Source organism: Salmo trutta, chromosome 32 (genome assembly GCF_901001165.1).
Source record: "Salmo trutta chromosome 32, fSalTru1.1, whole genome shotgun sequence".
NCBI lineage: Eukaryota > Metazoa > Chordata > Actinopteri > Salmoniformes > Salmonidae > Salmo > Salmo trutta.
In genome coordinates, this window is record NC_042988.1 from 10,727,201 (window position 1) to 10,790,054 (window position 62,854).

General features: G+C 42.8%; 2 protein-coding genes across 3 annotated transcripts in view; one reads left to right on the forward strand and one right to left on the reverse strand.

Annotated features, from left to right (window-relative positions):
• LOC115171050 (zinc finger protein 281) overlaps nt 1-504 on the reverse strand; it is a 12,495-nt gene extending 11,991 nt beyond the window's left edge. Inside the window, exon 1 of the mRNA XM_029727515.1 lies at nt 346-504. The gene's annotated coding sequence lies outside the window, so the exon portion shown is untranslated. The remainder of the gene's footprint in view (nt 1-345) is intronic.
• A 15,600-nt stretch (nt 505-16,104) lies between these two features.
• On the forward strand, nt 16,105-54,540 carry LOC115171051 (G protein-activated inward rectifier potassium channel 1-like). Of its 2 annotated transcripts, XM_029727516.1 has the most exons (3): nt 16,106-17,113; nt 40,919-41,135; nt 53,646-54,540. In XM_029727516.1, the coding sequence occupies exons 1-3, from the start codon at nt 16,445-16,447 to the stop codon at nt 54,290-54,292; spliced, it is 1,533 nt and encodes a 510-aa protein (XP_029583376.1). In that variant the 5' UTR covers nt 16,106-16,444; the 3' UTR covers nt 54,293-54,540. The 2 variants fall into 2 exon arrangements, with proteins under 2 accessions (XP_029583377.1, XP_029583376.1); XM_029727517.1 differs by lacking the exon at nt 40,919-41,135 and having other exon boundaries at nt 16,105-17,113; nt 53,646-53,718.
• Nucleotides 54,541-62,854: the final 8,314 nt, after the last annotated feature.

Genomic DNA, 62,854 nt, shown 5'->3' on the forward strand with positions numbered 1-62,854 from the left:
TTTCACACAACACGATGTGTTGTCATTCGTTAACATATTTCGAGCGCCTCATTTTCGGTTATGAAATACATAATACCTGGCTAACTAATGAAAACAGTTGATACGGTTGATATAAACAAGTTGAACCTCTAATAGGCATTGGGTGAGGACTGAAAGACACCATAACTGAGCATAATGTGCGACGTACCCATAACAAATGGCCCATGCAACTCAAGCGAACAATTGATGCTCGGCTCCAGCAACGGTATGCTATGTCTAGCGTTGCGCTTTGTTGTCTGTCCCACACTCTTGCCGGAGTTTCACATATTTAAACTCGCCCAAAATATATATTTCCTTTTATCTTACCAGTGCATGACCACCAATAGCTCTTTCGGCGGGTATATTTCACCTTTGGTCGTCCGTTTCAATCTTTAGAGCCCAAACATTGTTCTCCCGCAGAGGCTGTATTCCTTCATTTTGTCTCAGCGCGGGGAATTATGGGTATGGCGGACGGGTCCTGCGAAGAGTCACAGACGGACGCTTTGATCTGGGACAGGGGAGCACTGGGCCGGGAACAAACACGCAGTGCGGGGACATATGCATTTTCATTTTGAACAACACTGTTGCCTACGTACGCCAAATTCGACAGAAATATAAGTGTAATTTGTATTCCATTCATTTTATGTGTGTTAGCATAGGCCTAATGCCTTTTAACTACCTAAACCAGATTAATGATCAGATTAAAATTAGAATAAAACATTCTACATTTAGGGTAGACTATGCATCCACAATATCCAATGAGTTATTTACTGAAACCTAGGTAAACAAATAAAATAAACAATTGACAGTGTGAATAATGGTTCCAGCCTTGAGGATATTCTCCTCCCTCATTGCATACACGTTTCAAAACTGTGACTGCCCCCCTGGGCCCCAATTACTGAAGAAATAGGACACATCACCATCTCTTAAAAGTGTACATTGATAGAGCTCTGCTATTCAATGATACTGTGCTGCATGGATATTGTGGCATATTTAGCACAAAATAAATACATTCCTGAAATAGCTTTGACTAATTAGTCACAGTGGTCTGGTCTCCTGTGAACAGAGTGACCCTTAATAAAAACAAGTAGTGGCCCTGAAAATAAGAAAATAGAATAAAAGAGAGAGGGAACAAGAATAGCCTACTAACAACAAACTTCAAACTAGCCAAGGGAGGAACAATCATTAGAGACATTCTCTGAAGTGATGCGGCATCTCTGAATGTGTTTATGAATAAGAGCCCCATAGATCTACTGGCTGTGTGAATGAATGTGTATATATCTAATCACCACTCATCAGACTCTATCCCCCTTTTCCTCTGGTCTCAGCTGCACTCCTAATTGCCTGTGTTAACAACCCAATTAATTCAGTGGAGAGCGTCATTGAAACGGAGACGTATGAGTTAATGCAGAGGGTCAGTGGGTTGCCTTTTGATGTGTGCCACACTGCCCTCCCCCCGTCTTCTTAATATATTCCTGATAACAACCCATATTGCTGACAGCAGCTGTATATTTCAAATCACGTGTCATCTCAAAGCGTTTAAATATGCATTAAGACTTCTCTAATCGTCAAATTCAGCCGTGTGGCACAATGCTAGGCTGGGGTGCATATGGCTGTTGTGCAGCGATCTATGGGATGATCAGAGATTAGATGGTGAGAATGTACATTCATGGGCATACATGAAACATTCCCCTCCATTAAACAGAAAGTTCATCAGGGCCACTGCTTGAAGATATACAGGAGACTGAGGTGATCAATGTGGGCGGTTGGTTGATTTTTATCATCCGTATGTAGAGCAAGATATCTCTTTAACAGTACTACCATACGCTTCTACCACATACTGTGAGACACATTCTGGGACCAACGCCCTCACACACACTCTTAGAAAAAAGGGTTCCAAAAGGGTCCTTCGGATGTCCCAATATGGGAACCCTTTTTGGCTCCAGGTAGAACCCTCTGTGGAAATGGTTCTATGGAACCCAAAAGGGTTATCAGTGGTGTAAAGTACTTAAGTAAAAATACTTTAAACTTCTACTTATGTCGTTTTTTTAGGTAAATGTACTTTACTTTTTTATATATTTATATTTTATATTGTACTTTTTACTCCATACATTTTCCTTGACACCCAAAAGTACTCGTTACAATTTGAATGCTTAGCAGGACAGGAATATGGTCCAATTCACACACTCAACAGAACATCCCTGGTCATTCCTACTGCCTCTGATCTGGCGGACTCACTAAACACACATATTTCGTTTGTAAATTATGTCTGAATGTTGGAGTGTGCCTCTGGCTATCTGTACATTTAAAAAACAAGAAAATGTTGCCATCTGTTTTGCTTAGTTTTTTTCAATTGCTAACAAGCATCAGTCAATACTGAAGCCACTTTTTCAAAACTCTTCACAGTCTGCATTACCAACATGCATCTTGGCCAAACAGTTAATCTCACCTCCAAAACTCACTCAAACCACCATAACACTTCATACATGTCTCAAAATAAGCTCGTTTGACCATAACACTGGCAACAATTCACACTTAGAAAGCACACATTGTCACTCATAACACACTAACCTAAAAAGCACTAACAGGGAGCATTACATAAATTAACTTTTCTCTTTATAGTTTGAATGATTTCTCACATAAATCAGTATTTCATTAAAGAATAAGAATGTAATGAACACGAGGGAGACAGAGAGCTGGTTTCAAGCGCAGGGCGCAGCAGGTGTTTAATGTAAAGGACCACAGGAGGAGGCAGGTAGCTGGGTCCAGGAGCAGGCAGTAGGTCATACACAGGGGTCCAAAAGGAAACAGTACAGGCAGGGAAAAGGCTAGTACTGTCATCCGGGAGATCAGGCAATAGGTGAATAACAGGAAATCTGATAGGCTATGGTACAGGCAGGGAAAAGGCGTCATTCGTGAGGCAGGCAAAAACTATCTGACACGGGATGAGTACATGCCAGGAAAACCAGCGCTCCAAAGAGAAGTGTGTCAAAAACAAACAATATCTCATAAAGATGGTGTGCAAAGAACTTAACTAAATAGTGTGTGATAATGACATACAGGTGTGTGAACAGGTGATCAGAATTCGGGTGATTGGGATCTGGAGAGTGAGCTGTGTTCAGGAGATCTATGTGTGAGAGTGTGAGTTGGAAAGTGGACTGGAAAGTGAGCTGCGTTCAGGGGATCTACATGTATGAGAGTGTGAGTTGGAAGCAGACGTGACAAAGAATAACACCTTTTCACTTTATTGACTGTACTAAAGTATATGTAACAATAATGAATCAGTAATGCAGCACATGTAGCCTTTATTTTTTCTATATCTTTGCGTATAGTAATTTACTTGTGAAAATAAAAAGTTGAAACAAAAAAAGAATCCTGAAATTCAGGGCTGCAATAATAATAACAAAAAAACCCTTCAACAACATGTATAGTATAATCATTCATACTGTACAGTACTGTGAGGGTTCTAGTTCTCCCTCTCTCCTGCATTTGGCCACAAGTTCTCATCAACATCACATCTTATGTCTTCTCTGGCGATGCATCTTGGAAAGTATCTTGTGGAATGTCTAATCCAACCCTGGCAGTCTTCAGGAGAAGTGTCTCCACACCCTGGCAGTCTTCAGGAGAAGTGTCTCCACACCCTGGCAGTCTTCAGGAGAAGTGTCTCTACACCCTGGCAGTCTTCAGGAGAAGTGTCTCCACACCCTGGCAGTCTTCAGGAGAAGTGTCTCTACACCCTGGCAGTCTTCAGGAGAAGTGTCTCCACACCCTGGCAGTCTTCAGGAGAAGTGGCTCCACACCCTGGCAGTCTTCAGGAGAAGTGTCTCCACACCCCACATTCATGGCAACCAGTAAGGACATCTGGTCATGTGAATGGTGGTCATAAACTTTCCACCTCCACGCAGAGAAAAACTCCTCTATGGGGTTTAGGAAGGGAGAGTACGGAGGCAGGAATAGTACTGGCATCCTGGGATGTGCAGCAAACCAGTCTGTGACTGCAGCAGTGTGGTGGAATTCCACATTATCCCACACAACAACGAAGGTAGGGGAGTTTCTTGCCCTTCTCTCCTCCGCTGGCACAAGTCGATTTTGCAGGTCATCCAGAAAATAAATGAGCATCTCTGTATTGTAAGAGCCAATGAGTAGTTTGTGTAACAGAAAACCATCATTGGACAGTGCTGCACACATTGTGATGTTAGCTCCTCTCTGGCCTGGGACATCCACGGTTGCTCTCTGTCCAATTACATTTCTTCCCCCGCAGTGTGTTTTTGCAGGTTCCAGCTTCATCCACAAAGATGAATGTATGTGCAGTTTGCTTGGCTTCCATCTTCATTACTCTCTAAAATAGAGTAAATCCACAGTTTTACAGTACTTTACATAATGCATAGCTGTGTATGTACCCTGTTTGGTTATTGAACAGACATCTTACCTGGACATATTGATACCGGAGTTCTTTCACACGTTCACCGTTTCTCTCAGAGGGTCCAGTGTACAACTGCTTCATCCTTATTTTATGTTTCTCTAGGACTCTGGCAATTGTCGTTGTGCTGACCGCATTCACATTCCTAAAGTGATATTGTCTGCCAGCACTCTGTCCCGAAATTCCAGCGGTTTTATTGCATTGTTGCCAATTACCATGTCAACAATGGCAATTTCCTGCGCATCTGATAATATTCTGCCTCTCCCTCCTGTGGGAGGCAACATTTTGGATCCTACTGAAAAACACAAAACAATCGATATATTTCATAATGGCAGTACAGTTCAATTATCATTGAAGGATGCACATCTCACCTGTTGTTTTGCTGGAAAATTCGTACTATTGATGCAACTGTTGAAGGCTGCAGATTCGGTTGCACCCTTAAACCGGCCTCTCTCAAAGAGAGACCATGGTTTACAACATGGTCAATAATTGTGGCCCTTATCTCATCAGAGACCACCGCTCTTGGTCTTCCTCTCCTTTGTCCTCCACGCATTCTCCCTCTCCCTGCCACTCTTCTTTCCCCACCAACCTGTCTTCCTTCATCCATGTTTCCAAACTAAATTATTCACAAGCCGTGCTCTTTTGTCTGTTTGGTAACGAGACTGAAAGATGGATACTTGGGGAGGCTTTAAACTGAAATTGCAATCAGCTGTGTTTGGAATTATTAAATATTCTGCTGAGATTTTCTATATGTTTCAATCTGGAAAATTCAGAAATGCACGACATTTGCTGTCATTCTGTTTTGAATGTGTTTTTAACAGTTTTGGAAACAGTGTGTAGCATTTGAAAATGTTCTGCAAATATATGGTTTTGCAGGTGGTGGAGATTCTGGCAATTGAGAAAAGAGTTCATGGATTTCGGAGAATGTGGTCATATAATGCATTTTGTGTGAAAGCAATGAACACTGATTTACAGTTTGGTCCACATACACTTCTGTTTCGCTGACTGTGTGAAGAGTTTTGACAATGTGACTTCAGTTTTGACCAATGCATGTTAGCAATTGAAAAAAACTGTAATGTAAGGAATTTCTAGTTATTTATACTTTTACTTTTGATACTTAAGTATATTTTAGTAATTACATTTACTTTTGATACTTAAGTATATTTTAAACCAAATACTTTTAGAATTTTACTCAAGTAGAATTTTGCTGGGTACCTTTTACTTGAGTCATTTTCTATTGAGGTATCTTTACTTTTACTCAAGTATGACAATTGGGTACTTTTTCCACTACTGAGGGTTATACCTGGGACCAAAAAGGGTTCTTCATAGGGTTCTCCTGTGGGGACAGGCGAAGAACCCTTTCAGGTTCTAGATAGCACCATCTTTTCTAATAGTGCAGTTGCAGGTATTTTTTCATTGTATTGTCAGTTTGAGTGTAGATAAAGATCAGCTTTCCTTCACTGTCTCCTTCCAGCCCAGCGGTTAAGTTAAGGTTGCGGATGGGACAGAACGGCGTCAGAGGCTTCACCACCACTGCACCCCCAGGTAAACCAATCCTCTCTCTGTGCAGAGGAGACTGAGGAGAGAGCTAGTCTGTACCTGCAAGCTGTCCTTGACTATCAAGGATGAACAGGTCTGTAGAGTGGCCTAGCTCCCCCAAGTGACTATTTACACTGTATGCAAGGATTTCCTTTGTGTTGTCTTAGGAATTCAGCCCTCTTTGTGTTGCTCTTGACATCCCCCATTCTGTCACACGTCTATGAAGCAGAGGTTCAGTTGTCTTTACATTCTCTGGGTCTAATAGCTGATTGGAGGTTAACTTTACAGTAATACTATTGGTCAACAACTCAGATTGTGAATTCAAACAACTCAGATGTTATAAAGGGGTCTTGGATTCGTTGTCTCTTTTTCTTTGTTCCTGACCTGTCGCTGGTGAGATACACTTCTCTCTTTCCTCCCCAAGGACTCTTGGGAGCATGGCCTTTCAAGCTATGACTTCTCTCTCTCCCCCTCTCTGATCTTGCCTAGAATAATGCCTTGTAATGGTTGTTAATGATTTGTAACTTAAGCTTTATGCATTGTATAATGTATCGTTCATTTTACAATGATATTAAATCTATTTGCCCTTAGAATTCCATTCTCAGACCTTTCTTGACCTTTCTATTACCGTAACTCATCAATAGTCTCTTGCACATTGCTAAATCATCTTTATGGAGTCAGATATTCAGTTTAATAGACTTTGTTAACATACAAATGGCATAGTTTTATCACAGGTTGCTTGTGAGGTATATATATATATATATATATATATATAATATAATATATATATAATATCATATGATATGATAAGTATTATCCCACTACAGGTCCGACTGAGACAGCAGGAAAACCAATCTCACATCATCTAAGTCCCAAATGACACCCTATTCGCTTGATAGTACATTACTTCTGACCAGAGCACTAGTGCACTAAATATGGAATAGGGTGCCACTTTGGGACTCAGACATCATTACCTCATCTGGTATTTAAGGCAACTTGCTGGGTCACGTGACAAACTGCTCATAGATGGCTATCAATTCTCTTTACTCATCTATAATTCAGTGCATTACATTACTATGTCTTTCCTCTGTCTCCCTTCCTCTGTTCCTTTGTCTCTCCTCCCCCCAGATCCACCCAACACGAGAGACGATCTGCACAAAATAGAATTGCTGAATATCACATTACATTCTTTGTCTATTATTGGAAGCCAAGGAGAGAGGGATGATTGACAGGCCAGACTGAGTGGCTGGCCTTGATTTGCAAAACTAAGCTCCTCATTGAGGAAAACCCCTGCCAGTCAAACAACAGGATAGGAAATCTCAACATGGCTGTTAAGGCATTTTGAAAGGCTTTGATATTTTTGTCTTGACATTTCAGAAAGTATGATTGCCATGACGATAAATAAAAAATCTGTTCAAGTATTTCATCATTAACCATCTTAGTTGTGTGTCTACAGTGCTGTGGTTCTGCGTTAGTTCTGTTTCTACAATATAATATTCTATTGGGATTAAGAGCAGTGATCTAGTTAAGGATAACTACATGTAAATGCAGTTTACCCACTTTTTTTTTGCTCAACAGTTTACCCAACCTTCGCAGAAAAATGCATTGAAAGTATCACCCACCTAACATTTTACCACTAAATCCCTGATGAGACTATGTTACTGGGACGCATATACACCATTTCAAATATCCCAAATGCTTCTACTAATTCCATCTCTGTGTTTGTGCATTTTGTTCTACTTGATTGGGTCTAATTAGATTGTATTGATTCTAGCCTCTCTCCCTCCAGACAGAAGATCTTGGCTGGCAGCCCGGTGGACTGTCTCCTGCTCTCTGGCTGACTACTTCTGGCTAATGTTTTTACAACTCTCTCGCAATTCAATTTCAATTTATGCCATCAAAAGGAACATAAAATTCGACATACCAGTTAAGATCTGGCAAAAAATACTTGAATCAGTTATAGAACCCATTCATTGTTTGGTGTTTTACTCTGTACACAGAGGATATTTTTGCAGAATTCTGCATGCAGAGTCTCAATTTGGTGTTTGTCCCATTTTGTGAATTCTTCGTTGGTGAGCGGACCCCAGACCTCACAACCATAAATGGCAATGGGTTCTATAACTGATTCAAGTATTTTTAGCCAGATCCTAATTGGTATGTCGAATTTATGTTATTTTTGATGGCATTGAAGCCCCTTCTTGCATTCTCTCACATCTTTCACAGCTCTCTCTCTCTCTCTCTCTCCCCCCCCCCCCCTCTCTCTCTCTCTCTCTCTCTCTCTCTCTCTCTCTCTCTCTCTCTCTCTCCCCCCCCCTCTCTCTCTCTCTCTCTCTCTCTCTCTCTCTCTCTCTCTCTCTCTCTCTCTCTCTCTCTCTTCCACTCAATTCAATTCAATTTAAGGAACTTTATTGGCCTGAGAAACATATGTTTACATTGCCAAAGCAAGTGAAATAGATAATAAACAAAGTGAAATAAATAATAAAAAATGAACAGTAAATATTACACTTACAAAAGTTCCAAAATAATAAAAATATTTCAAATGTCATATTATGTCTATATACAGTGTTGTAATGATGTGCAAATAGTTAAAGTACAAAAAGGAAAATACATAAACATAAATATAGGTTGTATTTACAATGGTGTTTGTTCTTCACTGGTTGCCTTTTAATATTGCTGCTGTGATGGCACACTGTGGTATTTCACCCAGTAGATATGGGAGTTTATCAAAATTGGATTTGTTTTTGAATATTTCACCCAGTAGATATGGGAGTTTATCAAAATTGGATTTGTTTTTGAATTCTTTGTGGGTCTGTGTAATCTGAGCGATATATGTGTCTCTAATATGGTCATACATTTGGCAGGAGGTTAGGAAGTCCACCTAATTTCCACCTAATTTTGTGGGCAGTGTGCACATAGCCTGTCTTCTCTTGAGGGCCAGGTCTGCCTTCGGCGGCCTTTCTCAATAGCAAGGCTATGCTCACTGAGTCTGTACATAGTCAAAGATTTCCTTAATTTTGGGTCAGTCACAGTGGTCAGGTTTTCTGCCACTGTGTACTCTCTGTTTAGGGCCAAATAGCATTCTAGTCTGATCAATTTTTTTGTAAATTCTTTCCAATGTGTCAAGTAATTATCTTTTTGTTTTCTCATGATTTGGTTGGATCTAATTGTGTTGCTGTCCTGGGGCTCTGTGGGGTCTGTTTGTGTTTGTGAACAGAGCCCCAGGACTAGCTTGCTTAGGGGACTCTTCTCCTGGTTCATCTCTCTGTAGATGATGCCTTTGTTATGGAAGGTTTGGGAATTGCTTCTTTTTAGGTGGTCGTTGAATTTGTAGAATCAAACGTCTTTTTTCTGAATTTCTTTCGATAATTAGCGGGTATCGGCCTAATTCATGTCTTGTTTGGTGTTTTACATTGTACATGGAGGACCCCCCCCCCCTGGCTCGCTATGTCTGCACATTGACCCTGGCTTCTCTGGCTCATGGTGGGCTTGTGTTTGGGCTTTATGTTGGGCTTTATGCCAGGACCTTGGCTCAAGGGAGATACTAAAGTGTTTTAGTACTATATCTCTTGACACAATGATGAAAATAATCATGGCCTCCAAACCCTCAAGCTGCATACTGGACCCTATTCCAACTAAACTACTGAAAGAGCTGCTTCCTGTGCTTGGCCCTCCTATGTTGAACATAATAAACGACTCTCTATCCACCGGATGTGTACCAAGCTCACTAAAAGTGGCAGTAATAAAGCCTCTCTTGAAAAAGCCGAATCTTGACCCAGAAATTATAAAAAACTATCGGCCTATATCGAATCTTCCATTCCTCTCAAAAAAAAGCTGTTGCACAGCAACTCACTGCCTTCATGAAGACAAACAATGTATACGAAACGCTTCAGTCTGGTTTTAGACCCCATCATAGCACTGAGACTGCACTTGTGAAGGTGGTAAATGACCTTTTAATGACGTCAGACCGAGGCTCTGCATCTGTCCTCGTGCTCCTAGATCTTAGTGCCGCTTTTGATACCATCGATCACCACATTCTTTTGGAGAGATTGGAAACCCAAATTGGTCTACATGGACAAGTTCTGGCCTGGTTTAGATCTTATCTGTCGGAAAGATATCAGTTTGTCTCTGTGAATGGTTTGTCCTCTGACAAATCAATTGTACATTTCGGTGTTCCTCAAGGTTCCATTTTAGGACCACTATTGTTTTCACTATATATTTTACCTCTTGGGGATGTCATTCGAAAACATAATGTTAAATTTCACTGCTATGCGGATGACACACAGCTGTACATTTCAATGAAACATGGTGAAGCTCCAAAATTGCCCTCGCTAGAAGCCTGTGTTTCAGACATAAGGAAGTGGATGGCTGCAAACTTTCTACTTTTAAACTCGGACAAAACAGAGATGCTTGTTCTAGGTCCCAAGAAACAAAGAGATCTTCTGTTGAATCTGACAATTAATCTGGATGGTTGTACAGTCGTCTCAAATAAAACTGTGAAGGACCTCGGTGTTACTCTGGACCCTGATCTCTCTTTTGAAGAACATATCAAGACTGTTTCAAGGACAGCTTTTTTCCATCTACGTAACATTGCAAAAATCAGAAACTTTCTGTCCAAAAATGACGCAGAAAAATTAATCCATGCTTTTGTTACTTCTAGGCTGGACTACTGCAATGCTCTACTTTCCGGCTACCCAGATAAAGCACTAAACAAACTTCAGTTAGTGCTAAATACGGCTGCTAGAATCCTGACTAGAACCAAAAAATTTGATCATATTACTCCAGTGCTAGCCTCCCTACACTGGCTTCCTGTTAAGGCAAGGGCTGATTTCAAGGTTTTACTGCTAACCTACAAAGCATTACATGGGCTTGCTCCTACCTATCTTTCCGATTTGGTCCTGCCGTACATACCTATACGTACGCTACGGTCACAAGACGCAGGCCTCCTAATTGTCCCTAGAATTTCTAAGCAAACGGCTGGAGGTAGGGCTTTCTCCTATAGAGCTCCATTTTTATGGAATAGTCTGCCTACCCATGTGAGAGACGCAGACTCAGTCTCAACCTTTAAGTCTTACTGAAGACTTATCTCTTCAGTAGGTCCTATGATTAAGTGTAGTCTGGCCCAGGAGTGTGAAGGTGAACGGAAAGGCTGGAGCAACGAACCGCCCTTGCTGTCTCTGCCTTGCCGGTTCCCCTCTTTCCACTGGGATTCTCTGCCTCTAACCCTATTACAGGGGCTGAGTCACTGACTTACTGGTGTTCTTCCATGCCGTCCATGGGAGGGGTGCGTCACTTGAGTGGGTTGAGTCACTGACGTGGTCTTCCTGTCTGGGTTGGCGCCCCCCCCCCCCCCCCCCCCCCTTGGGTTGTGCCATGGCGGAGATTTTTGTGTGCTATACTCGGCCTTGTCTTCGGACGGTAAGTTGGTGGTTGTAGACATCCCTCTAGTGGTGTGGGGGCTGTGCTTTGGCAAAGTGGGTGGGGTTATATCCTGCCTGTTTGGCCCTGTCCGGGGGTATCATCGGATGGGGCCACAGTGTCTTCTGATCCCTCCTGTCTCAGCCTCCAGTATTTATGCTGCAGTAGTTTATGTGCCGGGGGGTTAGGGTCAGTCTGTTTCATCTGGAGTATTCTCTTGTCTTATCCGGTGTCCTGTGTGAATTTAAATATACTCTCTCTAATTCTCTCTTTCTCTCTTTCTTTCTTTCTCTCGGAGGACCTGAGCCCTAGGACCATGCCTCGAGACTACCTGGCATGATGACTCCTTGCTGTCCCCAGTCCACCTGGCCATGCTGCTGCTCCAGTTTCAACTGTTCTGCCTGCGGCTACGGAACCCTGACCTGTTCACCGGACGTGCTTGTTGCACCCTCGACAACTACAATGATTATTATTATTTGACCATGCTGGTCATTTATGAACATTTTAACATCTTGACCATGTTCTGTTATAATATCCACCCGGCACAGCCAGAAGAGGACTGGCCACCCCTCATAGCCTGGTTCCTCTCTAGGTTTCTTCCTAGGTTTTTGGCCTTTCTAGGGAGTTTTTCCTAGGTAGTTTTTCCTAGCCACCGTGCCTCTTTCACATGCATTGCTTGCTGTTTGGGGTTTTAGGCTGGGTTTCTGTACAGCACTTTGAGATTTCAGCTGATATACGAAGGGCTATATAAATGAATTTGATTTGATTTGATTTGATGTCCTAGTAGTTCTCAGTAAAAAGGAGCAGTGGTTAAGATTAGCTATAGTAAAAAACTCAGTTGGCAAAGTGCCCCTGTAGGTCTACTCTAAGCACTTAAATCGCATTATCTACTAAGCTAACATATAGAATTGTTTTAAGATGGTCATAAAATGTATCATTCAGACATTTGATTTGGAATTTTAGGACCCCTGTAGGTATAAACAAATATATATTTTAAAAAATGATTTGATGAAACATTGAATTTGGCCTTAACTGCTATAGCCCATATAAACACATTGAATAACACATTCATAAAAGGCAAAACAGAAAGTTAAAAAAAGAAATAATAAGCAACAAGGTTTTGAAGTGTCTGTCCTATATCTGAAAGATAAGAAAAAACTTTATGTTTTGTCACATTATTTTTGGCACATTTGACCCCCTATGCACTTTTTGTAATTTCTACAGCCCAGTACTGGGTTAAATTCAGATGACTCCCCTGAAGCTTATGTGTGTAGTTGAGCAAAACAACTGACAACTTCGTGTTTGTGAGAGTCTCCTTTCGATTTTGGTGACATATTAGTTTGTAGCTCCAACAGTTTGGTCTGGACAGTCAGTTTTGTGAGAAGACCTCTTTGAAATATTACTTTGTAGCTCACACGGTTTGGGTTCTACAGCCAATTTCGTGATGACTTTCTTATCCGGATCCTTTCATGTGTAAAAAAAAAAAAAAAAAAAAAAGGCTACTTTCACAAGCCCCATGTTATGGAATGGGCGCAAACTTTATATCTCAGCTGACAGCGGAAAGAGGGGATTGCGCTGTATCCACTACAAGACGGTCTCTAGCATAAACACACAGGTAGCTATACAATATTCAATATGACGTCACTCTAGGGGGTTATAAAGACTGGTTCAGATCAGATCGATATTCATGACACACACACACACACACACACACACACACACACACACACACACACACACACACACACACACACACACACACACACACACACACACACACACACACACACACACACACACACACACATACATACTTTGGGAGCCGGTGGAAGCAGTACTTCCCATTATATTCATCTGCAGTATAATTTCTGATGGATGCTTTTAATACAGTTTTCAACAGGCCTATCAACGAAAACCTGCAAAGAATCCATATAATTTCTTTATTTGATATCTCCCTCACTATAATTTAGAGCCAGAGGGAAAATTACACCAGTCAGTCTTGGGATATTCTTTTCCAGAGGAAAGCAATAAACATTGAATATAATAAGGTCCAACTTGTTCATTTTAAACTGGCAATTGTTGATACAGCCAGTTGCTGAAACAGTATATTTGGCAATGACTCAATACTCTTATTTCAACATACAGTACCAGCCAAACGTTTGGACACACCGACTCATTCAAGGGTTTTTCTTTATTTGTACTATTTTCTTAGTGAAGACATCGAAACTATGAAATAGCACATATGGAATCATGTAGTAACCAAGCAAGTGTTTTATATTTGAAAATCTTCAAAGTAGCCACCCTTTGCCTTGATGACAGCTTTGCACACTCTTGGCATTCTCTCAACCAGCTTCATGAGGTAGTCACCTGGAATGCATTTCAATTAACAGGTATGCCTTGTTAAAAGTTAATTTGTGGAATTTCTTTCATTCTTAATGCGTTTGAACTGGGTCCTAGGTGTAATGGGTCCTAGGTGTAGCTGGTGTAGAGAGTCAGGCGCAGGACTGCAGATATGAGTAATCAACGTATTTTTACTCAAAATGTAAAATATACAAAGTAACAAATACACGCACACCATGACAGACAGAAAATACAGCAAACAATCACTCACAAAAAAAACATGGGGGAACAGAGGGTTAAATAATGAACAAGTAATTGTGGGATTGAAATCAGGTGTGTAAAACAAAGACAAAACAAATGGAAAATGAAAAGTGGATCGGCGGTGGCTAGAAGGCCGGTGACGTCGACCGTCAAACGCCGCCCGAACAAGGAGAGGGATCGACTTCGGTGTAAGTCGTGACAGATGGCGACTTTGAAGAATCCAAAATATATTTTGTTTTTTTAATACTTTTTTGGTTACTACATGACTACATGACCATGTGTTATTTCATAGTTTTGATGTCTTCACTATTATTCTACAACGCAGAAAATAGTTAAACAAAAAAAAGAATAACCCTTGAATGAGTAGGTGTGTCCAAACTTTGACTGGTACTATAGGTGGTAGAAAATCTGTTCTGAAAAGATCTGTTGAGTGTCTAACCTCTGGGAACCCATTTTCATTTCATTTGAACACAACAGCACACCCATCCATTGTCTATCTGTCTGTTAGATTACTGGGAATCTATCCATAAGTGACTAATCACAGTGAAACAGCTGGTTATCTCCTTGTGGGCTTGTTAATGGCAGTAACAGACGATTGTATTACTGCAACAGAAAATGTATTTGATCCAACTGCTCTGCTGAACGGACCTATGTCATCAGCCACACTACTCTCTCTCTCTCTATAAACACGAGGTAAAGCCAGAATAAGTTGGGCCTATAATTAGCCTAAACTAAACTATGACACTGCCCCATGTGTGATACAGTATATAATTGTTTTGATATAAACTGATTGTACAAAACGTTAAGAACACCCCCCTTTGCCCCTCAGAACAGCCTTAATTTGTCGAGGCATGGACTCTACAGGGTGTCGAAAGCGTTCCACATGGATGCCGTCTCATGTTGACTCCAAATATTCCCACAGTTGTGTAAAATTGGCTGGATGTCCTTTGGGTGATGGACCATTTTTGATTCACAATGGAAATTGTTGAGTGTGAAAAACCCAGTAGCGTTGCAGTTCACACAAACTGGTGTGCCTGGCACCTATTATCATACCCAATTCAAAGGCACTTACTGTCGATCTTTTGTCTTTCCCATTCACCCTCTGAATGGCACACATACGCAATACATGTCTCAATTGTCTCAAGGCTTAAAAATCCTCCTTGAACCTGTCTCCTCCCCTTCAATCTACAGTAATTGAAGTGGATTGAAGTGGTCATAGCTTTCACCTGGATTCACTTGGTCAGTCTATGTTCTGGATGTTTTGTATACTCAGTGTAGATAAAATGACCTGGACATCAGTGACCATGTGGAATGGACAGACAGACAGGTCTAGGAGACATATAGATGGTTATGAAGTTCAATCAATGCAGAATCGGACTAACAGGAATTAGCATTATAGCATAACTATTCACAGGATTCAGCCATCTTCTACAGTTACAATACATTCCTTTTCGCTGGGCTGATTAGCAGCAAGTGCCAAGGTCGAATCTACCCACTGTTTTGAAGATGTCCTCTGGGACATGTCTGAAAAGGGCCTGGAGTATGTTTGAATCAATAACAGCCTCTCCACATGAAACTAAAGAAGAGCTACTACATTAGCAAGGGGGTTACATTTGGAGCTGTGTAGAAATAGAGTGCACATGAAAGTTGCTGCAAAGCAAATTGGAGTAAATTAATAAACACGGTTTCTTTTTTACTGTTTTCATAGACGGCCTCAAAGAAAAGTATAGGCCCACCAAATCACTGACCCCTGCGCTACGCTCATCCGACTGTACGTGCGTTTTCTGTCCGCAAGGTGGCATTACCTGACTTGAGAGCAGGTAGCGGGGAGGGCTGCATGGGGTCCAACCATCCCGAGTTTCAATAGGCTACCGTAGCCTAATCAAGTGGTTGTTTTTGGTAATGATCCTCTCCGCAGGCCTACCTCTCCTCAAGGAATACTGTTTTTGAATGACATATATATATATTTAATTTTAATGTAAAAAAATCTGCTGATAAATTATATTGAATACCCCCCTCTCTCTCTTGCACACACACACACACACACACACACACACACACACACACACACACACACACACACACACACACACACACTGTCTCTCGCTAGCTCTCAGTGTGGGCATGTCTGTTCAGGAGACAGTCTACTCCGAGCGCAGTCTCACTTTAATCGAAAGTGGAGGGACAGCGAGTGAATAACCATCACCTCCTTATGGCACACCAATCCATCATATATTTTTCTGTGGAAAATGTTCAACTAAAGCCGGTGAGAGTAGATTAAAAGCTTTTGTAAAGAGTGCACTGTTTTGGGGAGTATACCCAGATCCTTGCGCAGCGCGTTATTGCCATGGAGACCTTTACGCACTACAGATAACAAGTCTTTGTGAAACAAAGACAACAAAGTAATGGATCAAAACTGCAAGTGATTTTTTTTCACACTCTGATAAAGTTATGGCCGCGCTACGGAGGAAATTTGGGGAGGACTATCAGGTGGTGAATACAAACCGAGACACCACCGCTTTTACTGCACCTGTCAAAAAGAAACGCCAACGGTTCGTGGAGAAGAACGGTCGTTGCAACGTGCAGCACGGGAACCTCGGCGGGGAGACCAGCCGATACATCTCCGACCTCTTCACCACCTTGGTGGACCTCAAGTGGCGATGGAACTTACTTATCTTTGTTCTGACCTATACAGTAGCATGGCTGGTCATGGCTTCTATGTGGTGGATCATCGCCTACATCAGAGGGGACATAAACCATGGCCACGACTCGTCCTACACCCCCTGCGTTGCCAACGTTTACAACTTCCCCTCCGCTTTCCTATTCTTCATAGAGACCGAGGCCACCATCGGCTACGGCTACCGCTACATAACGGAGAAATGTCCAGAGGGCATCATTCTCTTCTTGTTCCAGTCGCTGCTGGGGTCCATCGTGGACGCCTTTCTGATCGGCTGCATGTTCATTAAAATGTCCCAGCCCAAGAAGCGCGCAGAGACGCTTATGTTTAGCCAGGACTCAGTGATCTCGCAGCGCGACGGGAAACTGTGCCTCATGTTCCGCGTGGGCAACCTGCGAAACAGCCATATGGTGTCCGCGCAGATCAGGTGCAAACTCATAAAGGTAAGGTAAGCAAGCACCACCGGGGTATTTAGGCAACTGATCATAAAATGACCCACGGTGATAATTCTCTACTAAAAGCCTTTTAAGGGGTAGGGGAAAATTAAACTCCCAGGCATAACATGCCAAGATGTTGCGTGCTAATGTCATATCTAATGTGCGTAACTAATGATCATGTATTATATTCGCATTTCTTATTTCCCACAGCCTATACAGTATGTGCTTCTCCATCCCCCCGTCTGCATTTGGGGTCCTAAAATGCTGTGACAAACAATGAATTCAACGTGAAAGTGGCAAACAGCACAAGAAAATGCATTACATGTAATCACATTGAATAGAGTAAACCTACAGGAGTCTATCTGCGCTATGATAGCAGTTGCATTCATTCATCTTCTTTTTCTATGCTTAATTATAAGCAGGTCTTAGTCCACAGTGTGTGCCTTGTTAAACAAAAAAGGCTTAAGATAGTATACCATGATCCTCAGTAGTGAGATTGTATTTCGGCTGAGTGACAGACGTGTCCAAGACAGGGTCTGATACGAGAGAGAGACAGAGAGGGGTTGAGAGAGAGAGAGAGGAAGAGAGGGGGCAGCTGAGAAAGAGAGAGAGAGCGAGAGGTCTTCAGTGGCGCAGCTACAGCGTGTCCGACATCAGTCACCCTTCAGCCAGTGACATTTAGAAGAGCAGGTGGTTTAACTGCGGGACACGGTAGTGTATCAGTGAGCTGCTCTGGCAGAGATCTGGGCTCTCAGGCTGGCGTTTGACAGTTAAAACTACAGCCATGAAAACACACAGAAACAAATCATCATCAGCCATACATGCTGCTCACCCCGATCAAGCATGGTATCAGGTCAGAAGTGGCCCTGGACTTAAGACCCTGGAGTAAAGGAATAAATCATATTTATAGTGCATGTTGTACGGTCTGGCTTACAATGTGATGTTTGAATAGGACTTTGTAGAGACACTCCGATATGAAACCAAAGAGAAGCAAAAACATTGGTTTCTGGGAACACACACACACGCACACACACACTTTGAGCTTGTTTAGGTATGTGTTCCCCCACTGCGAACACATCAGCACATTGAACATGCCGCGGGTCAACTTAATAATACATACATCCAGTGTGGCTGGAAGAGAGAGAGAGGCAGGGAGAACCCCACCACTCTACAGACACAGCCAGGCAGTCCCCAAAGAGAACAGCCTCCTAGGCACACAGTCAGAACAGACACAACAGATAGCCCCAAGCAGGGTGTTTTTCTGGGATGAACCCCGCCCTCTCGCTCAGCCTCCCAGGCAGACCATTTACAGCAGCTGGAGGGGTCCATCACACCTGTGACAGGGTGCACGGTTCTCCAAATGACTGGTCATTTACTGGAGGGCTAGTTTGTTGATTGATTTAGCGTGTGTAATAATTGAATAGGGCTCAAGCACAGACCCAGGCGCCTTCACGATATAAAGCTCCCGTAGGGTGGGTGTATTTTGACAGGAAAAAGGAGGACGGGAGAGAAAGAAAGTACCCACTGGGCACAGACGTCCATTCAACGTCCATTCAACGTCTGTGTCCAGTGGAATGACGTGGAAACAACTTTGATTCAACCAGCGTGTGCCCAGTGTTTGCCCAGCGGTTAGGCTATGAGAGGCACACACAGAGATTGCGCCATGGAATATGTGAACAGGCACTTTGAGCACGAGTAAGAAACCCACACTCACCTTTTCTTTCTGACTACAAAGGGGAAAAAATGAAAGAATAAACATCATCCCCCTCCTCCTCTCCTGCTCTCTCGTTCTCTCTTTGAGGTATCATCCGTAACAACCCACAATGTGGGCTCTTTACTATTGTTGCTCTGCTGTCAGGCTTCACAGCACAGCCCTGTGCTACTTTCACTTCAAAGACCCTTTAGCCGGCACAAAAATGTAGAAATAAGCCTCCTAGTTTTGGGAAAACATATCTGAAAACAAATTACTCAGAAATTAATCATATTAAAACAGTTGTAAAAGTTAACATGAATTATAGTCATGAAAAATTAAACATTTCTTCACAGGAATCATGCTATTTTGTAAATAAGTAAATGTTTATATTTTGTCAGTGCAGTATTAGTAGAGGGACGATGGTGGTGCTGTTGAATCGTGCCCCTCTTCCACCTGTTCCCCCACTCACAAATCTGTACAGGTTTTTAAATAGTCCTCTCCACCTTCCATTTAGGTATTGACTTGCCGTTTGTTCGTAAATATACACCGTAACATGACCTGGCATATTGCATAAGGTCCTAGAACCACTTGACACCAATCAGACAAATAGAGAACATATCGGTTGGCGAAAAGCAAAATCTTGATGAACTCCTGTATTCCTTCTTCAGTTAAGTCCCATCATTCATACATACATGCATGCATACATACATACATACATACGTAACAGTGTAGGTTCCGTCCCTCTCTTCGCCCCAACCCGGGCTCGAACCAGGGACCCTTGCACACATCAACAACTGACACCCCACGAAGCACCGTTACCCATCGCGCCACAAAAGCCGCGGCCCTTGCAACGCAAGGGGAAACCCTACTTCAAGTCTCAGAGCGAGTGACGTCACTGATTGAAATGCTATTAGCGCGCACCACCGCTAACTAACTAGCCATTTCACATCGGTTACACATACATACATACATACATACATACATACATACATACATGATACCTCTTCCCTGTGGCTCAGTTGGTAGAGCATGGTGTTTGCAACACCAGCATGGTGTGTGCAACGCCAGGGTTATGCGCTCGATTCCCATGGGGGGCTAGTACAAAAAAATATATACAAAAATACAAAAAAATGCACAAAATGAAAATGTATGAAATGTATGCATTCACTACTGTAAGTTGCTCTGGATAAGAGCGTCTGCTAAAAATGGTAAAAAATACATACATACATACATACATACATATTGTAGGACTGTGCAGAATGTGTGTACATAGGTGTGTGTGTCTGGCAGTGACAGCTGCTCATTTAGAAGCTCATAAAAGACAGAGGAGAAGATGGGCAGGCAGTATTGGCAGGACTACTGTTTGAGTTTACAACATGGTGTAGTTAAGGCATCTGGTCCTTGTGCCCACGTCTGTCAGTCACAGTCCACATCTCATTCCAGCCAGGACCGCTCACTTCAATCAAACCCACCAATCGCACAGCCAACCACAGAACCCACATTGAAAAAGCAGCGGGGCCAATTCTGCAGGCAGTAACCGTGAATATAGGCCTATGCAAAGATTTATTTTATAAGACTTTTGCTGGATGATTTGACTGGCACTGTGAGCTGGCTGAGTCAAGCGACAGTCCAGTCCTTGTCGAATGCCGGCCTGATCACTGGTAGCTAGGCTACTTGTTTGTTGTTTGGGGGAAAGTGTTGTTTTGACTAGCGTGTTGTAGCCTCGCGTAATGCAGCGCTGCTGAAGTGGCGTGTCTGATTACTAGAGGAGAGCAGAGAGCAGAAGGGCGATGCTCCATCTCACAGGGCACAGAAACAGACCAATCAGAGCTGTCACAGCTGACAGCCATCCAAACCCAGAGCTGGTGCTGGCAGAGTCAGGCAGACTCAGTAAGCCTCCGAGTGCATCCTGTTGGAACGCTCCTCGCTCTCACACCAAAATATGGGAGAGGCACAGCTGAATGGAGAAAGAGAAGAGAAAAGGCTGTAATATAAAATACAGAGAGAGAGAGAGAGAAATAGAGAGAGAGAGACAGAGAGAGAGAGACAGAGAGAGAGAGACAGAGAGAGGAGAGAGAGAGAGAGAGAGAGAGAGAGAGAAATAGAGAGAGAGACAGAGAGAGAGAGACAGAGAGAGAGAGACAGAGAGAGAGAGACAGAGAGAGAGAGATGAGAGAGAGAGAGAGAGAGATTGGGTGACAGGTATACAGATGTAGGATCTTAATTTGTAGTGTATTTGAGGTTTAAAAAGGCATTTGTAATTTCCACTTTGATATTTCAGAATGTATTTTTCCTTACAAAGAAATGATCAACCCCTAGAATGTCCATGAATTATAATCCACATAGTCATCCACCTTTCTTGTTGCTGCAGGATAATGTTTCTGTTGTAGCAAACTGTGTCAAGGTGGGAGATGTGGTATAGACTAGACAGGCAGGCAGCTACTAGCACTGGGAGATGCAATTCTAAGTGTGGGCTGTGAAAAGTTGTGAAAGCTACAGAGGGCTTAAGGTTGGACTTGCAGACATTGATCCTCAGAGCCTGTCATGTCTGATGTGTTAATGCTCTGAAGAGTATATATTTATGTGGGTGCGTACACACACACACACACACACACACACACACACACACACACACACACACACACACACCACTACATCATCCAAGGAAGTGGAAGGGTTAACACTATCACCTGGCCTCTCATCCCACATTGTTATCCGAGGCAATAAAGGAAGCCACGCGTGAAGTGTGTGTTTGAGGTGTGTGGCGGAGTGTGTTTTATTTCTTATATCACTGCCAGAGACCATGTGACCCGTGAGTGATATAGAAGTGGAACGTGGAACGCGGAACGCAGATGGACACGGTGTGTCGGTGGAGATCCCCTGAAGACAAAAATAAAGCAAGAGCGTTTGACTGTAAACCATTATGTTACTCAACAGCTGGAGGTTATGGTACAGTGTACTCACAGAGCCACATTAGACTAGACTTGTTACCGGTGCTCCAATGTGAATCCCTCTCAGGTTTGTAGTGAACTAGTGGGTGGGCTCTGGCAGCACTGTTACATTAAGCCCTATTTTGGCCATGGCAGTTGCGACCGGAGTCCTTTTCAACCGTTCCTGTCACAGTCTATGAGCATTACACTGCACATTAAAACACGGTTCAAGACAAGAGACAAAGAGAGCTAACACGCCTCCAGTTTAGCATTACAGAACAGCCTATTTGAATTTCAGAGTGGATTATATTATTTCCAAGAAAACAGTGATTTCCGTTTTCCCCCGCGTCTCCTCCTCGTGTGAAGCGTTTCCAAACAACCTCTTTCATTTCCTCAGCAGCCAGTGAACCAGGGACCACTCCAGTACCTAATCAACACATGCACCGTCGCCTGCCTGCCGCTCGGCCTGCCCGATTAATGAGGGCTTTGGAGAGGCCCAGGCATGGAGTGTGGCGATGACTCGGATGACCAGGCCTATTTAGGCCCAATCAATTTCATTTAGTGCCTGTCCTCAGCCGTGAGTCACTCACTGTGGAGATAAGACTCAGAAGATATGGCACCAAAGAAGAAAATTCACTGGGTGGACAAAAAAGGACTGAAAGGCGTTTTGAAATGTGTATAAATGGGTGGTTGTTTAGAGTAGTTACTGGAAACACACACACACACACACACACACACACACACACACACACACACACACACACACACACACACACACACACACACACACACACACACACACACACACACACACACACACACACACACACACACACATGTTTGTTTCGCCATCCTTTTGGGGACCAAACAATTGATTCCCATTCAAAATCCTATTTTCCCTAACCTGTATGCTTACTCTTAACCTAACATTAACTTCTAACCCTAATGCTAAACCTAATCTCTAACACTAATTGTAACCTTAATTGTAACCCAAACCAGACAGCAAGTAAAAAGCAGAAGTGCCCAGGAACCAATTTGGGCTAAACCACACACACAAGAACAATGGCCAACACATGTACAGTATTCACTGGGCTGTAAACACCTGACAGTAGACATGAACAATATCCCCTCTAAACACAGAGAGAGATGAGTTTATCATAGCACAAACCCCACCGTGCCACTCATTGAGATTCTGTGTATAGTAAGACAGTGGTGATATTTCCTGGCATCCCAGAGGATGTTTACTGATGCATCATTCCCTGTTTGGAATCTCAGAGGACTAGACCACAGGCCAATGTCATGGGAAGGTCAGTATCAGACCAGGCTTGACATTTTTGTCATTTAGCAGATAGTCTTATCCAGAGCAACTTACAGGTGCAATTAGGGTTAAGTGCCTTGCTAAAGGACACATCAGATTTTTAAAATCTAATCGGCTCTGGGATTCAAACCCGCAACCTCTTGGTTACTGGTCCAACGCCCTTAATTGCTAGGCTACCTTTACACACAGGATTGATATGCCTCCTCCAACCCTAAACCTAACCACTACGCCTAAAATAGCCTTTTTCCTCGTGGGGACCGGCGAAATGTTCCCACCTTTCTGAATTTTCCTTGTTTTACTATCCTTGGGAGGACTTCTGGTCCCCACAAGGATAATAAAACAAAAAACAGACACAAATAAGTAACATTCTTAGAATGTTCTCTGAATGTTACTAAAGTTTTCTTGTGGTTTTTATGGAAAGTTTTCTTAACGTTCTCGGAACAATTTGAGAACATGACTTTAAATAGAACCGCGAGGAAACCTGTAGGAAACATTATACTGAAGTACTGAAATTCCCACAGAAGAACGTTGTTTCTTAACGTTATCTGAACTATTTGAGAACATTTCCAATGTCAAACCAGTTGAAGAACGTTGCTAAAACATTCCAAAATTGAAATGCAATGTAACCATGTTTGAACTTCTGGGAAACGTTCTATTAAAGTAATGAAATACTAAGAAAATTATGTTTTTTTGGTCAAGTTCTTTAAATGTGCTGAGAATGTTCCAAGCCAAACAACTATCGTGCACCATTCCCAGAAAGTTATGGGAAAGTTGTATGCAAAATAACCATACACTGTAGGACAAGCCCGCCCTCACCAAGCTCTAAGAAACATGTGGTTCTCAGAACGTTATGTATCATACCAGCAGTTTGGTGCTGCCTTCTTCTCAAAAGCATCTAAAATTGACAAGTTAAAGTGTCCTGTCTGTCTGGTTGTGTCAGTGGGAAGGTTAGCGTGTTTGTTTGAACAGAGACTGATGTAGAGAGAAAGACTGTGCACCAACAGCTATCTCTGATTCTTCCGCTTCACAAAGAGAGTGGAGGAGAGTGCCACAGGCACAGGAAGATTTGCTTGTCAGCGTTTGCAATACAGTCATCTGTCTTTTTAATCTTAACCGACACAGACAGCAAGTAAAAAGCAGAAGTGCCCAGAACCAATTTGGGTTAAACCACACACACAAGAACAATGGCCAACACATGTACAGTATTCACTGGGCTGTAAACACCTGACAGTAGACATGAACAATATCCCCTCTAAACACAGAGAGAGATGAGTTTATCATAGCACAAACCCCACCTTGCCACTCATTGAGATTCTGTGTATAGTAAGACAGTGGTGATATTTCCTGGCATCCCAGAGGATGTTTACTGATGCATCATTCCCTGTTTGGCATCTCAGAGGACTAGACCACAGGCCAATGTCATAGGAAGGTCAGCATCAGACCAGGCTTGACATTTTTGTCATTTAGCAGACAGTCTTATCCAGAGCAACTTACAGGAGCAATTAGGGTTAAGTGCCTTGCTCAAGGGCACATCAACAGATTTTTGTATCTAATCTGCTCTGGGTTTCGAACCAGCGACCTCTTGGTTACTGATTCAACGCCCTTAATCGCTAGGCTACCTTTATTCACAGGATTGAGAAGCCTCCTGATTGGGCCAAAGACTGGAAATCATTGGAACACATTTAACCTTGAGGGCAATGAGTTTTTCCTGGCGTTTTGAACTGACTAGGAAAAACTCTGGGCCCTAGAGATTAGCCCTTTGAGAAGGAGATCTGTTTGTGTGAAGGATGTGAATTTGTTGGCTCGACCCTCATTTATGTGTTCTCTGTCACCCGGTACTGCATGGAAAATGGTCCAGGAACAAAAGGACAATGCCCAAGGACTAGTCAGCCCATCCCCCTCTGAGGGGCCAAAATGTATCTCTCTGTTACAGTATCCAGAGGATTGACTATTGAATGTGATAGAATAATATTGTCTGGTATCTATCTAAAACGTGTTCACTGAGGATAACTCTGATGCTATCTATATGGATGTATGATCTATGTGGATTCTTGAATCTGTACAGGGTGAACTCTGAATTACTCTTATGCAAAATGTTTTGTCTTCTCATGAATTCTGTCTTATTTACATTGGTCTCATCGCCCACACAAGCTCTTAGATGCTGTGACACCCTGTGGAGTTTGGGCCTTGGTGGTCAGATTACATGGTTAACTTGGTATCGTTTCATTGGCCAATGGGGGTTGGTTTTGGGTTGAGAGGGTTACATCAGATGTTAAAAATGGAATTAGATGCCTTTGTTCTCTCTCTTATCCTGTATCCCGTCCATGGAGGAAGGATTGTATGATCAATTCTCATTTCCTAGGTTTCTAGGCCTTTGGCCTAATGGACATCTCTTTGTTCATGCTTTGTATTCTAAGTTAACCTTATGATCTACAGTACCAGTCAAAAGTTTGGACACACCTACTCATTCAAGGGTTTTTCTTTATTTGTACTATTTTCTTAATTGTAGAATAATAGTGAAGACATCAAAACTATGAAATAACACATATGGCATCATGTAGTAACCAAAAAAGTGTAAAACAAATCAAAATATATTTTAGATTCTTCAAAGTAGCCACCCTTTGCCTTGATGACAGCTTTGATCACTCTTGGCATTCTCTCAACCAACTTCACCTGGAATGCTTTTCCAACAGTCTTGAAGGAGTTCCCACATATGCTGTGCACTTGCTGGCTGATTTTCCTTCACTCTGCGGTCCAACTCATCCCAAACCATCTCAATTGGGTTCAGGTCGGGTGATTGTGGATGCCAGGTCATCTGATGCAGCACTCCATCACTCTCCTTCTTGTCAAATAGCCCTTACACAGCCTGAAGGTGTGTTGGGTCATTGTCCTGTTGAAAAACAAATGATAGTCCCACTAAGTGCAAACCAGATGGGATGGCATATCGCTGCAGAATGCAGTGGTAGCCATGCTGGTTAAGTGTGCCTTGAATTCTAAATAAATCACAGACAGTGTCACCTGCACAGCACCCCCACACCATCACACCTCCTCCTCCATGCTTCACGGTGGGAACCACACATGCGGAGATCATCCGTTTACCTACTTTGCGTCTCACAAAGACATGGCGTTTATTTGGACATCGTATATTTGGACTCATCAGACCAAAGGACAGATTTCCACCAGTCTAATGTCCATTGCTCATGTTTCTTGGCCAAAGCAAGTCTCTTCTTCTTATTGGTGTCCTTTAGTAGTGGTTTCTTTGCAGCAATTTGACCATGAAGGCCTGATTCAAGCAGTCTCCTCTGAACATTAGATGTTGAGATGTGTCTGTTACTTGAAATATTTATTTGTGCTGTTGTTTCTGAGGTTGGTAACTCTTATGAACTTATTCTCTGCAGCAGATGTAACTCCGGGTCTTCCTTTCCTGTGGCGGTCCTCATGAGAGCCAGTTTCATCATAGCACTTGATGGTTTTTGCAACTGCACTTGGAGAAACTTTCAAAGTTCTTGACATTTTTGGTATTGACTGACCTTCATGTCTTAAAGTAATGATGGACTGTCGTTTCTCTTGGCTTATTTGAGCTGTTCTTGGACTTGGTCTTTTACCAAATAGGGCTATCTTCTGTATACCACTCCTACCTTGTCACAACACAACTGATTGTATCAAACGCATTAAGAAAATCCACCAATTAACTTTTAACAAGGCATACCTGTTAATTGAAATGCATTCCAGGTGACTACCTCATGAATGTGGTTGAGAGAATGCGTAGAGTGTGCAAAGCTGTCATCAAGGCAAAGGGTGGCTACCTTGAAGAATCTAAAATATATTTTGATTTGTTTAATACTTTTTTGGTTACTACATGATTCCATATGTGTTATTTCATAGTTTTGATGTCTTCACAATTAGTAATAGTAAAAAGTAAGAATACCCTTGAATGAGTAGGTGTGTCCAAGCTTTTGACTGGTACTATAGGTGGTAAAAAATCTGTTCTGAAAAGATCTGTTGAGTGTCTTAATAACCCCTTACCCATTCTCATTTCATTTGAATACAGCAGAACACCCATTCATTGTCTATCTGTCTGTTAGATTACTGGGAATCTATCCATAAGTGACTAATCACAGTGAAACAGCTGGTTATCTCCTTGTGGGCCTGTTAATGGCAGTAACAGACGATTGTATTACTGCAACAGAAAATGTATTTGATCCAACTGCTCTGCTGAACGGACCTATGTCATCAGCCACACTACTCTCGCTCTCTATAAACACGAGGTAAAGCCAGATTAAGTTGGGCCTATAATTAGCCTAAACTAACCTATGACATGTGTGATACAGTATATAATTGTTTGTTTACAACTTTTTTGGTTACTACATGATTCCATATGTATTACTTCATAATTTTGTCTTCACTATTATTATACAACGTAGAAAATATACTGTATCACACATGGGGCTGTGTCATAGTTTTGTTTAGGCTAGCCTAGCTGGCCTGGCGGTCTCAAATGGAGGCCGCTATTGAACTTTTCCAGCGTTGCGGGAGCTGTGTTTACTTTGCTTTGTTCCGGGACAATGTGGACGGCGCTGACTTTCAATGTAGCAACTGCTTGCTTGCGGAGGACTACAGGAGCGAATAAGCTACTCTTAGCAAGCAAGTAGCAAACCTACTTAAACTACTGGGGAACCCACGCCCACCTACTTTTTATTTTTATTCCACCCCAGTAGCCGCTCTCGTCTGGTGGAAGTTTTGCCGCCGTGTCAGCTCTCCACAGCCGACTGGCCAGTGCTAGGCAGGGTTCCATCCCCAAAGGGGTCTCCCCCTTCCCTGGAGAATGGAGCTGTTCTCAACCCAACCAACCAGCCATGGAGGTACATCACTCGCCGTGGAAGTCGAAGAAGGCATCCTCTGGCAATGGGGGTCTCCATGGAGATGTTGAGCCCGGAACTGACACAGACCAGAAACAGCTTTGCCGCCCTGGAACCAGAGGTTCCGGCGCATTCGTGGCTCAAGATGGTGGCTCAAGATCGGATCCGGAGGTACCTGTGTCTTCGTCCTCGGTTCTGTCTCACTCTCCGGTGGCTTCTACCTCAGGTTCAGATCCTCGAAGCTCCCAGCATCACCAGACTGTGAGGCTGCCTGAGAAACCGGCCCATTCTACATCACCAGCTGTCATCATAGGCAGCTCAATGGTGAGAAACATCACGGTCCCCAAGGCAAAAACCCTGCGCTACCCAGGAGCACGAGTACAGGACATAACGAGGCTTCTTCCACAAGACTGTTCTACAACAGATGCTGGGAGCTGACACTGTCGTAGTCCATGTGGGGTCAAACGACATCAGGAGGGCTAGCTCAGAACATTTGAAAATGGATTTTAAAGAACTGATGTAAGCATTAAAAGACTCCAAAAAATTGCCAATAATTTCAGGTCCAGTACCATCGTTGGGCCGCGGGTATGAAAGATTCAGCAGACTGCTGGCATTACACATCTGGCTAAAATACTACTGTAGCTCTGCTGGAGTCACTTAACTATACTCCACTTCTCAAAAAGGTTGGGGAAGAATTGGATAAATGGCGGGATTTACCAATTTCTCTTATTGGGCGGGTCAATTTTGTAAAGATGAATATATTACCAACATTCTTGTACCTTTTTCAAACTTTGCCCTTTCCTGTTCCCAAAGTTTTTTTCAAACAACTTAATAGGAAGGTTTCTTCATTTCTGTGGAAAGGGTGTGAAACTCAAAACTTTATGCAAACCTTACTCAGAAGGAGGACTTACTCTACCTGACTTCCTGTTGTATTACTGGGCATCTCAGTTAAAGGCTGTGTGGGTATGGCAAGATACAACAACAAGTTCACCTTCTTGGAGACAGATAGATGAGTGTCTGACCCCTGCTACATTGGCATCTATACCTTATATTAGCCCACCTAAAGCTTTGCTAGGTCTCATAGACGACCCTTTCATTAAAAACACTTTAAATATACGGATTGAAGTCTGTAAACAAACAGAAGGGCTTAGATCTAAATATGAACAAATACCTTCCTATAATAACCCCATCTTACCCAAAGCCCTGAGAGATGGCATTACATTTTCTTGGTTCAACAAAGGAATTAAAACATTTGGTCATCTCTATAGAGAAGGTTAATTACTATCCTTTCAACAACTGGCATCTAATTTTCAGTTACCTCAAACTCATTTCTTCAAGTACCTACAGGTTAGGCATTATATTGCCACTCAGCAGGGAGGTAGGATTCAGCCCATGAGTAAACCTAAAACTGATCAACTGTGGCTGGAGAGGAAAGGGGTAAAAGGTTTAATTTCTTACATGTACTCTGGTCTTCAAGCTCTGTTGGGGAATGATGAACCTCTGAAAGCTTGCATGAAGTGGCATGATGACCTTGGTCTCATTTTTGAGGATGAGAAATGGGGAAAGCTCTTTTTAGATGCTCAGCGTCTTTCATTTAACAAAAGGCACAAGTTGATGCAATTCAATATTTTACATAGGGTCTACTTTACACCAGAGAGACTGAATAAGATCAATTCTAAATATTCAACATTTTGTCCAAGGTGTAAAACAGGAGTGGGCACACTTATGCATATGTTTTTATCCTGCCCTGAACTAAGCAATTATTGGAAAGACATTATTCAGATCTTATCGCAGGTCACTAATATGACGGTACCACTAGATCCTTCCCTTATTCTTCTTGGAGATGATTCTGTTCTACCAGTTAATATTTGTAGCAAAACCAGATTCATTAAATTGGCAGTCAATGCAGCCAGTAAATGCACAGCTATTATATGGAACAGTGACACTCCGCCAAGCAAGCAGATGTGGCTTAAAGAACTATCTTCCTATATTCCATCAGAATAAATAACATACAATTTACGTAATAAACCCTTTGAATTTACTGATGTCTGGGGGGACTTTCAGCAGTTTCTAGAGACGTCACCTTAGCTGCCTCATTACTACTTTCTTCATTATTGTATTATTATTATTTGTTTTTGTGTTGAATAATTCATTTTCTAGCATGGAATGTGAAGGTCATTCTGTTTATTTTTTTGCTGTTAATCAGTGAAGCTAATACCGGTAGTGGGGAGAGAGGGGGGTGTTCCTGTGTTGGGGAGGGAAGGGTTTTGCACAATGTGCCCCCATGTAGCATGGTGTTTTGTGTAGGTAGAAGGAATAACGGGGCATTATCTGTGTCATATTTTGCTGATTGTTAAATTATAAAAAAATAAATGCCAATAAATATGTTATCCCCCCCCCAAAAAAAGAAAGGCCTGCTCGCTGAAGTGTTTTAGGGAGTGTTTGACAGTGATGAGGGGTGGTCGTTTGACCGCAGACCCATTACGGACACAGGCAATGAGGCAGTGATCGCTGAGATCCTGGTTGAAGACAGCAGAGGTGTATTTAGAGGGCAGGTTGGTCAGGATGATATCTATGAGGGTGCCTGTGTTTATGGATGTAGGGTTGTACCTGGTAGGTTCATTAATAATTTGTGTGGGATTGAGGGCATCTAGTTTAGATTGTAGGACGGCCGGGGTGTTAAGCATATCCCAGTTTAGGTCACATAACAGTACAAACTCTGAAGATATATGGGGGCAATTAATTCACATATGGTGTCCAGGGCACAGCTGGGAGCTGAGGGGGGTCTATAACAAGTGGCAACAGTGATTATTTATGGAAAGGTGAATTTTAAAAGTAGAAGCTCGAACTGTTTGGCGACAGACCTGGATAGCATGACAGAACTCTGCAGGCTGTCTCTGCAGTAGATTGCAACTCCACCCCCTTTCGCAGTTCTATCTTGGCGGAAAATGTTGTAGTTGGGGATGGAAATTTCAGAATTTTTGGTGGCCTTCCTAAGCCAGGATTCAGACACGGCTAGGACATCAGGGTTGGCGGAGTGTGCTAAAGCAGTGAAAAAAACTAACTTAGGGAGGAGGCTTCTGATGTTAACATGCATGAAACCAAGGCTTTTATGGTTACAGAAGTCAACAAATGATAGCGCCTGGGGAATAGGAGTGGAACTGGGGGCTACAGGGCCTGGGTTAACCTCTACATCACCAGAGGAACAGAGGAGGAGTAGGATAAGAGTGCGGCTAAAGGCTATAAGGACTGGTCGTCTAGTGCGTTGGGGACAGAGAATAAAAGGAGCAGATTTCTGGGCGTGGTAGAATAGATTCAAGGCATAATGCACAGACAAGGGTATGGTAGGATGTGAGTAGAGTGGAGGTAAACCTATGCGCTGAGTGACGATGACAGAGGGTCCGTCTCTGGAGGCATCAGTAATGATCATGCTGTTTAATCAGCTTCTTCATATGCCACACCTGTCAAAATTATTTAGAGTGAGAGCTGATGCTTTTGAAGCCGCAATGTAAAGTGTTAGAAAAAGATTGTCAAGACACTGGAGCATTCAGGCACTCGTAACGTTTCAGATACCGATAATAGTGTTGGCTTTACAGGCGACTGTGGAGAGTCAAGCCACACTCCAAAATGCATGTTAAGCTGCCTTCACATTCGAACTCCTAGCTGCTGTCGCACTCCTCATAGACTAGCGAGTCCATTTAGGGCAGTAGCAGCTCATATTTCAGTCATTAGGACATTTACAAACAATGCAGGCGCAGTCTCATTTTGCGCAGGTTATCATGCAGTGAGGCCATCTCTCACTTAAATGATATTGGACCATTCCCACCATGGTGAGAACGGGTGAAGACCCAGTACAACGCGTATATTCTTGAAATGCAAGATGTATGGCAATTACTTTTGCTTTCAACTCTAACATGGAACCCAAACCGGCTGCGAGCGTGCGCCATCGTGCATAAATGTATTTTGTTCCCCCACACCAAACGCAATCACGACACGCAGGTTAAAATATCAAAACAAACTCTGAACCAATTATATTAATTTGGGGACAGGTCAAAAATCATTAAACATTTATGGCAATTTAGCTAGCTAGCTTGCACTTGCTAACTAATTTTTCCTATTTAGCTAGCTTGCTGTTGCTAGCTAATTTGTCTTGGGATTTAAACATTGGGCTGTTATTTTACCTGAAATGCACAAGGTCCTCTACTCCACCAATTAATCCACACATAAAACGGTTAATCGAATCGTTTCTAGTCATCTCTCCTCCTTCCAGGCCTTTTCTTCTCTTGACTTTATATTGCGATTGGCAACTTTCATAAATTACGTGCATTACCGTCACCGACCTATTTCGTCTTTCACTGACCCACGTGGGTATAACCAATGAGGAGATGGCACATGGGTACCTGCTTCTATAAACCAATGAGGAGATGGGAGAGGCAGGACTTGCAGCGCGATCTGCGTCAGAAATAGAACTGACTTCTATTTTAGCCCTTGGCCCTTGGCAACGCAGACGCTTGTTGACGTGCGGGTCCTGTAGATAACACATTCCAAGGAATTATTACATGGGCCACTAATATTTAATCTATGACAGGATTGCCTAACCAGGCTTGATCTGTTGCATCTAACTATGTTATCAATAAACAGCACACTAAACATTGTACTCACTGCAAACTGGACTTGTAGTTAAAACTTGTTGGGATCTGGGGAGGGGTCCCCCCCAGACATTTCAACCAAGGTATAGGATCGAAGTGTTGGAACCTTGGATTTGGGAATCCACCTTTCTTTATGAGTCTTAAACTAGACACAGAGCAAGTGTTTCAGACTTAAATAGCACTTGTCTGTAGCCTACCTGGTGGCGGACACATCCGGGCCTCTCTCCAACAACTAAACAGGCCAAGCTACAGAGCTCAGCCATTTTACTATTAATTGAAACTCTAATTCGTTAAGCGTTCCTTTTTTTAAAAACATGAATAGTAAGTTTTAACTGACAACGTGATCATTGGAAGGACCGCAATGTTTTTTGGAAACGTGGGAGTTTATTATGGTGTGATTGTCTTGGTTGCACATAGGACAGGTTTCAACTTTAGTAAATTACAAGGTATAGACATCGCTCAATGTATGGTGTGAGCGGGTAATTATAGAGCAAACCATTTAGCAAACCCACTTTGATAAATATCCTGACTTGTATAAGAAATGGCTGCAGACTCTACCCCAACGTTTTAACTGTCCTGCTGTGTTCCAGGGTAAGGGGTGCGTACTGGCGGCAGAGAAGTCAGGCGCAGGAGAGCAAAAAACTGATTTACAACGGCGCAGTTTAATAATAAAAACCACCGTTAACAGAACAATAAATCAAATGGGTACAATACCCGTCACATGCCAGCATAACGTGCACAAGCACTTACAACAAACAAATCTGGACAAGGACATGTGGGGAACAGAGGGTTAAATACACAACATGTAATGAGGGAATTGAAACCAGGTGTGTGGGAAGACAAGACAAAACAAATGGAAAATGAAAAGTGGATCAATGATGGCTAGAAGACCGGCGACGCCGAGCGCCGAGCGCCGCCCGAACAAGGAGAGGAACCAACATCGGCGGAAGTCGTGACAGCCAGTCGAATTGGACCGATTTACAAGTTTTCTCTCTGACAATCTGATTGTCATAAGGTTCCATGACTTTGTCCACACAGGGCCTCTGAACACACAAAATACATGTTGATGATTTTCATTAAATTTGGGGTGTTTTATTTAACTTTTGTACACCTGTGGTGCTTCGGGTCAAAAATGACCGGTCATTGGAAATGAATGGGTGAGACTACAATTTGTGTTTAAAATTGAGTTCAGTCACATGCCCATTCATCAGATGGACACACTTCCTCTCCCAGACCCCCACATGCATGTGTGATGGAGCACACACACACCTCACTCCCCTTCTTGGCTTCCATGGCAACCCCCACAAGAACCTTTCCCCAATAGAATCTTTCTCCCACAGGAACCACACCTGTTGGCATTCTCACAATCTCAACATTGTTTCAATAATATAAACTTTTCTCGCACCTCTGGTATATAAAGCTTTTTTGAGGTCTTGCTCAAAATTCATTCTGTGGCAGCACAATGACTAAACGATATACTGTATGTGAGGCTGTTGATCATATCTTTGATCATGACACTGGTGAGGAGGAGAGAGTCCTTGTTAAACTTTGACACAAAGTAGTCTGTGATAAATAGCACAATATGTTTCATCTGAGTATTTGTTATAGTCAAAATAATCCATACATTATGCTTTTTTAACTCAAAAACAAGTTGTATGAGCTCAGGTCAATGAGGCCTACAGGCCATAAATAGCAAATAGAAGTTCAAAACTTGTAATGTTCACAAGAACTTAAGTTGATAAAAAGATCTAACACAACATTAGGTGATAATATATGTATTATTATGGATTTATAGTCAGCTATAATGGGGCGGTCATTTTGGAACGGGAACACAGAATGAATTAACATGAAACGAACTCAACAGGAGGGTTAAACTCAAAATGTGGTTGCCTGGAGTGCAGACGTTCAGATTAACTGTAATTCTGACATAGCCGGTAGACTGCTGCAATGTAATCTCAAACATGTTTATAATATTTCACCTTTTTAATCTTGTCTGGTAATCAGTTGTGTTAGATTTCTGACTGAGTTATGAGTTTGTCCCGCCCCTCCAATAGCCAGTGGCTGGCTGGGTGGCTGCTTGTTGATAGGCTACACAGGATGGTCTAAGGCAGTGGTTCCCAAACTTTTTGTTGTCGTTGCCATCATTGTAAGCCTGCCACACACACTATATGATACATTTATTAAACATCAGTTTTTGTAACAATCCGGCTCGTAGGAAGTGTCAAAGAGCTCTTATAGGACCAGGGCACAAATAATATAATGAAAATCAATAATTCTCTATTTAGCCATCTTACATAAAAAAACATTTGTTCATCAAAAATTGTGAATAACTCACCACAGGTTAATGAGAAGGGTGTGCTTGAAAGGATGCACATAACTCTGCAATGTTGGGTTGTATTGGAGAGTCTCAGTCTTAAATCATTTTCCGCACACAGTCTGTGCCTGTATTTAGTTTTCATGCTAGTGAGGGCCGAGAATCCACTCTCACATAGGTACGTGGTTGCAAATGGCATCAATGCCTTAACAGCGAGATTTGTCAAGGCAAGAAACTGAGCGCAGCCCAATCCAGAAATCTGTCAGTAGCTTCTGATTAAATTGTCACAGAACCGCTTGTTGCAATTTCGATGAGGCTCTCTTGTTCAGATATCAGTAAGTGGACTGGAGGCAGGGCATGAAAGGGATAACAAAGCCAGTTGTTTGTGTCGTCCATTTCGGGAATGTACAATGGCTTGCAAAAGTATTCACACCCTTGGCATTTTTTCTGCCTTACAACCTGGAATTAAAATTGATTTTTTGGGGGGGGGGGTTTGTATCATTTGATTTACACAACATGCCTACTACCACTTTGATGCAAAATATTTGTGAAACAATAAATGTGATTGGATGTTAATTGACATTGTTTTGTTATTTTGCTGAACACTACATAGTTTAATTGTATTTTCGGCAGTGAAACGAGGCTACTCAGGCGAGACAAACCTCACCCAAATGTATAGCCCCGTTGGAAAATAGAAATGTACTGTTTGAAAATGTGAAGAAAAATGTTATTTTTTTTATTTAAAAATACACACTTTTTATATAATATATACACAATTGTTAAAACATTTGGGGTCACTTAGAAATGTCCTTGTTTTTTTAAAGAAAATACTTTGTCATTACAGTTTTTTCCAACTGCTTACACACGTTTTCAAAACTGTCTCCCTTTTTCAAAACTCTACACACAATTCCCTAAACTGCACACACAAAATGCAAAATGCCTCACATCTCCTTCAAAATGTAACACTGCATTCAAAATGCCATAAACACATGTCAGAATGAAGCATTTGCATCAAATGGCAAACACTGCTTTCATAATGGTACATTTTTGGATATACCATGTAAACACTGTTGTTCTAAATCTAAAGCTCTTTGGTCTTTCATAGGCTTATATCTACATTTCAATACAATGTTCTACAGTGAAAGTAATCTGCTGAGAGGGGTAACAAGTACACTGTAAACACCAATGCAATGTAGAAACAGAAAATATTTATTAGGCCAAACATTACTGTTGTATAAAGTAGCATACAACAAAACCATAAACATGTAAACCAAAAGTATATTCTTTAGAATACAGTAAAGAACACAATTGTGTGTGTGGGGTCCCTTCTCAGCACCAGGCTGAGAAGAATTTCTCTATGGAATTTAGAAAAGGTGAATATGGGGGTAGGTACAAAACTACAAATTGTGGATGGGTGGCAAACCAGTTTTGGACCAGAACAGCCTGGTGAAAACTAACATTGTCCCATAAAACCACAAATCTAGCAGGCTCCTGATCTGGATCAGGGACAAGCATTGTGTAAATTGCATCCAGAAAAGTGAGCATATGGCCGGTGTTGTATGGACCCAGTGTGGCATTGTGATGGAGGACCCCGTTTTGAGTGAAGGCAGCACACATAGTTATATTACCCCCACGCTGTCCAGGGACATTGGTAATTGCCCTCTGTCCTATTACATTTCTTCCGCGGCGCCTGGTTTTGGTGAGGTTGAAGCCAACCTCATCCACATAAATAAACTCATGGCGAATTACATGGGCATCCAACTCCAATACTCTGTAACAGACAAAAGGATATACAGATGAGTAAATATGGTATGTCTGAACTACTGGAAGTAGTGTAACATACATACCTCTACAAAGTCATGCCACATATTCTTGACTGTCAGAGTTTCTCTCAAATGGCACCTTGTAAAGTTGTTTCATCGTCACTCGGTGCCGTTGGAGGATGCGTTGTATGGTCGACAGGCTTACAGCATTGATGTTGTTAAATATGGTGTCATTATTCAAGATATGCTCTCTTATCTCTTGAATCCCAATTGCATTGTTGGCCAAAACCATATTTATAATTGCAGTCTCTTGTACATCTGTAAACAAGCGTCCTCGTCCTCCATGATGTCTTTGCCTTTCCACTCTGTACAGAATTCAAACACAATACGTGTTCAGCATAGGAACTGTAAACAATGTACAAAAAAAAATGTAGTACAGCATGATAACCAACTTCATTCATTCAATCCAGTGCAGTAAATGGATGGCTTAGAGTTACAAATGTTTATGCAATACTATGCAGTCATACGTATTTTACAGTATATTACTGTAATGCTAAAATAGTCATTAGATAGTTGCATACCTGTTCTCATTTCTGAAGGTTCGAATTATGGACGCCACTGTAAATCGACTCAAGTTGGGCTGGACTCTCTGTCCAGCCTCTCATGGTCAAACCGTGGTTGATCACAAGATCAACAAGTGTTGCCCTAATCTCATCAGAGATGGCTCTCCTTCCTTCTCTTCTTCGCCCTCGTCCTCTTCTTCCTCCTACTCCTCCTCCAACTCTTCGTCTTTGAATTTGTCCTCGTTGTTGTCCCCTGCCTCTCCCTCCTACTCCTCTTGCTCTCTGTCCATTGTTGGCATCCATTGTTCAAAACAGGGAATCTGACCTTTGACCTATTTATAGGCCTATACTACAGTAAAGCAGTGATTGGTTAGTGATCAGTTAAGCAATTAGTGTTTGCACATGTGAGGAGTGTGTGTGTGACCTGGTGAATAAGTGTAGCATTTTGATTGGTTGTGTTTGGAAAAGGAAAGCAAGTCACTTCCTGTTAGATTTTTGTGTTTTAGGTAGAGAATTGTGTGTAGTGTTTTGAAAAAAGTGTTTTATGCAATTGACAACTGAGTCAAAGGCTGAGAAATAGCTTATGGTTTTGGATATTTGGTGTGTAGTTTTGTACTTTGAGTGAGAGGTTTCAAAAATTGTGTGACATGAAAAGATTTTGTGTGTAAGCAGTTGGAAAAAAATGTAAAATAACATCAAATTGATCAGAAATACAATGTAGACATTGTTTATGTTGTAAATGACTATTGTAGCTGGAAACGGCTGATTTTCTATGGAATATCTACATAGGCGTACAGAGGCCCATTATCAGCAACCATCACTCCAGTGTTCCAATGGCACGTTGTGTTAGCTAATCCAAGTTTATCATTTTAAAGGGCTAATTTATCATTAGAAAACCCCTTTGCAATTATGTTAGCACAGCTGAAAACTGTTGTACTCATTTAAGAAGCAATACATCTGGCTTTCTTTAGACGAGTTGAGTATCTGGAGCATCAGCATTTGTGGGTTCGATTACAGGCTCAAAATGGCCAGAAACAAATAACTTTCTTCTGAAACTCATCAGTCTATTCTTGTTCTGAGAAATTAAGGCTATTCCATGCGAGGAATTGCCAAGAAACTGAAGATCTCGTACACGCTGTATACTACTCCCTTCACAGAACAGCGCAAACTGGCTCTAACCAGAATAGAAAGAGGAGTGGAAGGCCCCGGTGCACAACTGAGCAAGAGGACAAGTACATTACAGTGTCTAGTTTGAGAAACAGACACCTCACAAGTCCGTAACTGGCAGCCTCATTAAATAGTACACGCAAATCACCAGTCTAAACGTCAACAGTGAAGAGGCGACTCCGGGATGCTGGCCTTCTAGGCAGAGTTCCTCTGTCCAGTGTCTGTGTTCTTTTGCCCATCTTAATCTTTTCTTTTTATTGGCCAGTCTGAGACATGGCTTTTTCTTTGCAACTCTGCCAAGAAGGCCAATTTCTACTTAGGGACATTGGCACGTCAAAAGCACATTGTCAATGCTCCCATGTTAGACACTCTTGATGTCATGGGCCCAAGGACTAGAAGTGAGGTATATATAATATACTGTGCTTACACATGTCAAATATTACTGCCCACTACAGGTTCTATGGTTTGGTCTGGAAGTACTGGAAATGCTCTTGAGATTCATATAGCAGGTAGGAGGCAGGATAAGAGGATCCTAAAACAGCAACAGCAGTGTGTTGAGTGGAGGAGTGGGACTGTGTGGGGATGCAGGGTGTGTGTGTGTGTGTGTGTGTGTGTGTGTGTGTGTGTGTGTGTGTGTGTGTGTGTGTGTGTGTGTGTGTGTGTGTGTGTGTGTGTGTGTGTGTGTGCGCGTGTGTGTGTGTGTGTGTGTGTGTGGCAGAGAAGAGTTAGAATTGAGGTGTGTGTAGGTGGTGAGGCAGACACATCATCCCAATTATCAGGATGTTGTGATAAGAAACAGAGATGAGAAAACTGCAGTAACAATCTTTCCCTCAGTTTTGGAGACTTACTGTACAGAGAGAGAAAGAATGTAAAAAAAAAAGAAGAAAAACATAAAAGAAAATTCAGATTGTGTCCTTCAATGTGAATAATAACTCTCCGAAACAGTGGGAATAGAAACAATTCTGCGACTCTCCACACTCAGTTGTCCTTCGATTTGAAACACAAAACCTCAATGTCTGACAAACAGCATGTCTTAAATGGCCAATCAGCAGTTGCTACATCCATTTTTGGACATGAATTAATTATATATTCCCCTTGAGTCTTGAAGAATATAACTGATGAGCTTAGTTTAACTGCCGTACCCCATCAGAACTTAAAATATACGCCTGTTTTACTCCAATGTTTGTAAACCAAATAAATGTAAACAAACACTGTATAGCCTCATAAATTGGTTAAAACTCTCATTTTAATATCATGGATGGTCAGTCCCTGCATCAATAGCTCTGTCTATGAATTTGAGAATGAATCCAGCCCAATCCTTCAGTTTTTTACAGAAACAGTGGTGGGGAGCCGGCTTTGTTATGGTTTTTGCTGATTGGCCCATTCATGTTCATTAACCCTCTTATTTTCCTTACGGAAAATTCCAGCAGCTGCATTGTGCACAGACTTACAGATAGAGAGAGATACAGAGAGGGGTATAAGGAAAAGAGACAGGGGAGGCAGAGGGAGACACAGAGAGAGAACTATCAGAGAAGGCTTCAGAAAGAGTGAGAGAGAGAGCGAAAGAGACAGAGAGAGTTAAAGAGAGGAGCCCAGCTCAGCTTAGCTTAGACAGCTGAGAGCCCAGCGCTGTGCCCTGTCTTCATCTGGGCAATGAAATGCTTCTGTACCAGTTAGCACATCGCAGGCTGGGTCTGTCTAAACAGGGTTTTCTCACCACCTCCTCATCTAACCCTCGCCAGGCCCACTGCAAATTAATGTGAAGGGTCAGGCTTGCTACTGACCTGGGTTCTGTGTCACAACCGGCCGTGGCTGGGAGTTCCATAGGGCGGTGCACAATAGGCCCAGCGTCGTCCGGGTTAGGGAAGGGTTTGGCCCGGGGGGGGGGGGGGGCTTGACTTGGCTCATCGCGCTCTAGCGACTCCTTGTGACGGGCCGGGCGCCTGCAGGCTGACTTCAGTTGTCAGTTGAACGATGTTTCCTCCGACACATTGGTGCAGCTGGCTTGCGGGTTAAGTGGACAGGTGTTAAGAAGCGGAGTTTGGTGGGTCATATTTCGGGGGACGCATGGGTTGGAGATAAGGGGAGGGGGATGGGATGGTGTGCTGGGTGATAAGAGAAAAGAGGTACATTGTGCTGGAGGCCATGGCACCTAAAACATAAATGTTCTATCACTTATCAATGTATGCACCCCCATGTCCTGAAATGTTCCTATATTACTTTTGGCTGCCTACTTTGTTTTGGTTTATGTGCTGTCCACTCACCCACCTCCTGAAGGGAAGAAAATAGGAACTGAACAACAAGACAAACAGCATGTGGTGGTGTAGAGGAGATTGATAGGCTCCAGGCTACTCTGCTCCAGTCACACTGTTATCTACAATCATCTTAATAGCACTGCAGAGTGACTCCAACAGAGGCCATGGTAGAGTGGAAAAATGCAAGTCTACAGTTTAAAGTCTAAAAAAAACCTCTCTCTCTTTCGCTCTCTTTCGCTCTCTCCCCCTATTTCTCCTTTCTCTCCTCCCCCTCCCCCTCTCTCCCACCCTCTCTCCCAGTCTCGTCAGACCCCGGAGGGAGAGTTCCTACCCCTGGACCAGTGTGAGCTGGATGTGGGTTTTGGGACGGGTGCGGACCAGCTCTTCCTAGTATCACCTCTCACCATCTGCCACGAGATCAATCCTAAGAGCCCTTTCTTTGACCTGTCCCAGCGATCCCTCATGAACGAGCAGTTTGAGATTGTTGTCATCCTGGAGGGCATTGTGGAGACCACAGGTGAAGAACCACTACCCTCTCTCCTCCTGTTAACCCTTTAATCTCTTCTTCCTACCCTTCTCTCCTCGTTTTTCATTTATTATTCTTTCACTAGACTTTCTCCTCATTTTAACCCCTTACTCTCTTATTCCTAAAGAGGCTCCTCCTTTTCAAAGGCCCAATGTAGCCATTTTTATGTCAATATCAAATAATTTCTGGGTAACAATTAAGTACCTTACTGTAATAGATTTACATTCAAATTGGCAAAAATCTTTTTGGGTCAAAAACCTATTTCTCAAGCAAGTTTCATGATGGAAACCAAACTCCCGCCCATTCAAACCTGCTGATTAAAAGGTCATAACACGGGTAAAAAAATGTCACGTATTTAGAGTGGTAGTTTCATCAGCTGTTGTACAATATGATATAAAACACAGGAAAAAACTGAATTTTGACTGCACTGGGCCTTTATTTGATTATCCTTTCACTCCGAGTCCTTTCCTGATCCTTTTCCTCTCCACTCCATTCAGTGGGTTGCTCGTTCCCCTTCTCCACCCTTTGGCTTGCAGTTCTGTTATTCCTCTCTCTCTCCTCTATTATCTAAACTCAAATTCAACTGTATTCTTAACTGCTTATCAGTCTTACATCTTCATGTCAACCTGCCACATATCCCCATGTAATATTTCCATCCAGATTCTGGAGATCGAGTCAGACTAACACATCTCTCTTAATCTCCAAAGCCCTGAAAGAATGTAACAGATATTAGGAATGGTAAACAGAGAGAGCAGTGGAGAGGTGGACTTTGGGTATTGAGGACAGCGCCAGGGAATGGCTTCCTGATTGAATTATGAAGGACATTTTATTACTGCGGGATGGTTTTTATCCCTACCCCATGTATAATAGATAGGGTCATAGATGCGAATGTCACTTAGATAAATAAGCTGGGGGTTCAGCTGAAGTTGTACTATATTTCTCACTGGGCCGAATGCAGGGTTAATTCTGGGATCATTCTGCAACAGTAGGAGACGTTGAACACAACAGCTGTACTGATCTACAGGCAGGCTGCAGGTGTGCTGGGTCACCTACGGAAACAAAAGTGTTTTTCTGTCTTCTACATCGAACAATACGATTCCTCATCCTAATTTTCATACCTAAATAACAGTCTTTGTCTTCTCTGGCATCATTTATTTATTTCTCTGCTGCCTTCTCTTTTTCCTTTCATGTCTCCTCTGTTCTTCTCCCCTCCTCTCTTCTCATTGTCCTGGGCAGAAGAATGAATAGGCTTAGAGGAGGAGGGAGGGATGAGCAGGCAGCATGGTCTGTGCTCTGTTGATAATGTCATTAAGGCAGGCTGCAGCCAAACGTTTAGCCCCTTTTAGCTCTCTCTCTCTCTCTCTCTCTCTCTCTCTCTCTCTCTCTCTCTCTCCTCTCTCTCTCTCTCTCTCTCTCTCTCTCTCTCTCAGCAGGACTGTGGTTCTCTGAGCTGAGGAGCAAAGCAGGGGGCAGCTGAGGGGGTCTGCTCTGTATGAATGAGGTGGCCTTGGAGTCACCCGTGTGGTCCCGTGCACAATGTGACATCCCTTACTCCCCAGAGAAAGACATCCATACCATCCACTGAGAGACAGACAGAGCATTGTCCTGCCATTTGAGAAACCTTCTGTCGCCAACTGATAGCCTGTGCAACTTTCTGGTGTCTGATTGGATGGTTATGGGGTCTCTCTACTACCACACTATGATTGTGCATCAGCTCCTATTCAACTAGAGATGTGTGTTATGTAGGCCTAGTTGTCACAGCTTTCTGACAGGTGTGTGTGTGTGTGTGTGTGTGTGTGTGTGTGTGTGTGTGTGTGTGTGTGTGTTAGATGAAGAGAACCAGTCGTAGGATTGAAAAGTCGCTAGGAGAAGAAGAGGCATTGTATTATGAAAATGGTCCATTTGATTAGTGCCAGTGGAGGCTTTACATAAAGCTCTCTCCAGGGACACGTCGCTCTCTGTCCACCAGCTGTTTGCTCACTTGCTCAGCTGCTTTGATTTTCATTCAAGACCCACAGAACATAACAGACTGTCAGTGTAATTCAGGATACCTGGATGATGATGGGGCGAACTGGCAGGAGTGCCGGGCCCTGAAGCCACATCACTTCCTGCTGCACCTGTATACCTTTCCAGTCATGTAGCCACCATCAATGGGAAAATTATAGCAAATTATTCTATATGAAATATAAAATAACTTTAATTCACTTCAGCTTTGGGTTGAGGATAGTCAAGGGTTTGGGTGTAACCTTAGGCTTAGGTTGTGAAAACCCCTTGGTAGTGATATTACTGTTTCAGTCAAATGTCAGAGAAAGGATGAGTTTTTCTTTCTGCAGTCAGCCAGCTCTGTTTGGGGCGACAGGTAGCCTAGTGGTTAGAGCGTTGGGCGAGTAACCGAAAGGTTGCTGGATTGAATCCCTGAGCTGACAAGGTAAAAATATGTCGTTCTTCCCCTGAATAAGGCAGTTAACCCACTGTTCCCTGGTAGGCCTTCATTATAAATAAGAATTTGTTCTTAACTGACTTGCATAGTTAAATAAAGGTTCATTTTAAAAATTAACTGAGCAATACAGGTCTCATAAGTGGCTATTTTACAAGAGATGAGGTCAAATAAAAACCTGGCTCAAATCAAAAAATCGAATACAATTGTATTTGTCACATGCTTCGTAGATAGCAGGTGTAGACTTACAGTGAAATGCTTACTTACGGGCCCTTTTCCAACAATGCAGAGTTAAAGATCAAAATAATACACAATGGATAACGAATAAAAAAAACGAGTAGAAATAAAATGGCTATATATAGGGAGTGGAAAATAACATGGCTAAATACAGGGAGTACCCGTACCGAGTCGATATGCAGGGGTACGAGGTAATTGCGGTAGCTATGTACTGTACACATACCGTGCCTTGGGAAAGTATTCAGACTCCTAGACTTTTTTCACATTTTGTTAGGTTACAGCCTTATTCTAAAATGTATTAAATTGTTATTTTTTTCTCATCAATCTACACACAATACTCCATAATGCCAAAACAAAAAAACACATTTCTAGAAATATATTAATATCACATTTACATAAGTATTCAGACCCTTTACTCAGTACTTTGTTGAAGCACATTTGGCAGCGATTACAGCCTCGAGTCTTCTTGAGTATGATGCTACGAGCTTGGCACACTTGCATTTGGGGATTTTCGCCCATTCTTCTCTGCAGATATTCTCAAGCTCTGTCAGGCTGGATGGGGAGCGTCACTGCACAGCTATTTTTAGGTCTCTCCAGAGATGTTCGATCGGGTTCAAGTCTGGGTTCTGGCTGGGACACTCAAGGACATTCAGAGACATTCAGTCCCGAAGCCACTCCTGCGATGTCTTGGCTGTGTGTTGTTGTCCTGTTGGAAGGTGAACCTTCGTCCCAGTCTGAAGTCCTGAGAGCTCTGGAGCAGGTTTTCATCACGGATCTCTCTGTACTTTGCTCCGTTCATCTTTGCCTCGATCCTGACAAGTCTCCCTGCCGCTGAAAAACATCTCCACAGCATGATGCTGCCACCACCATGCTTCACCGTAGGGATGGTGCCAGGTTTCTTCCAGACGTGAAGCTTGGAATTCAGGCAAAGAGTTTAATCTTGGTTTCATCAGACCAGAGAATCTTGTTTCTCATTGTCTGAGAGTCTTTAGGTGCCTTTTGGTAAACTCCAAGCGGGCTGTCATGTGCCTTTTACTGAAGAGTGGCTTCCGTCTGGTCACTCTACCATACAGGCCTGATTGGTGGAGTGCTCCAGAGATGGTTGTCCTTCTGGAAGGTTCTCCCATCTACACAGATGAACTCTAGAGCTTTGTCAGAGTGACCATCGGGTTCTTGGTTACCTCCCTGAACAAGACCCTTCTCCCCTGATTGCTCAGTTTGGTTGGGAGGACAGCTCTAGGAAGAGTCTTGGTGGTTCCAAACTTCTTCCATTTAAGAATGATGGTGGCCACTGTGTTCTGGGGGGACCTTCAATGCTGCAGACCGTTTTGGTAACCTTCCCCAGATCTGTGCCTCGACACAATCCTCTCTCGGAGCTCTACGAACAATTCCTTAAAACTCATGGCTTGGTTTTTGCTCTGACATGCAGTGTTAACTGTGGGACCTTATAGAGACAGGTGTGTGCCTTTCCAAATCCTGTCCAATCAATTGAATTTGCCACAGGTGGACTCGTATCAAGTTGTAGAAACAACTCAAGGGTGATTTCGAGTCTCATGGCAAAGGGTCTGAATACTAATGTAAATAATAATTTTTAATACATTTGCAAAAATGTCTAAAAACCTGTTTTTGCTTTGTCATTATGAGGTATTGCTAATGATATTTGTTTTTTAAATCCATTTTAGTACAAGGCTGTAATGTAACAAAATGTAGAAAAAGTCAAGGGGTCTGAATACTTTCCGAATGCATTGTAATAGGCAGTAACAGCAGTGTGTGTGTGTGTGTGAGTGTGTGGGTAGAGTCCAGTGTATGTGCATAGATTCAGTGCAAGAGAGTTAGTGCAAAAAAGGGACAAGGCAGGTAGCCATTTGATGAGTTATTTATCAGTCTTGTTTAGAAGTCTTATGACTTGGAGTTAAATTCTGTTCAGGGTCCTGCTGGTTTCAGACTTGGTGCAGTGGTACCGCTTGCCGTGCGTTAGCAGAGAGAACAGACAATGACTTGGGTGGCTGGAGTCTTTGACAATTCTTTGGGTCTTCCTTTGACACCACCTGGTATAGAGGTTGTGGATGGCAGGGAGCTTGGCCCCAGTGATTTACTGGGCCGTATGCACTACCCTCTGTAATGCCTTGCGGTCGGATGCCAAGCAGTTGCCATACCAAGTGGTGATGCAGCAAGTCAAGGTGCTCTTGATGGTGCAGCTGTATAACCTTTTGAGGATCTGGGGCCCTTGTCATCTGAGGGCCCATCTTTTCACCCTCCTGAGGGGGAAGAGGTATTGCCGTACCCTCTTCACGACTGTGTTTGGACCATGATAGATCCTTTAGTGATGTGGACAAAGGAACTTGAAGCTCTCAACCTACTCCACTACAGCCCCGTCGATGTAAATGGGGCCGTGCTCAGCTCTCCGTTTCCTGTAGTCCACAATCAGCTCCTTTGTCTTACTGATATTGAGGGAGAGGTTGTTGTCCTGGCACCACACTGCCAGGTCTCTGACTTCCTCCCTATAGGCTGTGTCATCGTCATCGGTGTCATCGTCATTGCCTTCCACCGTTGTGTCGTCTGCAAACTTTATGATGGTGTTGGAGTCGTGTGTGGCCACGCAGTCGTTGGAGAACAGGGAGTACAGGAGGGGACTAAGCACGCTCCCCTGTGGGGCCCCCTTGTTGCGGGTCAGTGTGGCAGATGTGTTGTTGCTACCCTCACCACCTTCTGGGGCGGCCCATCAGGAAGTCCAGGATCCATATGCAGAGGGAGGTGTTCAGTCCCAGGGACCTTAGCATAGTGACGTGCTTCGAGGGCACTATGGTGTTGAATGCTGAGCTGTAGTCAATGAACAGCATTCTCACGTAGGTGTTCCTTTTGGTCAAGTGGGAAATGGCAGTGTGGAGTGCAATAGAGATTGCGTCATCTGTGGATCTGTTGGTATGGTATGCGAATTGGACTGGGTCCAGGGTGTCTGGGATGCGGATGTTAACGTGAGCCATGACCAGCCTTTAAAAGCATTTCATGGCTACAGATGTGAGTGTTAAAATGGCGCCGAAAAAGAGGGCTGCCTCACTTCTAGTCCTTAGGAAACTTTGCAGTATTTTTTAATGTATTATTTCTTACATTGTTAGCCCAGAAAATCTTAGCTGTTATTACATACAGCCGGGAAGAACAATTGGATATTGGAGCAGCGTCAACTTACCAGTACTACGACCAGGAATACAACTTTCCTGAAGAGGATCCTTTGTCCATACCACCCAGGGTATTTGAACTGATTCCAGAGGCCGACCCAAAACAACGCTGCTGGAGGAGAGGGAGTCGGACTTCGGAGATGTGCACACCACCCACCGCTTCCGAGTGTATTACTCGCTAATGTCCAGTCCCTAGAGACATCAGGGATTGTAACATACTCTGTTTCAGGGAAACATGGCTCTTTCGGGATATGCTGTCAGAGTCGGTACAGCCACCTGGATTCTCAGTGTATGGCAGCATTTGCGCAAACCTGAAAGAGTGTACCACCTCATTTAACCATGGCAAGGCGACTGGGAATATGGCAGAATACAACAGAGTAGTCATTCACTCCTGCAAGGCAATCAAACAAGCAAAATGTCAGTATAGAGACAAAGTGGAGTTGCAATTCAACGGCTCAGACACAAGACGTATGTGGCAGAGTCTACAGACAATCACGGACTACAAAAGGAAAACCAGCCACGTCGCGAACACCAATGTCTTGCTTCCAGACAAAGTAAACACCTTCTTTGCCTTCACCTTCGAGGATAATACAGTGCCACCGACGCAGCCCGCTACAAAGGATTGTGGGCTCTCCTTCTCTGTGGCCGACGTGAGTAAGATATTTAAACGTGTTAACCCTCGCAAGGCTGCCGGCCTAGACAGCATCCCCAGCTGCGTCCTCAGAGCATGCGCAGACCAGCTGGCTGGTGTGTTTACAGACATATTCAATCTCTTCCTATCCCAGTCTGCTGCCCCCACATCCTTTAAGATGGCCATCATTGTTCCTGTACCCCATAATGCAAAGGTAACTGAACTAAATTACTATTGCCCCGTAGCACTCACTTCTGCCATCATGAAGTGCTTTGAGAGACTAGTCAAGGATCATATCACCTCCACCTTATCTGTCACCCTAGACCCAATTCAATTTGCTTACCGCCCCAATAGGTCCACAAACGATGCAATCGCCATCACACTGCACACTGCTCTATTCCATCTGGACAAGAGGAATACCTACAGTGGCTTGCGAAAGTATTCACCACCCTTGGCATTTTTCCTATTTTGTTGCCTTACAGCCTGGAATTAAAATATATATTTTTTTTTTTGAGGGGGGCTTGTATCATATGATTTATACAACATGCCTACCACTTTGAAGATGCAAAATATTTTTTATTGTGAAACAAACAAGAAATAAGACAAAAAAACTGAAAACTTGAGCGTGCATAATTATTCACCCCCCAAAGTCAATACTTTGTTAGAGCCACCTTTTGCAGCAATTACAGCTGCAAGTCTCTTGGGGTATGTCTCTATAAGCTTGGCATATCTAGCCACTGAGATTTTGGCCCATTCTTCAAGGCAAAACTGCTCCAGCTCCTTCAAGTTGGATGGATTCCGCGGGTGTACAGCAATCTTTAAGTCATACCATAGATTCTCAATTGGATTGAGATCTGGGCTTTGACTAGGCCATTCCAAGACATTTAAATGTTTCCCCTTAAAGCACTCAAGTGTTGCTTTAGCAGTATGCTTAGGGTCATTGTCCTGCTGGAAGGTGAACCTATGTCCCAGTCTCAGATCTCTGGAAGACTGAAACAGGTTTCCCTCAAGATTTTCCCTGTATTTAGCGCCATTCCTTCAATTCTGACCAGTTTCCCAGTCCCTGCCGATGAAAAACATCCCCACAGCATGATGCTGCCACCACCATGCTTCACTGTGGGGAGGTTGTTCTCGGGGTGATGAGAGGTGTTGGGTTTGCGCCAGACATAGCGTTTTCCTTGATGGCCAAAAAGCTCAATTTTAGTCTCATCTGACCAGAGTACCTTTTTCCATATCTTTGGGGAGTCACCCACATGCCTTTTCGCGAACAACAAATGTGTTTGCTTATTTTTTTTCTTTAAGCAATGGCTTTTTTTCTGGCTACTCTTCTGTAAAACCCAGCTCTGTGGAGTGTATGGCTTAAAGTGGTCCTATGGACAGATACTCCAATCTCCGCTGTGGAGCTTTGCAGCTCCTTCAAGATTATCTTTGGTCTCTTTGTTGGCTCTCTGATTAATGCCCTCCTTGCCTGGTCCGTGAGTTTTGGTGGGCGGCCCTCTCTTGGAAGGTTTGTTGTGGTGCCATACTCTTTCCATTTTTTAATAATGAATTTAATGGTGCTCCGTGGGATGTTCAAAGTTTCAGATATTTTTTTAGAACCCAACCCTGATCTGTATTTCTCCACAACTTTTTCCGTGACCTTTTTGGAGATCTCCTTGGTCTTCATGGTGCTGCTTGCTTGGTGGTGCCCCTTGCTTAGTGGTGTTGCAGACTCTGGGACTTTTCAGAACAGGTGTATATATACTGAGATGATGTGACAGATCATGTGACAATCTTTTTTTTAAACAACTAATTTTTTTCATTTCACTTCACCAGTTTGGACTATTTTGTGTATGTACATTACATGAAATCCAAATAAAAATCCATTTAAATTACAGGCAGCAACAAAGAGGAAAAACGCCAAGGGGATGAGTCATTTTGCAAGGCACTGTATGTAAGAATGCTGCTTATTGACTATAGCTCAGCATTCAACACCATAGTACCCTACAAGCTCATCATTAAGCTTGAGGCCCTGGGTCTCAACCCTGCCCTGTACAATTGGGTCCTGGACTTCCTGATGGGCCACCCCCAGGTGGTGAAGGTAGGAAACAACATCTCCACTTCGCTGATCCTCAACACTAGGGCCCCACAAGGGTGCGTGCTCATCGACCTCCTGTACTCCCGTTCACCTTCAACTCAATCATCACGTTTGCAGACAACACAACAGTAGCAGGCTTGATTACCAACAACGACGAGAGTCTACAGGGAGAAGGCTCAACATCAACAAAACAAAGGAGATGATCGTGGACTTCAGGAAACAGCGGAGGGAACTCCCCCCTATCCACATCGACAGGACAGCAGTGGAGAAGGTGGAAAGTTTTAAGTTCCATGGCGTACATATGACTGACAAACGGAAATGGTCCACCCACACAGACAGAGTGGTGAAAAAGGTGCAACAGCGCCTCTTCAACCTCAGGAGGCTGAAGAAATTTGGCTTATCACCTAAAACCCTCACAAACCTTTACAGATGCACAACTGAGAGGATCCTGTCGGCAGGGCTCTCCAGAGGGGGGTTGCGGTCTGCACAACGCATCACTGGGGCAAACTACCTGCCCTCCAGGAGACTTACATTACCCGATGTCACAGGAAGGCCAAAAGTATCATCAAGGACAACAACCACCAGAGCAACTGCCTGTTCACCCCGCTACCATCCAAAAGGCGAGGTTAGTACAGGTGCATCAAAGCTGGGACCAAGAGACTGAAAACAGCTTCTATCTCAAGGCCATCAGACTGTCAAACAGCTACCACTAGCACAGAGAGGCTGCTGCCTACATACAGACTTGAAATCATTGGCCACTTTAATAAATGGAACACTAATAACTTTAATAATGCCACTTTAATAATGTTTACATATCTCACATTACTCATCTCATACAGTTGAAGTTGGAAGTTTACATACACCTTAGTCAAATACATTTAAACTCAGTTTTCCACAATTCCTGATATTTAATCCCCATGAAAATTCCTTGTTTTAGGTCAATTAGGATCACCACTTTATTTTAAGAGTGTCAGAATAATAGTAGAGAGAATGATTTATTTCAGCTTTTATTTCTTTCATCACATTCCCAGTGGGTCAGAAGTTTACATACACTCAATTTGTATTTGGTAGCATTGCCTTTAAATTGTTTAACTTGGTTCAAACATTTCGGGTAGCCTTCCACAGGCTTCCCACAATAAGTTTGGAAGTATGCTTGGGGTCATTGTTCATTTGGTAGACCAATTTGCGACCAAGCTTTAACTTCCTGACTGATGTCTTGAGATGTTGCTTCAATATATCCACATAATTTTCCTACCTCATGATGCCATCTATTTTGTGAAGTGCACCAGTCCCTCCTGCAGCAAAGCACCCCACAACATGATGCTGCCACCCCCCGTGCATCACAGTTGGGATGGTGTTCTTCGGCTCGCAAGCCTCCCTGTTTTCCTCCAAACAAAAAGATTGTCATTATGACCAAACAGTTCTATTTTTCTTTCATCAGACCAGAGGAATTTCTCCAAAAAGTATGATCTTTGTCCCCATGTGCAGTTGCAAACCGTAGTCTGGCTTTTTTATGGCGGTTTTGGAGCAGTGGCTTCTTCCTTGCTGAGTGGCCTTTCAGGTTATGTCGATATAGGACTCGATTTACTGTGGATATAGATACTTTTGTACCTGTTTCCTCCAGCATCTTCACAAGGTCCTTTGCTGTTGTTCTGGGATTGATTTACACTTTTCGCACCAAAGTACGCTCATCTCTAGGAGACGGAACGCGTCTCTTTCCTGAGTGGTATGACGGCTGCGTGGTCCCATGGTGTTTATATTCGCATATTATTGTTTGTACAGATGAACGTGGTACCTTCAGGCATTTGTAAATTGCTCCCAAGGATGACCCAGACTTGTGGAGGTCTACAATTTTTTTTTGAGGTCTTGGCTGATTTCTTTTGATTTTCCCATGAAGTCAAGCAAAGAGGCACAGATTCTTATTCCATTCTTTACTTAGATTTGTGGGTATTAGGTGTTTGTTGGGGAATTGTTAGATACGACTTGTTAGATATTGCTGCACTGGAACTAGAAGCGCAAGCATTTTGCTGCACTCGCAATTACATCTGCTAACCATGTGTATGTGACCAATACAATTTGATTTGATTTGAGTGATACAGGGCGATAGTCATTCATAAAGTTTACCTTAGCGTTCTTGGCACAGGAACTATGGTTATCTGCTTGAAACATGTAGGTATTACAGACTTGGTGAGGGAGAGGTTGAAAATCAGCGCATGCTCAGAGTATGCATCCTGGTAATCCATCTGGCCCTGTGACCTAGTGAATGTCAACCTCTTTAAAGGTCTTTCTCACATCAGTTAAGGAGAGTTTGATCACACAGTCCTCCGGAACAGCTGGTTCTCTCACGCATGGTTCACTGTTGCTTGCCTCGAAGCGAGCAAAGAAGGCATTTAACTTGTCTGGTCGGCTCATGTCACTGGGCAGCTCGTGGCTGAGTTCTGTTTGTAATCTATGATAGTTTGCAAGCCCTGTCACATCCGACGAGGGTCAGAGCTGATATAGTAGGCTTCGATCTTAGTCTTGTATTGACGATTTGCCTGTTGGATGGTTCGTCGAAGGGCGTAATGGGATTTCTTATAAGAGTCCGGGTTAATGTCTCGCTCCTTGAAAGTGGAAGCTCTAGCCTTTAGCTCAGTGTGTATGTTGCCTCTAATCCATGGCTTCTGGTTGGGATATGTATGTACTGTTGCTGTTGGGACGACGTCGCCAATGCATTTATTAATGAGGCACCCAGAGAAGGCTGTGCTCAGGATGATGCTTCGGTCATTATCTGACTGACTCTTAGAGACCTTTTTAAATAGGACCAGGATGTAATGTAACCAACCACCTTTTCATATAGGACTATAGAACATCATGCAAACAGCAATACCAGACTACCCTTTCCTTGGCTACAGGTGCTACATGTTTTATTTTTATTGATGCATGGGTGCTGCAAATTCTGCTATAATGTTACTGCTCTTTACTTAGGATTATCATGTTTTGTTTATGGTAGACTAGATTCAACTTATTTATATGAGTAAGGCTATTAGTACCATTGATAGGAGTGATGTGAGTCGAGGCGAGGACCCAAGGCTCCTGCAGCATCAAGGTATAGATCTGGTAAAGGTGGTGTTAGAAGATTCCTTATTAGCCTGAGCAGAAATAAACAACTGGTAATTATAACTAAATGCATTACAACACTGATCAAAGGGATGAGTCACCTTTGGCCTCTAGTGATTGCCATGGATACAAAAGAACAGCTGTAGAATCAGGTAGGATGTGGTTTCATTGAGACAGAGCTAGATATAGAAAAGAAAAGTATCCAGCTATGACTCTCAGCCTAGAACGACTTGCAGCCAATATGTCCTTTAGTCAGCTGTCTCCATCAAGCTCATTTGAGCCAATGGCCCCACACTCTGCAGAGGCAGAGGGTTGTAAACAGTGAGTGCAATATCTGTTTGTCTCAGGGTCAGCCTCAGCCATACCTATTAGTGGAAACGGTTCGATGAGTAACAGTGCCGTGGCCATTTTTATGAGCCATCAGAGGAACGGAAAACGTCTTCCAGCTAGATTTACGGGCGCATCAGTATTTAAATCTCCCCTCTATGGCAAGAGTGAGGGAGGTCTGTGCCAAAGCAGGTCTGTGTCAGGGAAATTGCTTTTTTCTCATGCTGTCAGACAACAATTCAAAGACTGAATTGTTTCCACACATGCTGAGAGTGGAAAAGAAAGAAAGAGAAGGGAGATGGAGGGAGAGGATGAGATAAGCAGGAGGGGGTTGGTTGCTGCATCATTTTTTCCTTTCTTTCATGCCTTACTGTTTGATGTTAACTGAACTCTACAGTATTTTCATCATATTTATAAAAAATGACAAAGCTATTTAACACCTGTGTTTGTGCTGCCTAGTCAATGCTAGAGACTGAGTTTCACTTTTTAATTCTCTCTCTTTCTCCCTCTCTCTCAGGTATGACGTGTCAGGCGCGGACATCGTACACGGAGGATGAGGTGTTGTGGGGCCACCGCTTCCTGCCCGTCATGTCTCTGGAGGAGGGATTCTTCAGGGTGGACTACTCCCAGTTCCACAGCACTTTCGAGGTCAACACCCCACCCTACAGCGTCAAGGATCACGACGAGAAGTCCTCCCTGCCTTCGCCCCTCTCCACCCCCACGCTGGGCGAGAGCCACGGGCACGCCCGACGTGCCCGGGTCTTCTCTGTGGACTGCATCAACACTACGGACCGGGAGGAGCGGGCGGGGCAGTCCAGGCTGCCCAGTAAGCTTCAGAGGATGAGCTCGTCTGGGAAGGAGGACCTACAGAGGAAGGTTCTGATGCTGAGCTCCCAGCACTCTGAGAAGGCCTGCAGTACTGGAGACCTGCCTCTCAAGCTGCAGCGTCTCAGCTCCTCCCCCGGCCCAGAGGCTGCAGCTCGGCTGCAGCTCAAGGCCTTGAAACTGGGCTTTGAACCTATGACCCAGTCCACTGGAGACCTGCAGCTGCCCCCCACCCCAGCCCCCGTCCCCGCCCGCATCCACACCCCTCTGCCCTCAGGAGGGGGCCGACCAGAGGACAACCTGCCGGCCAAATTACGCAGGATGAATGCTGACCGCTGAGGTCATCATGACCAGACTTTGCATGCATCCCAAATGGAACCCTATTTCCTATTTAGTGCACTACTTTAGAACAGGGCCCATAGGGGGCTCTGGTCAAAAGTAATGCACTTTGTAGGAAATAGGGTGTTATTTGGGACACATCCCCAGAGTCTAACTTCTCTTTGACCACACATCAAACTATGGAGAGAGGGAAAATGGAATGTGACTGAATAAACTGAAAGACAATGATATGTAAGGGAAAAAAACTATGACGGACGGTGTGTCACTATTTCTGTTTTTTCAAACACAATCTTTACTGGAATTACTGTGATTTTTGGGTGTTTTATAGCAACAGTGTTCGTACTGGTCACACACACACACACACACACACACACACACACACACACACACACACACACACACACCACACACACACACACACACACACACACACACACACACACACACACACACACACACTAATCTGTCCATCATCACACACACACTCTAAAGAATTGTGCATGTATACAATCAATCCATCTGAATGCACTGCATACCCACTCTCTTAGTTTTAAACAAATAAAATATATTTAAGATGATAATATGTGGTGTACCTGCAACTTCCTTTGTCTATAGTCTAGTTTCCATCAAAGGGAACATCTACTTAGCTAAGAAATGGAGTCAAAATGCAATCTAACTTTTTGTTATTATTCATAATTGGGGAGGTATGTTATAGTAATCTGCTACTCATTAATTTACATAGCACCTTTGTTTTTACATTTAACAGGTTGTTGATGGCCTAATCTTAGCTGCTTGTGCGAAACACTTTCTATAACAGTTCCATAACTCCTTTGAACAGAGTGAGTCCGACACAGTGGATAATGGACTTTGCTGATACCAGAGAAAACACAGTCTTTGTCCAAATGGCACCCTACAGAGGCTTGTCCTTGGTGGTGATTGGCTGGTGTTTGGGAGCGGAGGATGGGGAGGATGAGGAGTGAAACAGTGGAGGAAGTGTCCACCCCCTTCAGACGGGCAGAGACAAGCAGCATGGCTAAACAGACAAACAGACATACAGACATACAGACACACACACACTCTTTCAATTGACTTGTAGCCCATTGTAGCTGAAAGGAATTGTGATTATTATATAGATTAGGATATACATTAGTCACAAGACTTCTCTCACAGTGAAGTCTTTGGCACGCTGGTATAAATGATTCGGGAGGAATGCGTAATAGTTTTCTTTACTGAACCCAAATGACGGTGTGCCGTGTAAAGGCACGGGGACGAAGACCAAACAAACACGTAACAAAAACACAGGGTTGAAACCCAAACAAAAGAGCGAGGAGTACATCGAATAAATACACAGGCGCACCATGATTAACGCACGGGACGAGACCCGTAATCACCTGCGCAATCCACAAGGGCACGAAAGCCCAAAACACACAGCACAGGTACTCACACGCACCAATGGACATTGTAACAATAATCAACCCCCAATGGAAACCAAAGGGCACATATATACAAATACTAATCAGTGGAAATAGGGGACAGGTGTGCGTGATGAAAGTTCCGGAGGGATCCGTGACAGTCTTCACTATAAAGTCCAACGGCAGACTTTAAGGACAGAAGCTTTGAAATGGACACAACCTTTTACTCTTCCGAACAAATGGAGAGGAAAAGTGGAGAGGGAGAGAGCAAGGGAGGAGGACAGAGAGAAAAGAAAGAGTGGAGAGGGTCACCTGAGCTTAGGGACAGAGTGCAGCGTAGGCTTTGGGTGGATTAGTCCATGGCTGCGTCCCAAACGGCCCATAGGGCTCTGTTTAAAAATATTGCACTATGAAGGGGAATGGGGTGCTATTTGGCACGCAGCCAACACAGGCCTCAGTGGGATTTAACACTGCTATGAGTAGAGGGTTCAGACCAACGGATGTATGATAGTTAGAGGCACCCACCCACCAAGCCCTAATTTCTCCACCAATGCCACAAAGGGAGGAGTTTCGACCAGGGGAATTCGATTTTCCCTACTTGAGGAGCACGCCTGAAGCGACCTGCGTGGAGGGATCTCTAGCCTCTGGTAATGAATTCCTCACTGCGTTCGCCCACTCAGAGTTTAGGCTAAAGCCTGACCTGATCCACACGATCCAACCTTTTCATTTAGCAGCATAAAGAGTCTGTAAGTGTGTGTATGTGTGTGTATCTATTTGCTCACACTCTTAAACACTACACTTCTTCCACTGGCTCAGCAGAGGATACATCACCCAATCATACTACAACAATGAATAGCCTCATTACAATAAGAGGGAAGGGACGAGTGACCGGAACTGAGCTCAATCGACACCTCTTCAGAAGATGATTACAATACACTCTAATATCATGGTCACACTTAACATGAATGCACTTAACAAAGATGACATACTGTATTAACGAATTGATGCACCACACAAGAGTGCATTACTCTCATATACAGATGTAGGCTCTTTATTTGATCACCCTGTTCCAGGAGAACTTTCCTGCGTTGAAGAAAATGTTTAACTTGTAGTGTATTTGAGATTTAAAAGTCAGGCTAGAAGATACTCTGGACCTATGGACATTACACATTCTTATCAGTCCTCAAAATACCGATTCAAAGGTCGGTCAGAACTCGCTACATGCTAATAATAAGGATATTGAAGACCTTTCCTGTGCTCCATCATTTCCTGCTCCTTATTTTCATGTCTTATTCAGGAGTGTCAGAGGTTATGTAGGTAAAGATCTGTCACAGAGATAACACCTCCACTGGGTAAAAATACCAGGAGCATGAATAATTTGTTTGCGTCCCAGATGGCACCCTCTTCCCTATTCAGAACTCTACTTTTGACCAGGGCCCATAGGGAATAGGGTGCCATTTGGGAAGCATATTTGGCATGGTGAAGTACAGCATAGTGAGATTAAAGAACAGTTTCCCTTTAGATTGTCTTGTCTGTTCTGCCCCCGAGTCTGTTTGTCTGGCTCACTGTCAATATCACTGCTTTCCTCCCACAGCTTCAGTCCTTGGCTTTGATAATGGAGAGAATACAGTGCCTAGTGAAAGTCTACACACCCCTTGCAGTCTTCACATTTTGCTGCCTTAAAATGTCATCTAAAAAGAGATTGCATTTGTTTTATTTCCCACTAATCTACACAACCTACTCCACAATTTCACAGAAAGAAAAAATTATAGAAAATGTTCCAATTTACTAAGAAATATAAAATTAGGATGTATATCTTCACACCCCAGAGTTAATACTTGGTGGAAGCACCTTTGGCAGCCATTACAGTTGTGAATCATTTTAAATAAGATTCTACCAACCTTGCACAGCATTTAAAGGCAGCAAAATGAGAAGACTGTCGAAGGGATGTGTAGACTTTTACTAGGCACTGTATGTACTTTAATTAAAAAAACGTAGCTGCATTTGAATTATAGTTAATTAAGCAACTTCTGAACACATCCATACACTGAATACACACGCACACACACACACACACACACACACACACACACACACACACACACACACACACCACACACACACACACACACACACACACACACACACACACACACACACACACACACACACACACACACACACACAGACATACATACATAAAAACACACTTACAATTGCGCTTTTAAGTCACCAGGTGGGGGGAGTTGAGTTATTCCACATCTCCCATAGATTGACGTGTTGAGAGGGAGATTGAACGGCCATCACATTAGTTTGTCTACAAAGGGATGTGTGCCTGGCCGAGCAACCACATCCACAAAACCTCTATGTTTTGCAAATTTGTAACATTTAATATACATTTTAATTTGTAACATATCATACAAAATGGGTGATGGATATTCACAAATGAATACATACCATACTAAACGTAACATACCATACTAAATAGAGTGTCCCAGATTTACGTACAGAATAACTTGAAATTCTCTGAGACCAGGTTGAGATAACTTGTAAACAGTCTAACCAGCTCTGCTACGGCAAGCAAAATGGTCAGAGTGAGACGTTCTCTCATTTGTGGCTGGAAGTAACTAGCAAGCTAGTAAGCTTTAGCGAATTAGCTTTAGCCAGTGTGCGACCGTGGTTAGTTCAATGTTGGATATTGCTATGGGGATTTAGGAACCATCAATAAATTATAGAACGTAAACGGGACAATACCTTTTACCTTCTCATTAAATGTTTTTCAATGTTTTTTACATACACATTTTTACAATTGGTTTGAGGTTTTAAGTCATTGAAATTTGGAACTTTAAAATGTAAAAAATAGTGTCCCATGTGCAGTACCAGTCAAAAGCTTGGACACACCTACTCATTCAAGGTTTTCTTTATTGTACTATTTTCTACATTGTAGAATGATAGTGAAGACATCAAAACTATTAAATAACACACATGGAATCATGTAGTAGCCAAATAAGTGCTAAACAATATTCTTCAAATTAGCCACCATTTGCCTTGATGACAAGCTTTGCACACTCTTGGCATTCTCTCATCCAGCTTCATGTGGTAGTCACCTGGAATACATTTCAATTAACAGGTGTGCCTTGTTAAAAGTTAAGCTGTGGAATTTCTTTAATTCATGTGTTTGAGCCAAACAGGTAGGGGTGGTATACAGAAGATAGCCCTATTTGGTAAAAGTCCATATTATGGCAAGAACAGCTCAAATGAGCAAAGAGAAATGACAGTCCATCATTACTTTAAGACATAAAGGTCAGTCAATCTGGAACATTAAAAGAACTTTCAAAGTTTCTTCAAGTGCGGTCTCAAAAACCATCAAGCACTATGATGAAACTGGAAAGGAAGACCCAGAGTTACCTCTGCTGCAGAGGATAAGTTCATTAGAGTTTCCAGCTTCAGATTGCAGCCCAAATAAATGTTTCACAGAGTTCAAGTAACAGACACATCTCAACATCAACTTTTCAGAGAAGACTGTGTGAATCAGTCATTGATGGTCGAATTGCTGCAAAGAACCCCCTACTAAAGGACACAAATAATAACAAGAGACTTGCATGGGCCAAGAAAGACGAGCAATGGACATTAGACCGGTGGAAATCTGTCCTGTGGTCTGATGAGTCCAAATTTGAGATGCTTGGTTCCATGTATTTGTGAGACGCAGAGTACTGTAGGTGAACGGATGATCTCCACATGTGTGGTTCCCACCGTGAAGCTTGGAGGAGGAGGTGTGATGGTGTTGGGGTGCTTTGCTGGTGACACTGTCAGTGATTTATTTAGAATTAAAAGCACACTTGACCAGCATGGCTACCACAGCATTCTGCAGTGATACACCATCCCATCTGGTTTGCGCTTAGTGGGACTACCATTTGTTTTTCAGCAGGACAATGACCCAACACACCTCCAGGCTGTGTAAGGGTTATTTGACCAAGAAGGAGAGTGATGGAGTGCTGCATCAGAAGACCTGGCTTCCACAATCACCTGACCTCAACCGAATTGAGATGGTTTAGGATGAGTTGGACCACAGAGTTAAGGACTGTTGTAAAAACATTCCAGGTGAAGATGGTTGAGATAATGCCAAGAGTGTGCAAAGCTGTCACCAAGGCAAAGGGAGGCTACTTAAAAAAAAAATACTACATGATTCCATATGTGTTATTTCATAGTTTGATGTCTTCATTATTATTCTACAATGTAGAAAATAGTAAAAATTAAGAAAAACCCTTGAACGAGTAGGTGTGTCCAGACTTTTGACTGATACTGTATGTACATTGTGTAATTTATTGATGGTCACTAACTAGCCACATAGAGATATCCAACATCCAACTCATTTTACCATGGTCAGTGTGCGTCCCAAGAGAGAATTTATGAACTAACACCCACGTGTTAGTTGGAATTACTTGCAATCAAACCCAACTCTCAAATATGCCAAGGAAGGCAGAGACATCATCGATCCCCTAAATCTCAGACATTCTAGTATTGTAAAATACTGACTTTATGACCAAAGTTATCCTATTTACACTTTTCAGTCAAGTTGGGGACTAGAATAGATTACTACCAATGCCACATAGGCTGTTTTCACCAGGTTTTTGGTTTTCCCGGTTTAGTTCCTTTTTAAACAATTGCTTGCTGAAGTGTACAATCTGTCAGTGTGAGTCTGAATGAATCACGAGTGTGAAGAAGGGGGAGGAAGGGAGAGATGTCACACATAAACATGCACTTCACACTAGTGGAGGCTCCTCAGAGGAGGAAGGGTAGGACCATCCTCCTCAGTGAAGATAAAAATACAATAAAACTATACTAAATATATTCATGTCACCAAATAATTGATTAAAACACACTTTTTACAATGGTCTACAGTAGCCTCAGCAGCACTCTGTAGTGTAGCACCATGGTGTAATGGAGAAAAGCTAGCTTCAGTCCTCTTCTGGGTACATTGACTTCAATACAAAACCTAGGAGGCTCATGGTTCTCCCCCTTCCATAGACTTACACAGTAATTATGACAACTTCCTGAGGACGTACTCCAACCTTTTAGAGTTCTTGCAGCATGAACTGACATGTCCACCCAATCAAAAGATCAGAGAACGAATCTAGTACTGAAAGCTTAAACTACAGCTCTCTAGCACTGCAGTGCATAAAATGTGTGAGTAGTTGACTCAAACAGAGAAAGACAATAGTTGAAAAATGTTGAACAAATTAATTTCTTCCAAAATTAAGGAGAAGCTGGAGAGAGAGAGACAGAGAGAGAGACCTAGCTATAGTTGGTTGAATTTTTTTAAACTTTCATTTTCACTTAGCTAGCGAATGCAACTAGCTAGTGTAGCCGACTCAAACACCCACCTCAAACAGAGAGGGATGCAATGTTAGCTAGCTGGCTATGGCTATCCAACATTGGAACTCATTCAAGTCAAGGTTTTATTAATTTATTGCCACCTAGGCCCGCCGGTGTAACAGCAAAACTGCTTGCTGACTGTTCACTGTACTGCATGATTGTAGCGGGTTTACTCATGCGTTAGTTATAGTAGATATGTTAACATGACAATAATGTAGGCTGTGTGTAGCAGTTAGCAGTCATGACATGAAGGTTTGGCTTGGAAAGTGTTTTTCACCTGGTTACAGACAGCTGATGTGTTGTGCACTGAAGTCCACAAGCGAAGGGAAAGGGTGAGGGGAGGAGAGCACGTAGAAAGTTGCAAGAAGCAATTATATACAATGAGCAAAGTGATCTGGCTGTTTTTATGTGGCTGCTGTGAAATGGAACTGTGTTTGCGTGTCATCAGGGGTGTATTAATTCTGCCAGTTCTGTTGAAAAATGTTTCTTAAACTGAGGCAAATGGAAAGAAATGGGGATAAACTTATCTGAATTTGTCCAATAGAAACTCACATTTGCAACTGTTGGACTAATGATTACACCCTAGATCATCTAGATGCAGGCAAGACTATGCAGGCGATATTGAATGTGTCCTAGTCTGTCACCTTGATTGCTCAAAATTCTCTCGACCTGTTCACATACGTTGTGAACTTTCATTCATAGGCTAGGTTGTAGCAACCTCATGATGGGTACATGTAGTAGCCTAAACTTATCAATGTTACATTGAGCCAGGGCAATGGATATGAATGGCAGTCATCCAATATGCTGTAATAGAAATAAGATGTATCATCCTCCCTCATAAATGGCACCATCCGCCACTGCTTCACACACACCATATGGAGGAGGAAGGAAAATAACTCTCTCTCTCTCTCTCTCTCTCTCTCTCAAAATTATCCCTAATTTTGCAGTCAGTTTTAGAATGAGTGGCCAGTAATTAACTGGTCCTGAACATCTCAAAATTTAAGAGCATTGTATTTGGTAAAAATCATTCCTTAAGTTCTAGACCTCAGCTAAATCTGGTAACGAATGGGGCGGCTGTTGAGCAAGTTGAGGTGACTTATTACTTGGTATTACCTTAGATTGTAAACTGTCATGGTCAAAACATATTGATTCAATGGTTGTAAAGATTTATTTCTATTGCTCCTCTAAATTGTAGCTTGAACTTGGCGGAACCTCCCATACTTCAGCTCTGATTAGGGCTAGATGAAAAACCGAAAGCTAAGCAAAACCTAATGGAAATGATTACAAAAAACCCACATAAACCAGATCAATGCAAATCTATTCTTACAGAGAAAGTAGTAGTGCCTTATTGGTCTCATTGATTAAACGTAACATAGTCAATGAAAATCTGGGAGACTGGTACGTTTGGTACATAAGACAGAAGGTTACTTAAGGCAAAAATGAAATTAGTGTGGTTGATCGAGGTGGATGGGTAGTTGTATAACGCTAACGTCTAGAAACCCAAAGGTTGGGTGTTTGAGTCTTAAAGTTAGCATTTTAGCTAATTAGCAAATTTGCAACCACTCTACTTATTCACTTTTAGCTACTTTGCAACTACTTAGCATGTTAGCTAACCCTTCCCCTAACCCTAACCTTAACCCTAACCCTAACCTTAACCCCTAGCCTAGCTAATGTTAACCACTTAGCTAACGTTAGTGTTTGCCACCTAGACAACGTTAGCCACACAGATTGTAATTCGTAATATATCATGCGAATGATGGACACCAGAAATTAT

Excerpts from the sequence above, each read along its gene's own strand:
- LOC115171051 (XM_029727516.1), top strand. The coding sequence starts at position 16,445 with ATGGCCGCGCTACGGAGGAAATTTGGGGAGGACTATCAGGTGGTGAAT. Across the intron at positions 17,114-40,918 it reads TCAGGTGCAAACTCATAAAG|TCTCGTCAGACCCCGGAGGG; the intron begins GTAAGGTAAGCA and ends CCTCTCTCCCAG. Across the intron at positions 41,136-53,645 it reads GGGCATTGTGGAGACCACAG|GTATGACGTGTCAGGCGCGG; the intron begins GTGAAGAACCAC and ends CCTCTCTCTCAG.